This window comes from Mustela erminea, chromosome 3 (genome assembly GCF_009829155.1).
Source record: "Mustela erminea isolate mMusErm1 chromosome 3, mMusErm1.Pri, whole genome shotgun sequence".
Classification (NCBI taxonomy): Eukaryota; Metazoa; Chordata; class Mammalia; order Carnivora; family Mustelidae; genus Mustela; species Mustela erminea.
In genome coordinates this window covers 161309969-161382057 of record NC_045616.1, presented here as the reverse complement: position 1 = coordinate 161382057, position 72089 = coordinate 161309969, and the positions used below count along the sequence as shown (strand labels likewise).

The window sequence follows — 72089 nt, the reverse complement described above, 5'->3', positions numbered from 1 at the left end:
CTCCTCTAGACGGTCTCCTTTCCAGTTCCGCGTCCGTCCTCCAGCTGCCCCTCCGACGGCACACTGCGTTCCTCCGCAGTCGCTTGTGTCTTCCACCGTGTGTGTCCATGGCAGACACACCGCCATCCGCGGTGACGGCGGACGGCGCCGTGGCCCAGCTCTTCTCTTCTCCCTCTGTGGGGCCCTTCGCCAGGTTGCTCTGCAGTGTCTTCTGAGCACAGATCCCGAGTCTCTGCCTCATTTGGTTGAGCCAGCAGGTTGAGGTGGAAGCGACTGTGTGGCCGTTCCGAGCCCGAGCCTGGAAGGTCTTGACATGTTTCATGGGCTCCCTTGAGCTTCTGCCCTCATCACGGAACAGGGACACCCGAGTGTGCTTGCTAATTCCAAGAGGAGGAGATCAAAGCCACCCATGCAAAGCCCCATTCAGATCTGTGTCTTCCCACTGGATATACCTCCGTAAGTGCCCCAGCCAAGCCCAGCCTAGACCAGTCAGCTCGGACCTCTCATGAGAGTAGGAGCCCAGGTAGACCAGCGAGACCCCGGGTCCCTTGCACACTCAGGGACCTATAAGAAATAACCAACAACGATGTTCTCTTGTGTCACTGAACATTAGGCTTGTTGTACCACAAGAGCTAACGGGTGGGCTTCCCATTCCTGGCCTCACCCTCTCTCCTTGTGAAAGGCAGGAGTTCTTCGCTGTTTTATTTACCTATTTCCTGCTAGAACTCAGAGGAACATCTGGTCCTTAGTAAGGACTCTGAAAATATTTTGAACAACAGTATCAATCACTCAGTCAATTAACTTTGGACATCGAAGAGCTCTGAGCTGAAATTTAATTGTTTTGATTGCTTGGAAGCAGGAGTTGGAAGACCCTTTCCTGTAAAAGCCAGATAGTATGTATTTTAGTTTTGCAGGCCCCGGTTCTTTGTTTGTTGCTTCTGTTTTATGTTTTCTGATAACTATTTAAAAATGTAAAATAAAAGCATTCTTGGTTCCGGGGATGAAAAAGCAAAAACAAAAACAAAAAACACAAGGAACAAGAAGCAGCCCCCTGGCTGTACCCTGAAGACCCCACCTCAAGGGCGCCTCTTACTGGGTGCACATCGGGCCACCCCGATGCTCCTTGGGGCACTCGCTTGTGGAGTTCGTTACTAGACTCCTTGTCGACGTGCCGACGGCAGCTGCTGCTTCACTCGTGCTGCGGTTTCGCTCCCGCCTCGTCCCAGGAGGAGCGACATCCTTGAGCCACGGTGTCGATTTAGCTGGTTGACATAGGGTATGGGGGACGGCTCTGTTTGCAGCTCTTCAAAACTTGCGTTTGGCCACTGCGCCCCCAGGACCCCTCAGGGATATCTGTTTGGGGGTTCTTCTGCCTTCGTGTTGTAAGTCTGGTCATTTGTCGTCGTCGTGCTTGTTGTGGTCATTTCCTTTACTCCAGGTTTGCCCTACACTGATTTATCCCTTTACGCCAATTACACGGTCCTCTAGGTTCTTATTAGAAGAAGAGAAAGTACATGAACAGATTTTTTTTTTCATTTTTAAAGATTTTATGTATTTATTTGAGAGAGAGAGAGAAGCAGACTCCCTGCTGAGCAAGAAGCTGGATACAGGGCTCGATCCCAGGACCCTAAGATCATGGCCCTTAACCAACTGGGCCACCCAGGCACCCCAGATAGATTTTTAAAGCACAATAGTTATATATTAAGAAGATTGAAGAAAATTGCTTAAAATTTTTCCAATTTAAGAAATCAATCTCAGTATTATTCTACCACAATGAACTAGTTAGAGCTGAAGAAGGATAATTTACTGGATTTTCCTGATGCAGTTGCCTGTTGCTCCGTGCTCTGCTCTAGAAGGAGGGACACCCAGATACCTGACCCTCTATGGCTCCCACCAGCAAAGCCAGCGTGACAAGTGTGTAGAGTCGTGTCCTGGGAAGACTGACCTATGTGTTGCATATGCAGAGACTCTTATGACAAGGACAATTCTCTCTAGATTATTAATAAATTTAGCACTTACTATGTTGTAAAGGAATTATTTGCCCAAATGCTTCCACTATACTAGAAACTGAACGCTATGGGGTCTTCCTCTCCTTTGTGTTCTCAGACCCTAGGATCATCCCTGGTAGAGCCTTTGACACCTGATAGAATTCTGCTCAGTTCATTTATTCTTAAAACCCTCTGATTTTCCTGGAAAGATAGTTATTTCATATAAATTGAATATTATGTGTTTTTGTGTTTCATCTTGTTAATTCTCATAGCAAGAGCACGTATTCTGAAAGAAGAAACTGAGTTTAAGAGTATCTGATGTACCCAAATCAGGCCTCTAGTAATGGCAAGGCATTGACCAGAATCCATACCCCCTGATGACTAGTGCTAGCTCAGTCCTAGCCTAAGAGCTTGCTTATGGGTATAAAAATGTAAGCTGATAGAGCTCTACTTAGAGAGGAAAAAAGGGGTTCTTCAGCCAAGGATGTTTTATTTTTTTTTATTTTTTTTTAAGATTTTATTTATTTATTTGAAGCCAAGGATGTTTTAATCATTAAGGCATGGGATTCTTGTATTAAAACGAGAACACGGAATTCTTGTATTAAAACAACTCCTGCGGATTCACCTCCCTGAGTCTCTCCCGCCCCAGTGCAGCGATGTGCTAATGCAATTATCGGAAGCTACAAGGGAGATCTTCATCACCCACCATTTCTCTCCTCGTGCCTATTCTCCACGGCCTCCAGGACACTCACGGAATTCCCCTGCCTGTGATGATAGGTCTGACCCCTGCCAGAGATGGTCCTGATCATTCCTAAATTCTGTTTGTCTAGAGTCCACCTTTGTCAATGATTTTAGCAAAAGGTGGAGAAAGTGGGGCACCTGAGTGGCTCAGCGGGTTAAGACTCTGCCTTCGGCTCAGGTCATGATCTCCGGGTCCTGGGATCGAGCCCCGCATCGGGCTCTCTGCTCGGCGGGGAGCCTGATTCCCCTCTCTCTCTGCCTGCCTCTCTGCCTACCTGTGATCTCTCTCTGTCAAATAAAGAAATAAAATCTTAAAAAAAAAAAAAAAAAGGTGGAGAAAGTTAGAGAACTTCTGTATTAGTAATTCCGCGAAAAGAAAGAGACAACTGCATGGGAAGCGGACATTCTCGCTGTTTCATCTCTTCCGGGCCTGTGCCGGCCATGCTCTCCATCCTGGCCAGCTAGCCCTCAGTTTTTTGCCTCGTTTGCCTCTGGCTGCCGGCTGCTGGCTGAACGCTGCAGAAGAGGAGGAGTCAGAGTATTTCACGTGAACCGCTGGGTTCCCGAGAGTGTTTCTGAGGTCCTTATGTCCTCCCTGAACAATGCTTCTGGGCAGCTCGCTCTGGGGCCAGAGGTCCACCCTCCGCCTCAGGTTTGCCAGCACAGCCCCACGCGCTACAGTTAGGGGATGGGAGAGCTTCCCCTCACAGCTGGTCTCGGGGTTACCTCGCCACCCCCAGTGCAGCTTCCTGGCTCTTGTGCTACTGGTGGAACAAATGAATTAGCCCACTTGAAATACCTGGACTGGTTTTGTTTTCTCTTGGAACCATGAGTAACATAAATCATGATTCCTCTTCAATTGAATTGGAGGGAACTAAGTCCCACGAAATCAAATGTCTTGTTGACAACAGCTGCATGTCTGGTGAGGGGTGGCGTCAGGATTTTAACATAGGCCCGTCTGTCTGTAGGATGCGTGCTTTCCTACCAGGGCCCACGCATGGAGCAGTGCACAGCACAGCCTCTAAGCCGGACCATGCTGGTTCTCCCAGTGCTAACGCTGGATGGTGCTTACCATCCTCTGGCCCCAGCGGCAAACAGGAGAGTGAATGTTTTGACACTTGTTTCTTAGGGATTACCAGCCACAGAGTTTCTAAACCCGTGTTGGATGGGTCAGTGGGCCATTGCTGACCTCAGGTGGTAAGCCACACCAGTTCACAGGGCTGCAGTTAAGGTCAGTGATTAAGGTTGCATGAGCCTGAGCAGGAACAGGACCTAGACAGGGAGGAATGGTCTCTGGGAGGCACTTGGATGTGCAATAACTAATCAAAATCATCATGAGCAGGAAGTGTTGCAAGCCCCTGCAAGGATTAATAATGGTAATATTTCCCAGCATACTGAAATCCATAATTATGTTATCAATTTTTTGAGAATTGCAAATTGAGTTGCTATCTTGAAAAAAAAAATAGAAAGCAAGAAAGAAGAAAGGAAGCCCTCATGCCTTGCACCTTGCAACGGCTTTGGAATATTTACTGTTTTGTTGGAATCAGAGCTTTAGTGCTGAGCATTTCAGCATCTCACCTCTGAGGATCTGGACCGTGTCAGAGTAAAAGCAATCAATATTGGTTAATAAGCCGGATCAGTGTTATTAGTATTCTTTACAACCTTGGCATACTTCATTTTATGTACAGATTGCCTATGAAAACTTGGGCTTATATCTTGTCTAGACAATGCCTTACATGGCCATTCCAATTAATAATGTGCCAGAATTATCTTATGCTTAATGCAGCTCGCTCTATATTGACTCTGGAAATTAAATTTACTCCACAATGGTATTGACAGCTGGGTCTCTGGCATATTTAATGGATTTGAATGAAGATGGGGCGGCATCTCGTGCCTTCAAGCAAAATGTTGATAACTCATCATTTTCTTAAAAAGTGAAAAAGTGCTTTATCTATAAACATCCCATCTCTCAATAGACTAAATCGATGTAAAAGGTGGTTGCCACCAGTAGAACTCACCTCTGTGAAAGAAAGCGGTAAAGAAACCATCCCAGGAAGTCTGTTAAGCAGGGGCTTGCTGGTGCATTAAATGAGTACTCCAGGAATCACAGGGGTCGTTGTGGTCCCATGGAGTAACAGTGTGTCCTGCGAATTTGATTTGAGCATAATGAAGATTCTCATAAATGTGCATGTCCCAAGTCAGCCTTGGAAACACGGCTCTCCAGGTTTTACCTGGTTTACGTCAGGCGTGGGGCGTTCAGTATGGACTCTGGCCTGGACCACCCTCCCCACACACAAAAGTTAACTCCTGGGGAAGAACAGTGTAGACCACCTAAAGGAAGACCTTTGGCATAGATGGGTTTGAGGAAATGAATCAGCATCCTGACAGGCACACACCGGTAGATTCTTCTGGCCCCCCATGCCACGGGCCCATGGAAGAGTGCACGAGAGGTGGGGCGCCCAGATTTCCTAACTCCTGGTCTCTCGCTGTGTTGTGAGTTCATGGTCAGAGAGATCGTTCTCCTCATGTGGCTTCTAAACTGACACAGTCAGGGTCGTTCTGGTGCAAAAGCCTCCCGAGAGTGTGGCGGGTGAGGCAGGGCTCACCCACTGACCTTCCATTCCCAAACCCACCCCCACCCCGAATATTTGACTGTGACATGATGAGCTAGGGTGAAAGTTTTCTTCTTGTGAAATCGGAAATAACCCTAGAAGCGCATCGCTGAGCACTTCCAGTTTGCCGTGACAATTCATTGTATCCTTTCCACCCGGGTATGCGGCTGCAGCCCAACCCCACGGGAGTAGACACGGGAGAATGAAGGTGGGAATGTTGCAGGGAGCGGGAGGTCAGCACCACGGGAAGAGGGCGGCCCTGCATGCAGTCCAGTTGTGTAGACGGTGGCTCTGCCGTGAGGCCTCACTTCTGCCTGAACTCACACGGGGACTGGGTGACGCTGTGGGTCACAGGGGACAGCAGGTTGCACAGGCCAGGGAGGATGCCGGCTTCCAAAGTGAAGAAGTCCCAGGAGCCAGGAGAAAGCCGCAGCTGGAAGGTGAGGAGGACAGGACCCCCTGCATCCACCGTGGTCACGTCCCAGCAGGGCTGGCGCTCCTATAGGATGGGCATGTGTTCAGTCAATGCACCTGCCCTGACAGTGCAGGGGACAGTGGACTGGGCCTTACCAAGAGGTAGGTCAGCAAGGATGGACAGGAAGGTCTGTAAAATGTGGAGTCGTGGCTTTCCGGACACGGAGAAGCTTGTATTCTGTGACCTAAGTTGATTCTTGGGACAGGTAGGTAAGTGGGGGGTAAGATGGCTTGATACACCTTCAGAAGTGATCCCCATGGGTAGGAGGCTCTTGGGGCAACTGGAACAGAGTGCCAGGAGCCCCAGACCTGACAGCAACAGAAACTTCTCTCACAGACCTGAAGACAGACGTCTGAAATCCGGGTGTCGGCAGAGCCACGCTGCAAACTCCAACGGAGTCTCCCTCATACCTCTTCCGGCTTCTGGTGATCAGTGCTGTTCTCCGGGGGACGCAGCTTTGGGACAGCATATCTGCCCATCTCTGCCTCTGTCATCACTGAGCCTCATCTTGTGCGTCTGCGCCCACATTGCCCTTGCCTTGCAGGACCCTAGTCACAGGACCATGACGTCGTCTTAGCTAGATCGCATCCACAAATACCTGATTCCCAGTTAAGGTCACATGCACAGGTCCTGGAGTTAAGGCCTCCGCACATCTCTCTGGGGACACAATTCCACCAGTGCCACGGTATTCTACTGATGAGGAGAGACTCAGGAAAGACCCGCTTGCTTCCCTAAGATAAGCAGTTACTGCTCTAAACCCCCCACTGCAGCCCTGCTCCAACTTCTCCCAAATTTTCCTTCTATATTTTTGTGTGCATTCTCTTGAGATTTCCTCCTGATCCACCGAACACTGAGAAGCATGTTAATTTTAAACGGCAGACTTCTGGAAAGGCGGCCGTAAGGGCGACCCCGTTCCTGTGGGACAAATCACGAGCCCCACACCCTCCTGTGTCAGGTCGAGGATACGGCTGGGAATATCCGGGCAGTCGCTCCCTTAGCGATGGCACCCAGTGCTAACGGCCATCAGTGGGGTTTATAGTACCTTGTCCAGGAGGAGACAGGCTGATTAGAACTGGGGAGACTCCCCCTCTGAGAGCCAGGGGAGAAGCTGAAGGACCCAGGCTTCCCGGCTCCCTTCTGGTCATAAGTGTTCAGGACACCTTCCTCTGGTGGCTTATTTGTAAAAGCTCCCATAGCCTGTGGTCACTTTATCCTGGACAACCACCATCTACACAGAACAGACCCTTTCAAACATAATTAAGGTGCCAGTGCCCATTCTTTTATGTTGTTAGATTCTTTTGCCTTTTCTTGCCAATGTAATCATTCACCCAGTAATGGAAACCTCCTGACGGTTCCTGTGGTGGGTTAATCAGGTGAGTCAAGTATGTTAAGAAACGAGACAATAATACAACCCCACTTTCCAAACTCAGTCGGTCTCCAGGACATCAAGATAAGAAAACATCCTGAACAATAATGTTTTATTGGGACACAATGAGAAAGCTTTCAGTGCCAAATCAAGCAATGATCTTAGCATTGCCAACTTTTTATCCCTACCAACAACAAAAATAGAGAGCACTTTTATAACATGAAGTCGCCCATTGTTCCACTAGTCTGTCCCTGACAAGAGTTAACTAATCATCCAAAGCAGACAATAATTTCCTCTTACATGCATTTTTAATATTGTTTTTGTCAAGGTAACTTCCAGTAATAAGGCCCCTCACATGTAATGTTGCTACTTTTAAAAGAGAATTAAGACTATCTGGGGGAAATGCTGTCTCAGAAGCACCCTTGTCCCTTCCTTCCCCATGCGCAGAGCAGCTGTGTACGCCAAGCTTAGAACAAAGCACTGTGGGCAAAGCCTGAATTATAGGTCCATAGGCTCCGGTGCTCAGAGGATTCATAGTCCCCACGAGTCACAGAAGATTGGCCATAGGGCAAGGCAGAAGTCACAAATGCTGCCTGAGGGATGTGTCTGCTCGGGGCAGTCAGAAGAGGAGCAAAGTGCTTCTAACATCAGATCAAGGAAAGCATGAGAAGAGCACTGCTGGGGCCAGACTTTGGCAGTGTGTCCTCAGGCCGACAGACGGACGGAGCAGACAGAACAGGACATGGACGTTCGAATCAGGGCATGGAACAGGCGAGCTAGTGAGCGCCCCCGCCTGTTCTCTGCACCACTGCCCCGGGCGCCAGGACAGATGCGGAGACTGCCTATGCCCAGGGGCCGGGGCTAGGGTCAGAGCAGGGTAGGGCTGGGATTTGGAACCACAGACCTTCCCCAGAACACCACTGATGTTTTCTTAAGTAAGACCGTTCTGGATTGTTTTGGTTTGAGCGTTAGTGCTGTTCCACTGTATGCCCTTCCCTTTATTTGTCCGCGCCTCGCTGTTGTTCGAGAAAAGAATAAGAAAGAACACGCATGGAAGCGAGAATAAAGTGAAGCGTCCTTTGCCAAAACTTCTGGGACGCTTGCCGTGAACCGGAGCAAGACCTCCGGTCATAGACGGGACTTTCCGGGTGAGAAGTGTAGACCTGGGGCGCACTTACCCGCGGGTATGGACGGATCGTGGCGGTCGCACTGGAGGGAAGCCCCGGCCGGGAGCCCGAGACCAGCACCGAAGGCCACACTCGTGGGCTGCTCGTGGGAGGGCTGACATGACCGAGATTTAATGTAAGAAGAAGGGGCTGGCATTGCCTCAAGTTGTTTCCTTTTCAAGAAATAAGTCTGCACCTTCGGTTGTTTCTCTGTACAATACGCTTCCCACTATGGAGTTTCTTCAACAGGTCACACCACTTCAGTCGAGTTTCTCTTATCACGTTACGTGAGGCTGCCTGTTTGCCAACGTCCGCCGGATCCCCGTGTCAGAAATTACAACTCTGACATCTTAGTTCTTCCTGAGTCTTGAAGCATTAGTCCCCCTAACAAGAGCTTCTGGCGAAGTGAACACACACTAATGGCCTCTCAGCTAACGTTACTTTGATATAAAAGAAGATATTTGATCCGTAGTTGACCTGCTCAAATCCAGAATTTAAAATAAGATTATGCATGTGAAATTATCTTTCTTCATGGGCAGAGAAATCCCAGTGCTCACTGGGATTAGTGTCTCACCCAAATTACAGAAATATCAAAACAGATCAGCAGCTACTCCATGGGATCCATCAGCTGGACACGCTGTTTTGCTTCTTTATCGTCTAGTTAGGACTTTTAACAATTTTGCTAACAGTATTTCACAATTGTCAAATAGAGGTTTTTCGGCCCGTTGTGGTTTCAGTTTTGATTTTTTTGTCTCTCCCTGATGGGACTCAGAAGTCTTCAAATAAAGTGTCGCAGAGCAAACAATGCACTGTCTTTATCAAAGGCAAGCCTGTTGGGGAGGAGCTGTAGACTTCAGTGAGAAAGTGTTGTTGAATTTCTGTATGACAAAAAAATCATGAGATTTAAATATGCTGCCCTAAATTCAGAATGAACTTGACTTAAAATTGAGCAGTTTGAAGGAAGAATGCCCCACGCTTCACACAGGTTCTCCTGTGATCCCAGTCTGGTTCTTCTCTTAGCCTCACTGCTGCATTAACTCTACAGAGGTTTAAACAAAACATGGTTTTGGGCTGGGGGAGGAGACATGTCCGTTCCACCGGGAAACACCTGGATTTGTGTCTTGTGAGTGTCAACTCTTTAATGCAGAAAGAGGATCCCACAAATTGTAAGATTCTATTTTTCCTTATGTGAAATTCATGTGTCCATATTAATCTGGGGGCTCAGTCAGTGGGGAAGCACCTGACTCTACATTTCAGGGTTGTGAGTTTGAGCCCCATGTCTGGCATAAGGTTTACTTAAAAAAATAAGAAGTGGGGCACCTGAGTGGCTCGGTGGGTTAGGCCTCTGCCTTAGGCTCAGGTCATGGTTTCAGGGTCCTGGGATCGGGCCCCGCATCGGGCTCTCTGCTCAGCGGGGAGCCTGCTTCCTCCTCTCTCTCTGCCTGCCTCTCTGCCTACTTGTGACCACTGTCTGTCAAATAAATAAATAAAATATTAAAAAAAAAAAAAGAAGTAAAACAAAATTAAAAAGTGGCTTTTGTTGTTGATGTTATATTGGTTTTGTTTCTCTGTGGCACATGGCCCTCAGGAAGAAAGGGCACATGCCGTCTGCTCATGGTCACTAGCCACCTTAGCTGGACTGAACGACAGAGAGAATTCGGGAAAGGGCACGTGGAATAACCAGCCCTTTGCAGGCTGGGCTGTGACGCCAGAGAAGCTGCGTTTGTTCTAACGGAGAGTCTGCCTTCTCTACATTTGTTACCTGGGGCACATCCCAGCGTCTCTGAGGTACCTGCTCCCATCTGCAAAAGCAGGACGGCAGGGCCTGGCCCGTTCGCTGTAAGAATGAGAGGGAACGAGGCGTGGGAAGTGCCGAGACACAGCGAAGGTTCCAGACACACAAAGGGAGGTGGTGGGAGGCCTCGGCTGTCTGCGTGCATGACTTCCACAAGGGAAGGCCAGAAGGACCAGCTATGCCCTGAACGTGGGAGAACTAGGGATGTGTCAAACCTGGATGCCAATGCCGAGAGAGAGAAGCCAATGACCGGCCTCTTCAAACAGTGCCTCAGAGTGGATCAAAGTTTTCTTCTCTTGGAAGCTGGAGGCTTTCCCCCCTTCATCTTCGGGGGCTTTCCTGTTCGAATAGCTCACCCTACCCACATGAAGGGAAGCCGGCTCCGAGGTATGCAAACATGCTTGTAGGGTTGTGTCATCTACATTGGCCATATGTTAATGGTGGGTTACACATCAATGGTTCTGGAAAACATATAAGGGACTAGGGTTTTCAAAGGGTATGCTTCAGTGAATGTGCATGAATTGCATTCCTGGGGCCCATCTATAAAAAGATGTGCAGGCATGCATTCAGCACTTGGTCTTAATTTTCTGTTGATTTCTAAGCTCTACCAAACCACAAGCAGCTCTGCGGGCTTCTCCACCAAGCTGGTTTCACAGATGGAGATGCAGCAGCAGATCTTACCCAAATCAGAATTACATGCAACAAAGGGAAAATAAAGGGAACAGAGCCCCAAGGCTTTACACATTACGCTAATAAGCCCTTTTGGAACAGTGGTCATCAACTATCCTAAGCACTAGAGTACACATCCCCGGAGACATTTTGATATTTTTATGCATAGCTTAGAATTATTTTTTTTCTCAATACATTCTTTTCTTTGAGAAAATTTATTCTATGTCCAATAATAATAATAAAAAAAGAGTTATGTTTTTTCAATAGTGCACCATAAGTATAAAGTACAGCTCATTCCTTTATTAATTTTTTTAATGTGACTTGTATCCTGCATGCATCTTGGACGAGAGATTGTGTGACAGACACACTATGGACCCTGTCAGAGCAGCAAGAGGGTTTCCAGCTCGCTGAGTCCTCAGCCCTGGGCCTCTGCAAGCCAGTAGCTTGCTTGTGTACAAGTCACCAAGACTTCCTGTGTTCAGAATGTGACCCTGAGCTAGCTGCTGATCTGCTACAGCGAATGGACAGGGAGTCAGGTCCTAAGATGTTTTTAAACACAAGAAAAACACATGGGACTATCTCAATGAGTGAATGAGTGAAGTACTAAACCTTCCCTAACCGCCGTGTCCTCTGCCGTGCAGGGTTGCTGGTCTTAGGCAGGATGCAGCCATCTTGGGAACGAGTTATGTGGGACCCCCATAGCCTTCCACTACGCCTTGGGGTGATCTGGCCTTAAAGAAAGCACTCCCGTGTCATGGAAGTCAATATTTTTTTTCACAGACATAATGCATATCATAAATGAAAAAAAAATAATTAAATCCATCCTTGGCCAAAACCGAGGGGGGCAGTGGGGAGCTCACTAGTAGTGCATTTTTTATAAAAAGTGAAGAGCTTGCCTTATCTTCACTGTGTTTTGTAAAATATGATTTCAGTTGTAATATCAGATTTTCCTCAAGGGTGACACTCCCTCATTTCTCCGGATCACACTGAACCCCTCTAATTCCCAAAGAACACGCGGGAGAATCAGGTCGCTACCCCTTCAGATGGAAGCGCATCTACAAGACCGATCATAATTTTGTGATCGTAGAAGACACATTGTCCATACGCTTTCGTCTCTCTCTGCCTCCCCCTCCCCACTCCGTCAGGCTGGAGTCGGCCAGAAGGAGCCCAGATAGGAAAAAGAGATCAGTGTTCGTGTCCGACTGCGGTTGGAAAGGCCAGTCGTATTACAGCAAATAAATGCTGACAGCCAATGTTCACCCCACCTAATTAGTCCGCCTTCTCATCTAAAACATGTCCATTGAAGAAATGCTTTTTTTCTCTATTATATTACATATCTTTCTGGGCCAAGAGGTGGCAAAAGTCAACATTGTGTTTGGAAAGACAAGAATATTGTTTACATATGGTGTATTTTCATAGAGTAAATGTTTTTTCTTATCTTCCCAAGAAAATATGTGACCATCATAGTTATCAGTCCCAGGACTTTGCCCTTATGTAGGGCAAAAGTTGAATTGATGCTAGAGTTGAAGTTACAGCAAAGGGTTGGGGGATTGAGGTCTTAACAGCAGTTAATCACATAGTCAGAGAAGGAAAAGCAGCCACTACCAGCTGCGCCTCTGATTTATTTACTGAAAGAACAACCTTTAAGAATAAAGTTTTCATTTATCTTTTGTATCTTACCTGTTAATTAATTTAATTTAAATATCTTACCTCATTTTCCTGCCAGATAGCTCGTTTTCTGCACCATGACGGCCAAGACGCATCACCATTTCTGCAATTTGCTCTAGCTGTTGGCGATTCTGGTAACAGTCTGTGATGTTAGTAAATAAGGACAGTTTTATTTAGTCACACGGACTTTAAGGCCTTCTTAATCTTTCTGCCTTTCTCTTTCTCGGTTCTCATCAGTCAAAGAAAGCACCAGGTGTAACTCTTATCGGATACTCTATAATTTCACCGACACCTCAAAGACTAAAATGTCTTGAAGTATCCTGGGATGTGTAAATCTCTGTGTTTTATCTTCCACATTTTACTTTTCCTCTGCTACTTTTTGATGTGTTAAAATTCAGTGTAAATACGAGCTCCAGCTACCAGTCTACACATCATACCTGCTTGTAACAGCAACTAGCAGATGATCTATTACGACTCTGTGGTCAAATAGATGTGTGTGTTTATGTGTGTGCATGCACACATGTGTGAGTGTGAGTGCACATGTGAGTGGGAGTGCATGTGTGAGTGTGTGCATGCATGTGTGAGTGTAAGTGTGTGCACTGTGTGTATGCATGTGTGAGTGTGAGTGTGTGTATGCACGTGCGAGTATGCATGTGTGAGTGTGTGTGCACGTGTGTGTGCATGCATTTGAGAGTGTATATGTGTGTGCATTTGTGAGTGTGTGTGTATGTGTAGGGGGTGTGTGATTGTGTGCGTGTGTGTGTGTGTGTGCGTGTGTGTGTGTGTGTGTGTGTGTGTGTGTTAAAAGTAGAGAATCCCATTTCTTCATTACTTTCAAGGAACCACTGATGGATTTCACAGCTCTTAGGTTGCAGAAAACTAATACCCCGATTTGGTTAGTATATTAGAAAATCATTAAATACTAATGGTTAGGATCTGACCTGATGGGAATCCATAAGCTTTGCACAATTCACATATGTTGAGCACAATAGAGCAAGAAAATTAAGGAAAAGTTTTGGCTCATAAAGTTTGGCACTAATGGAAGACACACAGTAGATTGGAAGAAATGAGATTCAAAAATCCATGTTTCATAATGCCTTTTAGTTGATATAAATATATGAAGGGCCTTTCCTCATTTCTCATCAATCAAAGAAATCTAGAGCAATTTGAAATAGAAAGGAAATACATACATTCTATAAGTTCATACGGCAATTTGCACACAGAAAATTAAGATTCCAATACGTACTCGTGCTCATTTTCTTAAAAAAAAAAGTCCTTGCTCTCTGGAGATGGGCATGTCCAACGCACGCATTCTCAGGATTTCCTGACTGAGCATCCCCAGAAAGGAAAGGAGAGGTTGGTGCCGGCAAAAGTGCCCCTGAGAAGGTACATCCGGGCCCAGGTCACTCTCGGCAGGACTACCCCTCCTAATTTCCCTTTCTTTCAGAGTGTCTTCTGCTCTGAAACAAGTGGCTCTTTTTCTGTTAAACTAAGTGAATTTTACAAGAAATGACGCTGACAAAAATGTCTTAGACCCACCCATTGTCATCCCCAACACTGGGTCAGTATCCAGGGGCGTGGACTGGCCACCAGCTCGCCCTCAGAGCCCCACAGATCTCACCGTCGTAAGTAAGTCACACCAAGGGATATGTTCAGTCCATCTTCACTATGACAGTGATTCCGCTAAATGGACAGCTATTATTTCAGAATAATTAGAGCATTTACACGTTTTTAATGGGTAAACTCCTGAATAAATTATCTTCTACTGGGGGTGCCTGGGTGGCTCAGTGGGTTAAGCACCCAACTCTTGATTTCAGCTCAGGCCATGGATTCAGGGTTGTGAGATCGAGTTCCACGTCTGGCTCTAGCCTCGGTGTGGAGCGTCTCCCTCTCCATCTGTCCCTTCCCCCCTAAAAAAAATCTTCTTCCAGATTCATGCACAATCCTTCTTCAAAGCCATGAAAAGGGTATCAAATTAAAAAAAAAAAAAAAAGATCATGAATCAACATAAAAGTATGAAGTTCCATGCTTTTATAACTTTAAATCCTTCTAGCAGAAGGTTAGCCTGTTGCTCTGGTAAGAAGTGTGGGGTTGAGTTCTAGATAAAATGAGAAATTTTCCAAGGTAAAGACTCCTATAGCAAAGGTATCACAAATATCTCTGCGTTGTAAGAATTTTTTTGTTTTTCTATTGTAGGCTTTTAAAAAAGATTTCCTACCTTTAATAATATTGATAATCATTGTGCTTAATTTAACTTTATTGCTCTTTGGCTAATCACCATCCTACACAATGATGATTAAATCCAAATGAAATATTGGGCTTATTTTACAAATGTATTATTACAAGTTTGGTTCTGGCACAGATCCACAGTAACCCCTACAAATAATTAAAACATTATTTACCTTGTTTTCTGTATCCAATTTGTCTACGAGTACTTCTGTTCCCCAAGAAGGGCTCATCGATTGCTAACAGCATGGTTTGAGGTCCACTGAGCACCACGCAGGGGACTCTGTTCCGTGATCACTGCCGCTTCCCAGTCACATCTTTTACAAACGCCCTGGTTCAAGGTGTTCAAATGCATACGCATGAAGAATGACCTCTGCAAAGAGGGTACCATCATTTGTCATAGATAGCCAAGAGATATTTAGTGTGCTCGGAGGTCCAAATGAGGACACCAGGAAGACAAACAAACAAAACACCAAGTAAGATCTTATTATTCAACTGATGGTTTTAGTGTTGAATCTTACTTTGTTTTTTATTTAAATTCAATGAGCCAACATACGTTTCATCATCTGTTTCAGAGGTAGAGCTCAGTAAGTCATCAGTTGCGTAGAACACCCAGTGCTCATCACATCACGAGCCCTCTGTCATGCCCGTCACCCAGTTGGGTGATTGAGTGACGGGCTTTTTTTTTTCTCAAAGTTTTAAACTTTGTTTCGAGTTGTTAATGCCAAGATGCATTCAGCTGGGATCAGCTGCTCTCACTAGCTCCCAGGGTAGGTATCTAGCTATGTATTTAGAAGCTAAAACTCACAGCTCCAGGAAGACCTCAGTGTGCAGGTTGGCCTTCTCTATCAACCGCACCTTCCTGAACGGCACTGCACTTTACTCAAATATCCTGGATTTTTGTGTTCACGAGTATCCCTTACCTTTCACATTCAAGCCCTTCAGGATGTCCCCTGTGTTGTCCCTGCTCTCTTTCCCACTGAACCCTCCTACAAACCACTGCTACGTCCTGCCAGAGATGGCCAAGATCTCACCTGCCCTGCTCCTACCTTTAGAATGCTCTCTTCAAAATAGAAACCCTGTGTCTTAATCGTAGGCTTCAAGGTGTCCAACAGATTCCCAATGGGGTCACTGGACTGGGAACTCTTGAGACAACCCATTGGCTGAGCTGAAAATGGGCCGCCCTGACTTACCGTCCTTTCCTCTTGTTGCCCGTGGCCTTTCTGAAAGTTTTCCCCACCTGGAAAGCTCAGTTTTTCAGCGTCTTTCTCCTCATTGTCCAGGTTTCTGCTTAATGCGTCTTCCTCAGACGGGCGCCCGATCACGCCTCGGCACTGTTGTCAGGAGAAACCGCTGTAATTGGGTTTGAAGGCTGATTTCCAGACTCTTCTCATACATTTATACACAAATTGGTGTATGATGAAAGGACATAGACTTCTTTTCAACTCAATAATTATCATTTTACAAAACCATTGGCCGCTCCCTTTCCTGATTTGAGAGGTTATTGTGGGGACGTTCATTTCCATGCCGGCTCAAGCCGTTGCATCTCTTTCTTTTAGAAAAAAGGTTTTTTGTTTGTTTTTTTGTTTTGGTTTGTTTTGTTTTGGTTTGGTTTGTTTGTTTGTTTGTTAGCTGATACATAGTATTTTTCAGGTTTCTTTTTATTAGTTTTTTTGTTGTTGTTGTTTGTTTAACTGCATGTCTTAAAAGACTTGCCGATGTATTGACAATGAAAGTTGAGAGAAATGAATGAACCAGAGATAACACAACACCTGGGCTATCTCCCGTGAGCCAGCCCTTCAATTCTTCCTTCTAGAACACTCTCCTGTATGACTTTTCCTCCCCTGGGCAGTTTGGCCCTAAGACAGGCAACCACCCATGGAGCTCTTCTACCTCAGATACATGTGTTTTTGTTTCTAGGATATACTGCCAAGCTCACTTCCAAAATAGCTGCACTGACCTTATCCACACTATCTGTATCTACACTCTCTAAACTCGTCCACACTAGCCACAACCAAGTATGAGATGCTTCGCCTGACTGTATGAGTTGAAATTTTCTAAACTGAACCTATTTCATAGAGCATATGGTCCTTTTCTACAATACTGTGAACCTGAACAGAAAGTTTTACTTGAAAATTCTCAATTTGACATGATGAAATTAGGAGTGTAGGGAGCTGCTTGGGAGGAAATGGCCATGTAGTCTCTGCTCCCTTAAGCAGAACAACTCAGCACAAAGGAGCCAGCCACAAGTCGGGGCCTGCTCTCGATCGAGCCAGAGCCGTGGACCAGAGAACGTTTCGTCTTCTCCGATTCTGTCCTTCCTCCAACAAGTTAGTTCCTGTGGTAGAGACCCAGCATTATCTGTTCATACACCACGGAAGCCAGCGTTCCCCAGGGTGACCTGTCAGACACGTATCTTGTATTTACGGGAAGACTTTCCAACCCTGTGATTTTGACCAGATCCTAAAATAAAGATTATTGATTATTGAGTACATCAAGACCTTTCTTTCCTTCTGTATTTTTCTTTATTTGATTTCTCTAAGGTCTATCTATTGCCTTAAGGCTTTTGGAAGTATACACATAAAAATTCATCATTTAAAGTAAATGTGGCAAATACAATAATCTCTGAATATAAAGCTCAGAAGGGCTCACCAGGGAGTCTCAGTCATGAAGGCCAAGAACATAGAAATCTCTCTGAGGAGGAATAAAATTCCAAAGAAGATACTTTTTCAAAATGAATATCAGGAGAACAGTTTTCTTAAATAGAACCCAATGTAGAATAGTCAGAGTTGAGACATCATTCATTTAAAATTGCCTCTGTGTGGTCAAAAAGATACCCTAAGAACTGAAGCCTGGAGAGCCCTCCCAAGAAACTCAGTGTGGGCCAGCCTTTGGAGGCTCTTTTATTCTAGGAAAATATGGGAAACCACTTCTCATAAATATAACAATGGGGTCAGAGACTGCTGTGTGGATTATCTGTGGGCTATTGCCTGTGGAGCCCAGGGTCAGGTGAATGTCCTGAGCACCGGCTTTCTGCCATCCTGGTTTCCAGATGTGGCCCCACAGTGGCAGTTGGAAGTATGTCAGGAGGTGGACAGCGTGTGTAGGATATGGGAGGGGTTTGTCGGGTAACAGGAGGCACATCTTGTCCCTCAGTTCTTCTGGGGGAACAGATCTGGGGCCCAAACCCAGACCTTCTGCCTAGTGTTGACCCATCGAAGCAATCAATGGCCTTTTCAGAGCCAGTCCTCTGGTGCTTGTTTCATTTCTACAATTTGGAGGAGGAATCCAGACTGGTGAGGATGCGGAGAAAGGGGAGCCCTCTTTTACTGTTGGTGGGAATGAAAGTGCTACAGCCACTCTGGAAAACAGTGTGGACAATCCTCAAAAAGTTGAAAATAGAGCTACTCGACAACCCAGCAATTTCCCTAGTAGTCCTTATGGCAGAGACATAGATGAAGTGATCCAAAGGGCACCTGTGTCTCGTGTTCATAGCAGCCATGTCCCCAGTCGTCCAAATACAGAAGGAGCCGCACTGTCCACTGGCAGAGGAATAGATAAAGAAGATGTGGTCCATATACACAATGAAATATTACTCACCCACCAGAAAGAATAAATACTTACCATTTGCACTAAGGTGGATGGAACTAGAAGGTCTTAGGCTGAGTGAAATAAGTTGATCAGAGAAAGAGAATCGCCATACGGCTCTATTTATACGTGGAGCACAGGTGACGGCGTCATTACGGACGGGAGTGAGAACTGAGGAAGGAAACACACTGCGGGCTGCTGGAGGGGAGGGGACGGGGCGTGGGGCAACCGGGTGAGGGGCTTTGAGGAGGGCGTATGATGTAATGAGTCCTGGGTGTTCTGTGCAACTAAAGAATCCCTGAACTCTACCTCTGAAACTAATAATACCCTGTATGTTAATTAATTGAATTTAAATAACATAAAACTAATAAATAATTAAATAAATAGATTGATAAATAAATAAATAAGACACCTCTCTAAAGGACACCGGATAAACCCTAGAGCATTAACAGGTAGAGCATCAGACAGCAAAATGCAAAGGAACTAAAGGTCCCAATCAAGCTTGGTACTGTTAACCCCTTGGGCCGCGTAATTCTTTTTGTGAACGCTGTCCTATTTATTGTATGATGTTAAGCAACATTTCTGACCAAAGATGCTAGTCATACTCCCTCTGTTGTGACAGACAGAAGTGTTGCCAAACATTGTCAAATATCCAGGGTGGGGGTCAAAATTACCTGTACTGAGACCCATTGATATAGACAATTAATGTTTAACTGAATTCTGTCTCTGAAGTCACAATTCAGCAATCACATCGCAAAAAGTACAACTTGAGGATTTTTTTCAGGAACTTCAAGAAATGCTTGAAATTCAATATATTACACATTGGTTCTATAAAAACCCCAATCATAGTGTCCATTTTATTATTAAGTGTCACAACGACAAATACGTGTGTCATTTCTAGGTCTAGATAAAATAGCTACCTAGATTAGAGCACATGAAGTGCAGGAGTATCCCCCAAATGATCCCTAAATAAGATGCAATTTATATCAGAAAAAAAATAGTAAGTCTTCTGAAAGTTTAAAAGAAATACGATTTTTCAATAAAAGTCCTCCTAACAGATTTTTTTTTTTTTTCTGCTTAGTTTCTGGGTCTTGTGAACACCCGAGCCAGAGTGCCACATTGTGTCTGCTCACTGCTAAAGATGACAGCCCAGGTGAACATAAGGGCTTCTGCCTTTTTTTTTTTCCTGTTGCTTATTATTTTAATTTATGTTGGTTTAACAAACTTGTTGGGGGAAATTATGACTGTTATTTTAGTAATCGCATGCACTAACCAAATTTAGAAGGAAGTTCTCTTCCACAAGGAGGGCAAGCAAATCTAAGACCTGAAGGAACCCACAGGGAGGGAGAAAAAGGGAGTGGCTCATCACAAGAATGGGCAAGGGGCAAAAGCGACGTGTGTGTCAGAAGTCCAAGACTAAGAAATGGCACTTCTAGGTAAGAGTGAAATGTGGTTAATCTCAGCCAAGGACGAATTCAAGATTCAAGAGGAAAATAATGAGTCATTGTTCACTGTCTGCACAATGTGGTTCATTCTGTTCCTTAAAACAAAAGCTTTTCAAACTCATTCACGAAAACATTCACAGAAAGAAAACTCTGAATGTTGTTTTTGGGATAGGAAAGAATATTCCCTCAGGTTCCTTAAATCGTCGGTACCGGACTCCCTGAACGGGGCAGAGCAACAGTAGGCTCTTGTCACCAGCTTCCAAGCACCGGACAGGCCCGTGTCAGCAGCGAGGTGTGCGGCCAGCGGGGCACAGAAGAGCTTCCGTCCTGCCCTCCTCCTCCTCCTCGTCCGCTTTTCCCTGCCCTCTCCGTCTCCTTCTTCTCCTGCCCCTCTTTCTCCTGCCCCTGCCCCCCTTCCTCCCCTGCCCTCTCCTCTTGTCTTTCCTTCCAAGTCACTTTCTCCATAGTGACACATGCGTGCGATGATTATTTTCATTTAGATTTTTGTTTCATTTACATTTGTTAAGTGTATGAAACCCCCTCTTGCAGCATGATAGTACCAGCCGGTCAGCGTGATTCCGCCCCAACCTTCCTTCCCAGCCCCACGGGGTTAGGGTATACCCCGTGTGAGGGAGGGCACAGGACACCGGCGAGCACATTCACGAGGGTTCCCTGCTCTTGCAAGGAACGGGCCGAGGTCTTCTGTGTATCGCAACCCCCTTTTTATTCTCCTATCCATAAACAGAAATAAAATCATTGTTTCATAGTGACCTTCCTTGGCCAGTAGAGAATTTGTTTTCTGAGTTTCTGAGGTTGAAGGTGAAGATCTATGTTTGTTTGTTTGTTTGTTTGTTTTTAATTTTATTTATTTGACAGACAGAGATCACAAGTAGACAGAGAGGCAGGCAGAGAGAGAGGAGGAAGCAGGCTCCCCGCCGAGCAGAGAGCCCGATGCAGGGCTCGATCCCAGGACCCTGAGATCATGACCTGACCTGAAGGCAGCGGCTTTAACCCATGGAGCCACCCAGGTTCCCCAGATCTATGCTATTATTATCAGAATGACAGATTTCACTATTTACTTGTTTGAAAATGTCCTGTAAGTAATCATAGGAAGGATATCATGGTTTTCATTTTTGAAAGCTGGTACAAGCTAAACATTAATGTTTTTCATCAAATGTCATGCTAACAAATGATATTTAAAAATAATACCATGTTAATAAATACTTTATTTAATACTTTACTTATTTTTTAAATAATCAAGCCAATATATTATCTGTTTAAAATTGAATTCAGCCTTAGATGATTTTCAGAAGGTCGTAGGGTAAAGTATCACAAAGAATGAAAATTCTGGAGTCGATTTGCTTGACTTCACACCCTGTTTCTGATGCATATTTTCTGTGCAGGACAACTAGTTTCCCCACTCAGTTTTCTAACCTCCCAATTGGTAATAAAGATAGTAATTATTTCACCTGTTTCGTGTGAGAATTAATTTGAAACAATATGTCTGAAACGTTTGGGCCATTGCCTGACACACAGATGTTCAACGCATGTCAGCTCCAATTTTTACTAATGGGCTTCCTCTTGGATTCAGGTATAGGGACAAGAGAGCGAGGACATAGCATTCAGGCAGTCTGGTGTCACCATTAGCACGAACTAGTGCATATTCCAGTGCCCGCTGTATGCAGCGGGCCCTAAGCAAGCCACATGTTTTATTTCTAGATCTTTAAACCCAAGAACAAATCCAAGAACAGATGACGTCAACATTTAGTTCTTTCCCACTCAGACCAAAATGCCACACTAGTCTTTGTGTGCTTCTGAAACCTTTCAATCTAAAGAGTACTTTGAAGTTTTGCTTAAAACCATCTACCTTACAATTTGAGTTACCTTGAGCTACTGTCAGGGACTCCATGGAGAAGCACATTTCGCAGACATTCCCCCCAACCACAGTACCCCAGGAGCCCATCTTTCACACGGCCACAAAACGGCAGCCGAGAAGGGGCGGCTGTCAGGCACTACCTCAGCATCCGTGACCGAGGGGTCTCTTACTAGAGGGAAAGTGTGGGACAAACCATAATCTCACGAAGCAGTAACAGAGATCGATTTTTTTTTTTTATTACATTTCTTTTTCTTTTTTTTTTTTAATTTTTTATTTTTTATAAACATATATTTTTATCCCCAGGGGTACAGGTCTGTGAATCACCAGGTTTACACACTTCACAGCACTCACCAAAGCACATACCCTCCCCAATGTCCATAATCCCACGCCATACCACCCTGAATGCGCCCGATCTCGTCTGATCTCGGAAGCTAAGCAGGGTCGGGCCTGGTTAGTACTTGGGTGGGAGATCGATTATTTTTAAAGACAGCGCAGTGGGGTCTGACTTGCTTGCTCCGCATGCTCTGACCCGACCCGCGCTTCTCTGTTACCTGCACTCCTAGGGCAATAGTTCTGTAGGCCCGACCTCACTTACTTTGATAAAGTGAAGCTGGTTTTCCAGTGGATGGTTCCACAGAAGTGGGATTTCCAGAATCCAGCGTCCTGCACACAATCCAGGAAACTCTGTGCGTTCCACCCGGTGCCCTGCGAGATGGGCTTCTTGGGAGTCTGGCCCGGTGACCCTCTGAGCCCACCGGCGCGTGGACTCACCCGTGAGGTGGGTACGTATTCTAGCCCTGCCGCGGCAGGTCCTGGCCTGTCGTGATCGTAGGACCTCTGCTCCTCCACGAGATGACATGCCAAAATGCAGATCAATTCTCCACTTAGTAAGTGAATTAATCACCTTGAACTTTTGACTGCAGCGGGGTGGTAAAAGCTGCTTTTCTGAGGAGAACAGCACTGTGCTTCGGAGGGAATTACGGGAACAGTACGTGTGGACGGGCTCTCTGGCTCCGGTGAGTCGGATTCGGGGAACCTTTTGATCTTTCTGTCGTTAACACCAGGACTCCCACTGCAACATGAGAGACAGGATTATAAAAATGAACAAAAGGTTATATGTGCCCAGAATATTTCATTTCAGACAGAAAAGGACAGAACTCTTCTTACAGTCTACTCTCTCCTACTTTCTAGTACATTTTGTTTTGCTTTGTTTTCACTGTAAAATGAAACACACACACACACACACACACACCTACACACACACCATCTTTCGTTTTATTTTTCTTACTGCAGATTTAAGACACTTAGATTCTATCGCTTATTAATGCTCAAAGGTTCCATTTGGCGTAACATTTTTAGTGTTTTAGGACCACAGCCTTTTTACTGCTGTTCTATGAAAGACAAACATCAGTAGAACGCCAAGCCTGTCGAAATTAATAATACTTCACAAAGCACATTTCTAATTAGCATTGAAGTGGCCTCCATGTCATCACTCCAGAACATATCACCAAATGGACGGAGACACAGTGGGCACGTGGGATCATGTTTTCAAGAGTCATCTAGAGAAGAGTTGGGTTAGTTTTTACCCATTCCAGAGCCCCAGACAACTGCGCCCATGAGGGGTCATGAGTCAGGGGGCCTGTGTCCCAACTGAGAGGTCTGCAGGCATCACAAGTGACCCCTGCTCAACGCTGCAAAAGCAGCCCAGGAAGAGGAGGTGCTCTGGGTCTGCGCGCTTAGTAAGACCTTATGAAACAATGGTTTGGGAAGTTTATGCAACAGGAAGTGTGGGGGCTGAAAGGCATTTGTTTGGATTAGATACCACAGATTTTTAATTCGCCCTAAGAAAAATTACACTGGAAGAAGAAGATTTGGAACGGTTCCTTTAATAGATCTAAAGGATAACATTCTTTTTTTTTTTTTTTAAGCTGAACAGTACAGAAAGAACATTCTTCTACCTTATTTATTTTTAATTGAAGATGCTATACAAGCATTTGCCAAATTATTCAAGTGAGAGCCATAATTAGGCAATGCACGTGGGGAGAGTAGAATGGTAAATGCCGACAATGAAGCCTCTATTGATGGATATTACCACACATCATGAAAGCAAAACTGTTGTAGCTGTGCATTAAATTTAGAGTATCCTTCCTAATAATACTCTGCATGTGTGAAACAGTTGGCAGGAAGTATCAACATAAGGACAAGTTCATGATGGTTGGACGGTTAAGAAACCAGTGCAAATAATTAAGGATTAAATAAACAAAAGAATGGAATGTGAACCCCCCCCTAAAAAAAAAAGATAGCATAAGCTAAAGACTTTGTGTACAAAGTGAAGTAGTTCTGTTCCGAATTATCTTTTTTCTATTGCTTTAAAAAATGTTAACCACATAATTGTCAGATCGCTCCTTTGCAGACAAAGCCAGATTTTTTTTTTCTTTATTAAGCCCAATGAAAATAGATGAGTTTAAAAGCAGGTTTTGTTGCTCAAGCAGATGCAGAGTCGTAGGCTAAATTTGTTAAAAAAACAATTACTTGCAAATGTAAACATTGTGGTCATGCCACAGACTTCTCCAATATAAGTGGAATGTTTATCTCTTTTCTGGATCCTAACTGGAATGTAAGCTCACAGACGTACCACATGGACATACCTGTTGGATACTGGGTCCCGAGTTAATGTCACTTCTGTCTGTTAGCCAATGCATCCAAGGGAGAAAAATCGCTCAAGACAAGAATTGCACTGCACTCAGGAAAGAAATGGCACTGTAGGAGATCTATCTATGTTAAGATTTGTGTTTTCTTGTTTGTATAGGTAGAGTCTTCACAAGGTAAGAGCAGCGCATCCCTCAGAAAATACCCATGTGCTCTGAGGCCAGTGTAGGGAATGATACCAGTGGCCTCACCAACAGGGTCATCACTGCACTGTGAAAATCCAGGGGGGAGCTCCCAAGAAGGCCCTGGGTTTCCATGTCACATGTGACACACTCATGAGAATGGAGAAGAGCCAAAAAGAACATCATGTGACCAGAGACAATCAACTAAACGTCCGAAGAATCAGACTGGATGTTTCCCAGGGTGTGGGGCGGCAAGGACCTGGCAAGGCTTCCTCTCTCTGGAGCACTCATGGTTATTTCTCATGTCTTCCAGCGCTCCTGAAGGAGAGCTTTTTAGGCACACATGTCTTGGGGTGTTTTTCACCCCAAGTTCAAACTGTCTTCTAAAATAAAACAGAAAGTAATCCAGGAAAGTTTTTTGTTTGTTTTGATTTGTTTTCATTTTTGCTTTTTTGCCAGCTATTTAAACACAACAAAAGTTTGGAAATACATTTTCTATCACAACCTTACAAAGAAAATAAAATAAAAATCTCCAGGCTCCATTGTCCGGATTTCGTTCATTTTCTCCACGTTCAGGAGTGATAGCTCAGAAGGGTCTGCAAGCACTTTGCAGGCAGTGCAGACCGCGTTTCAGTTCGTGCAGCAGCGAAGTTCTCCGAAGGAGCGTCTTCACGATTGGTCCCCTTCATCCTTCTCTGCAGAAGCTGAGCAATTGCTTTGCAGCCCAAATCACATGGCCATTCCCCTGCTTGGGATGCCCCAAATTGGCTTCCATTTTCCCTCTGCACACGGTCTTCCCAGAACAGAAACTCCTGGTGACCTGGTCCTGGCCTAGAGACATGAAAGCACATGGTGCCCCAGTTGCGAGGGACCGGGTCTTCCTCCCAGGGACCCAGGAGACACACGCCAGCCTGCAGACCTGCCTCCTTCTCTGCCATCCTCCTCTGTACCTACATCTCAGCTCACAGTGTGCTTTCCCCAAAGGGCCTTCTGGGCTCCTGATCTCTGGAAACCTCCCACTCACTGTCTGCACGCCACTCTCTGCGAACCATCTGCGCAGTGATATTGGCTACTGTCCCCTAAGACTGGTGTCTTTCTATTGCCTGTGCGAGGCTCACAAGAGCAGAGCTTCTCGGCAGCCCCTTCACCTGGCACGTCGGGGGTGCTCAGTGGGGGCTTATAAAGCCTTTGATGAGAGGACGGGTGGATATAAAGTGAATGAAGGAGGCAATGCAGGGGCGGTGGTGGCAGAGAGAACCATGAGGGAATCCAGCCAGTGGGAGGAGGTGGGCTGCAAGCGTGGACTCCGTGGGGATGCGCGAGCCCAGTTAGATGAGCTGGTCCAGGCTCGGACACAGGCTCAGGAGGAGTCTGAGAAAGTGGACACTGTAGCTCCTGACCTCAGTGATGGAAGAGGACCATCCTGCACCTCTGTGGGCCACAGATGAATGCACATCTGGGCCGAGGGTCTGTTCCCAGTCAGGGACAGCTTCTGTGTTAAAGTGGCCGTGCGCCACAACTGCTTAACGTGGTTTTACCCATGAGACGGCACGTCCTGATGCGGCGGACAAGTCTCCCCGCCGATCTCTCTTTTTCTAAAAGAAAAACTCAAATACCCAGGACACACCGTCCCAAGAGCTCTGCAAAAGGTTTCTGTCGTGCTTCACTTTTTATACCCACATGAATAGCCGCTCATTATACTCCAGCTGTGTCAACACCTCCTCCCTCACAAAGTCCCCTTTTCAATTGTCTGTTTGCTGTTTGCTTTGCTTTGTTTTCCTTGTGGTTTTCTTTGACAAGATTCAGCCTGGGCGAGTAAAGAAGGGACTAGCCCATTGCTCCCAAGAAAGCAAAAAAAAGGAACTAAGATCCCAACACCCTTTAACATGTAGCTATTCATCCTGTAAAGGATCTTTGGCAGCTAAAGATTATGCCAGGACAGATGGTTAAATGGAGGAGGTTTACAATAGCCTTATTATTTTACAAGTTAAAAAAAGAAATGAGTGTACTCAATAGCATGGCTGTTGAAATCCTTGCAAAACTTGCTCCCATAATATACTCCCACAGTATCTTCTAGCGCAAGCTGACATTGTTGACATGTGACACTAATGTGATACCTTGGAACACCCTAGATGGTGTTCTATTATTTAAGTATATTTTATATGAGAGTACTAGTAGGGAAATGGCTCAGAGGTTGGCAGTATGTTGCGGAATAGTATTTAGTTAATCCTGACACAGGAAGAGCATGTTAGCAAAGAAACAGAACAATGTTGTTTTTTACGTTGTTATTATGATTCTCAGAGATGACATGATCCAGACCACAGAACTGTAGTAGGCATTGTTTAGGGACCTTCCGGAAAACACAAGACAAAATGAAACTGCTGTGTCCTTCTGTATCTGGTAAGTGGAAGCACCTGCTGTCTCTAGCCTGGGGTTCTCATTCCTGATTTTAATTTCAGATATGTATTTTTATTATCATTCAAAGGAGAGAATAGGACGATTGTGGATGTGGAAATTTGGGCATATCTAATTTTGATCATCAGTTTTTAATGCAAGCTTATACTTCAGTAGATAAATCTAGATTAATATGGCAAAAAATAGAGTGCTTTTCTGGGGGTGGAGGAGCGTTCACTGTGTGCGCATTGTGTGGTGTTATCCATGTTCTACAAACTTGGCCTCATGTTGCAGACTTTACGGGCAGCATATAATCAGACGGAGAGCCTCTGTGCAGACTCCTGAACAGGATGCTACTATCCAGCTCCAAATTGCCTCTTAAAAACACTAGAAGGAAAGAACTTATTGTGAATTGGGCAGAGTATCCCATCAGTCCCCTTTAAAGACACATGAAGTGACCTCGACAGGCCAGGGCACTTACAGAATCTTCATGGAAACAGGCAGAGTTTGGCCAAATAAAAAAGCATACCCAAAGAACCCCAAACAGCATTATACCTCAAATTAACTTTAAAAGGGTAACCTAAATCAGATATGATCAAATAAGCTTCTTCTGAAGCCTGAGCACCAGGTCTACAAGGATGTGAGAGATGCGCATCAGGCGTCACACCACATAGAAACAGATGGTCTTCTGTTCCCAGGGCAAGTTTGAGAAACTGTGCTTTTTAGAAAGCATGCTGAGTAACCATAGAAGATGAAAAGTTGAAGTGATGAGTATATGAAATGTCTTGATTTTTAATTACATCTTAAAAACGACTGGTAAAATAAGAAGAAATAATGGTTTGCAAATGTGAAGAGACAATCCTGTTGCACTTGGGTAGGTCTTCATAGGGACTCATCCACATCTTTAATCTAGATCTTCCCTGAAAGCAAAATGGCCAACTGGGAATTATGGAGTCTTAGAAACAGAGAGAAGTAAAGGCAAAGGTTGTTTATTGGGCAAGAACTGGACCTTCGGCTCAAGTGTGCAGCCGCGGAAATAAAGGTCTCATCTCGCTAGGTTCTCTTCTAGTCTCTGTCTCTGCCTCTGTCTCTCTGTCTCTCTTTTTCTCTGTCTTTCTCATCTTCCTGAGCTTCCCGTTGACCAACTCCCAAAACCGGTGGATGGTGAACTCCCCCAGAGATCAACTCCTGAGGCAGAACATAGGGGAGGATGGATGGTGGAGGTTAGGTAAGTGAAGAAAGTTCATGTTCACCAGCCAACACCCCAGCGACTTCGCGGGTAGCCCATGGGGTCCCTCTACCTGCACGGGAATCCAGGATGGAATGTATGCTGCCAAGACACGGTGCCACCGATAATTAAATCTGATTCCGTTAAATTATCAGAAAGAGAAAGGTATTAGAAAATCAAGGAACACTGTCTGCACAACACAGTTTTATCCAGAAAGCTGTAGAAGACCGAGAAGACAGGAACAGAAATGAATATGGACAGAAAGTATTTAGCCCCATGTCACCCAAGGTATTGAAAGCCAATGGAGATAAAAGTTACAGAGCAATAAATTGAACACATAATGTGCCAATTATAATTCAATCAGCCAAGTAAACACATTTTCAGCTTTGCCTAAACTTGGATATAAATAAAGTATGAATGAGAAAAATTAATAACTCTGTGAATAAATTATCCACCGATGGGAGAAACAATAGCCCACACAACAAAGCTAGGCACATGCAGAGGGCATGGTCACTCTGCTGTTCTAAGTTCGCATGATTGAATATAAACCGTCTCATCCTGATATCCGTAGGAAAGAGTCATGAACGCCGCTGCTGGACTAAGAACTGCAGTCAGCAGGATGTGCGATTGGGGTCAGCAGGAAGTGAGGCACGGAGGACGGGATGGGGACACTGGGAGATGCTGGATGGGGGTCAGTGCCTTGGGCAAAAAATAGCCTGTTAGCTGACCAGTCCCTGGGAGGGAGGAATGGGGAGGACTTGATCTAGTTGGCTGTTTCTTCCTCAGGAATCCCCTTGTTCAGTGTTTGTTCCATAAGGGAGCTAACTCGGCCACAGCACTGGGCTGCCTCGTCTGGAGTCTTTAGCAGTCACTCAGAAGGCGAGTGAGAGACTCAGCGCGTGGTCGGGCGATCAGCCCCACGCTGATGGACGTAGTTGGGCAAGCATGAAGGGCTGAGCAGAATTTTGAGACCAAAAATATTGGAGAGGGCATATCAAATGTGCCCAACGTATAAAGTCTTAGAACACAATGATTCCAATGAAAATTCCGAATAAAAAAGAATCTCGCTTGTTAAAGTCTAAAAACTCTGACCTAATTTTACTAGCAGCAATTTATTTCTTATCCACACTTTTTTTTTTTAGAATGTTCTTATTATCTTATTATTTGTTTGCAAGTGCATAAATAACATGTGTTACTCAAAGACAATACATTTGGTCTTGGTAAGTAATAACTTAGAAAAATTCTATTACGCAAAGTTCGGATTTTAAAACGTCCTTACATGGTTTTATTCATAAATATGTTTGAGGGCTAATATAGACAGATTTAATTATGTCCCTAATTGACCACTACTCATCATGTCATTTATACTATAAATTTTAGTATTACTGCAAATGAGAGCTAAATTCCCATATCCCCGATCAATTTCCTCCACGATCGTCCTAATCATTGTGGTTTGTATCTTTATTCCCTTATGAATGTGGATGAAAACTAAGACTATGTGATTTATAAGATCTTTTCGAGCAGCGTTCTGGTCTAAGACAAACCACAAACTTTATTTAAGCCTTTACTAAATTTCCATGGCTCAAAAATCTGAAATATTACTCAGCCTGGATAAACCATTCCACACGGGAAAAATGAGTCTGCTTCGTGGTTGCCTTAGAGATCAGTGATTCCGCAATATCCCCTTCCAAATCATCCCTCACACAGCCACCGGAAGGAACGATGGTATTTCAGGAAATCAAGGAAAATGAAGGATTTTGTAAGCCTCTATAGGGGGAAAAAAAAAAAAAAAGGAAAGAAAGGAAAGAAAGAAAAAGAAAAAAGAAAAAGGTCCTTACTGCCACAATGACCTTGGTCTAGGGCGTTTTCTGGGGAATTGATGGTCCCCCTGGACGGTCAGCTCCCCCAGATGACCACGAATCCCCAGGCAATGCCCCTGTCGGCATTGCTCTTGCTTAATTCAATTATTTGTGGTTGCGGGCTTTCCTTTGTGAATATTTTATCGTGCAGTCAGGCTCCCTGACTTCCCTGTCTCCCTGCTCAATTCCATTTTTCTGATATAAACCAGCCCAGGTTTGCATTCATCTCACACACCCCAAACCATATCTAATTCACAGAGAGAAAAATAAAATGTGTCTTCACAGATGCAGATGTAGTTGTGTGGGTCTTCCGGGCAGGGGGATTTATAAACAAATTCAAACAGACTATCAGTGGGCATGCATACCAGCGTCATAAGAGTGAGTTTTTATACCCAAATGACACAACACCTGTGATTTTCACTATAAGGCAAAATTTGAAAATCACAATTTAGATAAGGTTGGATTTTGGGAGTGGGATAAACATTTATAGTCTTTTAACCTACGACTGGGCTTTAAACATTAGAAGCAAGGACAGAAAAAAGAAAAAAACGAAACAAAACAAAACATTGTGGCTGTGGATGGCTGTGCATGCACGTGTGTGTCTGTGTGTCTGTGTATTTGGGCCAGTATCCATAATGGTTCAAGACCACGTCCATTTAGACGTAGAGGCAGACAAGCCTGGTAGCTAACACTTGGGCTTTGTGGTCAGAGAGCTCAGATTCAAACCTCAGCCCCATCCCAAGGCCGGCACGCTTTCAATTAATCATCTCTCTCCCCTGTTGGGAACCTGGGCAGGAGGACCTGCATTCTCAGTGTTCTCGGGAGGGTGAACAGGAGGCCGTCACATGGCTCGTCCTTGTGGCCGGTTCTCAGGCATATTATAAGGGGATGTATAACTCTCAATTGTGGATAAATATGGATACGCAGGGAATGGCTTATTATAACCATACTATTCCACTTGAAACATTTGTTTCTGTATAAGATGTTGTTCTAATAGTAAAATGGTTTATTGAATTATAAACTTCTAACCTCATTAAAATAATAACTGAATTGAAGCACTTTAAAATTAATTAGACATTTAAATGTAACATTTTGAAATTTATTAATTTTATTATATTTTATACACGTTGCCTATACTTTATTTGTGTATAAATTTTATATAATCTAATTTTTACAAGCATGACTATATTCCTACACTTGGAGAATGCAGACTCTCAATAGGTATATAATTAGTAGATGAACAACTGGGTTTTTTCCTACTGTGTTTCTGTGTCCTACCAATATTAAAACACTATTTTTGGATTTTTTTTTCCCTTTCAGTGTAACTTCCTCAATAATGATATACATACATTAGCACATATTCCAAAACAATTGATCTATTTCTTTATAGATCTGTTACTTTAAACAACTAATATCAGACACGCAGACAAGCCGTCCTGTAGAATCGATGGAGGATTCTGAGAGCCCCTCGCATTCAGTCCATTGCCTACATGCATGAGAACAGCCTCTTTCCCCTCCCCAGGAGAGAAATGCAGTTGCCTCCATGCACATTAAACACAAAAACTAATAAATTCCAACTGAATGATAAATGCAAGAAATATATTTCCATTGAGATATAAAATTTAGATATTTCATGTACACGGAATATTGCCATCAATGCACACATCTTATAATCAGCATGTAATATAGAACTTTCTGGAAGTGATGAGTTTTTAGTATGTATATGTTAATCAGATGTAGGAAATGGGTTAATGCAGATGTCATTCAGTTGTAAGAGCCAGCCCTCATTGAGACAATCCAGGCATATCACATGCCGACGGAAAGACCTGAGCCTTCTCTCGCTGGTAAAATTTGAAACTTAAAGATATTTCTGTTGAGGTTCTGAGAGTCCGGGAAACAAAGTGTTACTTCTGCCTTTTTATTGAATCTCAGTTTAACTTACTGAGGTTTTGTCCATACTGAGATGTTTTCTCAATTTGGGGATTTATTAAAAAAGAATTTATCATCTAGATTGTAGACGGAGACATTACATTAATGCTTAAGCAGGAGGAACATTAACCTGGGAAGAATGGGAGCTGTCCTCCATCTCGGCACCCAGTGGACTTTCTTCTTTCTTGAATTAGATCTGAGACAGTAAATCAAGCATGAACCTTAGATTAGGACCTGCAAAACCGTACATGCGGGCCCTTCTGTAACCTGGTAAACAAGCCTTGACTATACCACTATACAACCTTTGGGTTCTCCAAAGGCCGGTGAGACATGAATATTTGTTTAGTCTAATGAGATCTGACGCCTGGGTGGCTCACTTGGTTGGACGACTGCCTTCAGCTCAGGTCATGATCCTGGAGTCCCGGGATCGAGTCCTGCATCAGGCTCCCAGCTCCTCAGGGAGTCTGCTTCTCTCTCTAACCTTCTCCTTGTTCATGCTCTCTCTCACTGTCTCTCTCTCACATAAATAAGTAAAATCTTAAAAAAAAAAAAAAAGAGTCTAACGAGATCTGTGGCGTCTTGAAGGCTCAACTGCAACACAGCACTCACAGAACGTGACTGTCTTGACCGTGCCTTGTGCCACACGAGGAGAGGGGCTGCTAGCCTCATTCCCAGATGAAAGGTAGGGTCCTTGATTAAGGAGTAGGATGTCCCTAGAGCCTGCACTCCTAAACACTACAACAATTTGCTGCAAGAGAAAAGCTGAAGTCTCCCATATTCAAACTAAGAGTAGGATTTAGGTCCCACAGAACAGAGGTTTTATTGAACTCAAAATTTTAGAGAAACCTGGTGTCCAACACATGGCAAAGGATACGTAGCATTTGGATTATTAGACAGAAAAGCAGAATCGCGTTCGTGAGAAGTAGGTAAGATAAATAAATCATGCTTAGACGGCGGTCTTCATTTGAACATCCCAAAAGGGACAGAGAACTCTCTTCTGTGCTGGCGCAGCGGGCGCTTGCAATAACAGAGAAAACATGGAAGGTGATTTTGATATATTTGTTTATAGTTTCGCACATTCAAATTTTTAAACTCCTAAATACTCTCTTTTGTGGATAGCATGAGTGCATATAATAGTGTGTCAAGGTTTCCACTATAAATATTATTTCTCGGGGATTTATAACTTTCTCCATAAAATGTGACCCCAGGCATTAACTATCTTTTCTCAACACAGAGACTGACATTTTTATGTGTGACTTTTCATACGCATGCTGGGATAAAGCTAGCAGTTGAGCTGTTTCTAAGCCACGTGTAATGACTGAAAACATACTAGTATTGTAGTTCAAGACGTCTACCTGAACCACATTTGCTGCAAGTGAAGAGCTTTCGTAAAACGGCAGTTAATTAGTCTGTAACAGGGTCTAATCATATTTTATTTGAAAACACTTACGCGAGCCCTGCAATGGTCTGGGCGTTACTTTCTTGAGAGATGCGAGCCGGCTCCCGGCTCTGCCCTCCTGTCCTTCCTTCCACGGGACTTCGCTCGCTAAGCACAGAAGTGCTGTGTGGCGTTACCGCTTGATGAGAAAGCAAAATAGAGGCATCGAGTACTTCCTATGAGAAATGAACATTGACTTTCTCTGAAGAAAATATAAATGGATTGACTTAATTGGACTTCGGGCATTGGAGCAATTAATAATAGATTGTGTCATAGTGAGGGCTTTGTTTGTATTTAAAGCAATAAATTACAAGTATTAAATGTATATTTATTTCAAGTTAAACTCATTTCTAATTGACATGTTACTTAGCCTAAGGCTTTTAAGATCTTTTAGTATAATTAAATTAATAGAAAGCTATAGATCACGGTATGATAAACAAACAGCCCAGACTTTAATATGACAGATATACAGAACAGGCTGTGTAAGTAGATCATTATTATCGGTTTAGGTTCAGCAAAAAAATAGCACCAGAATGAAAAGAAAAGAAGGAGAGAAGCTGTGGCTGCACAAGTGACATTCGTGCCCAGAATCTGACCGGCCGGCCTCAGAAATCCCAGGCTGGGGAGCAACTTCATTATGAAAATTTCTTGGTCGGATCGATGCCTTCTACCAGAAGCTCTTAAAACCCCACATCAAACATTTAAAGGTTATTATGATCACCCCAGGCTTTGAGCAGCCAAATAGCATAATAATGTTTCATGGATCAAGGGCAGCCTCCTCCAGCTCTTATTATTTTCAAAATCTTCATATTTTAAGTATAGTCCTTCGTCCGAAATGCATATTGTTAATAATATTGCCCAAGAGGAACATGGCTTCGCGTTTTACAATTTCATGCAAACAAAGCACTCAGCATGTTTCGTGACGTCTGGCTTGCTTTGTTGCTGCCGTTGTTTTGACAATATGTTGGGAAAGAGAGCTACCGTCTTCTCTAGTGTGAGGAAAAATTGAGATTTATCTCATGTCTATAGCCCGAATTGTTTTATTTCAAATCGGAATGGTTTACTGCTGCCCATGATATGGACCCTGGTGCATTTTCTTGGCAAGAGGGTAACTCATTTCTGAAGGTGTCCTAATGGCACGTCTTAGGTCTCCTGCTGCGCTGAGATCTGTCAGGTTCTTTGTCTGTCTTGCACACCGGACTACTTGCCCCGTGAGGCTAGGAGGCTTCTTACTAATCTTTGTATTCCCAGACTTCATGTTGCCTTGCATAGAGTAGGGGTGTGATGAGCACCTGTCTAATGAAGGAACACAGTACTCTTCTGGATTTTCCTACCAGTACCATGGCTCTTCCCCATGGAGCAGATGGGGCCTTGGGAGGAACAAGGCCCTCTTTGGGATAAAGCACTCTGCATGGTTGTGGGCCCTTGGCGACATTCTACTGTGGGGGGTTCTAAACTGGTTAATTACTTCTCAGCTACAATCAAATTTATGGACCCTAATGACTTAACCAGTACGTGGGCTTGTCAAAACTCAAGGGGAGTATTTAGTGAATGCTCCTTTACATTTCTGAGTTTATGGATATCACTATTTTTAGTCCTCCAATGTTGTATAAACAATGTTTTATGGGGTGGACAACATTGAGTTTTGTTGCTTCCAGTTTTTGATACACTAGATGCTTCAGCGGAGGTTCAATCCTAACGTATAACTGTAGTTAGGTTTTTATTTATGCTCTGGGAGAGGGTTTTGGACAGCCCTGTTCCATCCCACCATCTCCCTGTGTGGCAGCCTGAAGAGTGTGTGTGCTCTGTGGATTTCCTATACCATGACAACTTCCTGGGCTTGTTTTCTTGAGTAAACTCTTTCTTTTGGAATAATTTTATATTTACAGAAAAGTTGTGATTGGTATAGAGAGTTCCCGCATACTGTGTACACAATGTCCCCCATCGTTAGCCTTCTACTTCATCAGGGAACATTTGTCACAACTGGGGGACCGACAGGGACGCATTAATCTGAATTAAATTCCCAGAATGTGTTCAGGTGTCACTAATTTGGCCACGAATCTCCCTTGGTTTTACCAGTATCCTCTCCAAGGCAATGCTGTGTTTTAAGGTGCTTGACCTTCTGAATGTTCATGGAGATGATCTCCAGGACTTCCTGACAAATCACGGGTGCCTCCCACCTCGTCTCCCTTCTTGTTTTGATTATCAGTTACCCAGCGCAGGGCAGGAGAGGTCCATCTGGGTGTTCTCAGAGCACTCGCTCCAATAATCTGTAGCACTTCCACCAAAATTCGACAAGGCTATTGTGACAGGCAAGTTAATAGGGATGGATGCTGCTTCTAACAGTTTTTCTAACTTTGTACCAGCACAGAAGGAAAACCCACCTGGAAGCAGCTTAAACGATTCTAATCAAGCTATTGGTAAGGCACCATAAGGCTACTTCCGTGATTCTAATATAATGACTTCGCTTTGCTTTCTTTTTTATGCTCTGTCTCAACAGGAAAGAACGAAGAATGAGGGTGTAGCCTCTCTGAACTGTAAATGCTTCTCACCAGGAGGAGTCAATTAAACACACAGGTACTGGCTTCAGTCGGGGGATTCACATGATGGACCAAAAAGAGGCTCCATAAGAAACACTCTGTGAAAAGTCTTATACAAGGGCCATATTTCCATAGACCCAAGTTATCGTAAATTTATAACATGAATAATTAAAAAGAACTTAAATATCTGTGTGCGAAGGTTTATGCCATTCGTTGGAACATATTCTTCAGTGTGAGAGTGTGAAGTCCCTCATCACAGAGGTGGCCCTGATTCAGCCAGCACGAAGTCTCACTCAATGCGGGGCAAGGGGGCTAGAAGTGATAGACATCTACTCTTCTAAAGAAATGGGCCATTAAAATTTCACTGCAAATATAGGACACAATCTTGGTTTCTAAAACCTTACTCAACAATCAGGAAAGTATTCAATTTACATCTGAGACTTTAGAAAGAGATACAGAAAAATATGAAAGAGTGTCAGATCCATCAGTTATGTCAATGTATATGAATCTCTTATTTTCTTGGTCTATTTAATTTTGTGCCTAAGGGCTTTGAAACCCGCTATTCTAGAGAATAAGGCCTTTATCTGGGAGTTAAATAGGTCATTTAAAGTTACTGTTATTGTGCACAATGATTCTAAATCCAATAATCTCTGGTAAAATCCTCAAAATACATCTCTAAGTCCAATCACTTAATTATGAATTAAAAATCACACAGAGAAGTTTAATCTCTGCAATTACAGTACTTCCTGGATGCTATTTTTTTAAGTTATAAATCAATTAAAATTTCAAAATTACTGAATATTATAATCTACTTGCATTTATTTATTTATTTATTTTAACTTGACCAATTTAAGTGTGTCAAACTACCGGTGGGAATTAAACCGGAACAGCCTCAATGAAAAACTATATGGAGATTCTTCAAAAACTTAAAAATAAAAATGTTACATGAACCAGCAATCCCCTTCTGGGTATATATCTAAAGGAAATGAGAACAGGATATAAAAGAGATACTCAGCCCCACCGCGTTCATTGCAACATTGTTTTCAACAGTCAACATATGGAAACATGGGATTGCGCCTCAGTGAATGAAGAGGTGACGTGCGCCGCGCACACACACACACACACACACACACACACACTGGAATATTATTCAGCTATGAGAAAGAAGGAAATCCTGTCATTTGTGACCACACAGATGGACCTTGAAGGTATTATGCTGAGTGAGGTAAGTCAGATAAGGAAAAATACTGAATGATCTCACATCATGTGAAATCTTAAAGAAAATTAATCTAGAAACAGAGACAAGAAAAGTGGTTTCTTGTGGCTGGCATGTGGGAGAAATAGGAAAAGGTTGGTAAAAGCTATGAACTTTGAGCTATCAGACGACGAATTTCTGAGGAGCTACTGGAAGATATGGTGCCTGTTGTGATAACACTATATTGTATCACTGAACTTTGCCAAGAGTAGTAGAACTTAAATGTTCTCATCAAGGAGAAATAAAAGGTAAATCTCTGAGGTGATCATTGTGTTAACTAACTAAATGACGAGGATCTTTTTCAAAACATATATATTTATTAAATTACTATGACTTACACTTCAAATACCTTAAAATCTTATGTATCAATTATATTTCCCTAAAACTAAAAAAAAAAAAAGTGAAAAAATGTGACTAAAGCAATGTAATTATAGATGTTCTTCCCGATGTTTACTATCTGATATAATTGTAAGTGCTTGACGATGGGTGGTTTACAAGAAACATGGCTTCATGTTGACTATCCCTCACGATATAGAACTTAGAATCAATGACACATTTTAACTGTTTTTATTTAAGAAAAGCACCGCCTTTAAGGCAGCACCCTCGAGCTTTGACCTGCTCCATAGCATGAGGACGTTGTGATGCTCAATCCAAAGAGATTCAAGGGCGACTAAACTGTACCGTACGATTGTAATTGAACGCAGACCATACATAGACCTCAGTTAATAAAGTCGGTTCAGGCACCAAAATAGATTTGCCTTGGGTTCTAAACAAAATAATGGTTTGGATTTTTGGATTGGAATAGGTGGGTTATGTGGGCTGCTGCTTAAATTTCCCTGTTGGTCCAGGATGCCATCTGGAAAGCTGCCTAATGGACGGCCGTTGGCCACAGGTATTAGAGCTTTTCAGTGAGAACCATACATGACTGAAGCAGTCGATAAAAGACAAGTACGGAGAAAATATGTGAATGAACTCTGTGTTCAATGGATTAATTGTCTCATTTATGTAATTTGTGGTTAACCTCAGTCGGGATTCTTAACATTGTTGGGTTTGTGCTTAATTCTGCAGTCTTCTGCAGATCCCCACGAAACAGCACAAGAGAATGAAATCGTCAACCCCCCGGATCTTGCATCAAACACCGAATACAGTTCTGTGCCCTCTTACTCGACATAGTAAAACCAAATGGCTAGAATCCTTTCAGGAAGGTGTGTCTGGAGGCCCAACATCAAAACATTTTTCTTTGTGTTAATCTCTAAACTAAACATATATTGTTCAAATTTACTATTAAAAAAAAAAAACTCTTTAAGTACGAAATACATAACTAAAACTGGTTTAAATGAGACAAGGCCGTTAGAAAGAGTTTTGTACTTTTTCTAAAACAAATGTTGGATTTTTACTCATCATTCCAATTAGTATAAGCAACTAAGATGACATGACATTTTTTTAAAGTTCTTATGATGGAATAATTTTGAATTTTGAAAGAAATTGCAAAGCTAGTACGAAGTCCCATTTATCGTTGTTTCAGATTCTCCCAATGGTCACTTTGTATATGACAATGCCAGAGCTATCAAAAGGAAGCAAATAATATTTATATAATACTCCTAACTAACAATGAACTATATTTGGATTTTACTTTATTTATTTATTTTTTTACTTATGTGCTTTTTTTCTGTTCCAAAATCCAATCTAGGTTTCTATATTGTCTTATTCAGCATGCTCATCAGCTTAGGTATGCCTGATGTTTTCCAGTCACTAAAATAGAGTTGTACATTTGGGGGAAGAAGACCATAAGGCTGAGGTGCCTTTTCATGACTTCCCATCAGGGGGTTCACGGTGGTCCCATGGCACTGCTGGTTGTGTCCACCTCGGCCACCTGGTCCAGGACATGTGCCAAGGTTTCTCCCCTGCAAGCCACTCTGTTTCCCTCCAGATTCCTGTTTGGGAGAAAGTCAGCGAGTCTGGTCCACGACAGTCCATTAAGTCTACCTTCTACAGGGGATGTATTTACACATTTTGGAATTCTTCTATAAGAAAGATTGTGACACATATTTTAAAAAGAATGAACACTTTTAATATTTTTAAGGACTTTATCTATTTATTTGTCCAAGAGAGAAAGGGAGAGAACCCGAGCAGAGGGAGCAGCAGGTGGAGGGAAAGGGACAAGCAGGCCCTCCGCTGAGCAGGGTCCCCGATGCTGGACTTGATCCCAGGGACCCCGATGCTGGACTTGATCCCAGGACCCCAAGATCATGACCTGAGCCGTAGGCAGAAGCTTCACCTACTGAGCCACCCAGGGGACCCAAGAATTAACAATTTTTGTGTAGATTTGCCAGCGGCCACTGCGCCACCACGTCCCAAACTCTGCTCTTCTAACCCCTTGCAGGTGTCCTCCTTGTCGCACTGAATAACACAGGAAAGCCAGCTAGTGACAAATCTTTCAGAGATAAAAATGGGATTCCTTTATTTTCTCTTCCATGTACGTTGTCAGCGTAAACCAAGATAACTGAGTAGAAACATCATTCTGAGGGAAACAGAGGCAACATGAAAATCCCTTCTGGTAGGATGAGAGCCGAGTATGGGCTGGGGCTCTCCTGAAGCAGCCTGCTGTTCACCTGATCCCAATACAGTAATTCTACAAACCTTCCAATTCCAATACAATAATTCTACAAATCAAATTCTACAAAATTTTCTCTGGGAAAATGTGATATCTATGAAGCCAATGTTGGCTAGTGATATTAAATCATTAAGATTTTTTAATTCAGAGTAGTCAGAATAAACATTACCATATGGTATAATTTGATAAAATTTTGCCTAAAATCTCTACTAGTCTTTGAAGGGCACTACATTTTGTGAGTTGTTTCTATAAAAAAAACAATTGATTTTAAATGAAGCTAAGATAAAAATATGGTATTGTATTAGTTATCTATGGCTGCATAGCAAACAATCACAAAATTATGCAGCTTAAACAACACGTATCTATGTCAGCCTTTTGTAGGTCAAGGGTCTGGGCATGCTTCCTCTGGTTGACCTGCCTCATGTCCTCTCAAGGTGGTGGTCAGGACTCAGACCTCATCGGCACTCACCTGGAGAAGAGATTGCTTCCAAGCTGATACGCACAGTTGTCAGCCATATTTATTGTCTCGTGAGATGTTTGAAGACAAAAGTCTAAGTTCCTATTTTGCCGGTGGCCAGAGACCCATCCCAGTTCCTCAGCTTGTAGGTCCTCTCAACAGACCAGCATGAGAGAGAGTCTGCAAAAAAAAATGGATGTCACAAAATTTATAGCCCAGTAGGAAAAAAAAATACAGACCACCAAGTCTGCGAACATCAGGAGGCAGCGGTCACTGAGGACCACGCTAGAGCTGCTTCCAACACGTGGTTTCATAAGAAGCAAGTTCTCTGCTTCGTTACCTACCAAGTTCTGTGTTAAAATTATGCGTAGCTCTTGTTCTGAATAAACTCGATATTAAAATAAAACTTGCAAACTTAGTAAAGAAGAACAGTGATTTATTAAGGTTTATCAAGGAGGCTACACATGAATTATTATGGAGGAAGTCCATTATAAACAGAACAGCAGTAACCTTGTTTCATTGGATATTGTAAGTCGCTCCCTGAAGAAAGAAGGGGGCGGCCAGAAGAAGTTTCAATGACATGGCGCAACGAAAGCTAGCCAGGAGGGAAATGCATATGACTCAATAAAGCAAAGGATGAGGCAGAAAAAGGTCTAACTGAGAGAGGGGAGAAAAGAGGGAAAAGCATCTTCTAGTAGAGAAGACAGACTCGCCAGCAGCGATTCCCTTGCAGCCCACCCATTCCTGCAGCTGCCCCAAGACTCCCCTCTAAGGAAGAGCGGGGTTTGTCCTGTTGGGCCCTGAGGTCGTGTGAGACACTTCCAGTATTTCTTCCATGGAAGCCCCGCTTACCAGGACCTCCGAGTCTGCGTCTAACAGATGAAGAGAATGGGCGCATACGGGCCTTTTGTTTGTAGCCTCTGAGCCTGCCCACCACGGAAGGTCTATCAGAGCTTCCAGAGAAAGAAGATCCTTGGGGAGGGGCCTGGGAAGACTAAGGGCAGCTATTCTATGAGTGTTCAAGAAGTGCTGTTGGCTCGGTTTAGTGTAGCTGATTCCTCTGACGCTACCACGTGCCCCTCCTGAGAAACACTGTTCTTTATTGAGGTTTGGTTTGCACGCAGGTCCTGGCCCTCTTCACGAGACTAGACCAGAGAGCGCTCTTGTGATCCCATCGCTGTGTCGACTTCAAGGATGTGGTTGAGAACACGCCATCATCGTGGGCTCCCTTTAAGAAATCTGGACTCATCCTTGAACCAGAATCAGTCGTGGGCCTCCTGAGCACCCTGTACTTACCGCTGTTTGTTTTCTATTGCACAAAGACTGTGGGAGGACTGAGCAGGCTCTTCTCATTCTCCTGGCCATGGAAACCATCAGAATAAACCCATGCCCATCCCTCGCAAGTTTATGGACATTTATGAAATGCATTTTTATATCTGCTTTCTTCTTAACTCTCAAGTGTATCTTTCCAGTTTCGTCTCCTTCCATGTTATATAAATCGCCTTGCTTTAGAGTATGGTGCCCTTATAAGCTATATTAATGTATTTTGGCAGTCTATTGAGAAAACAAGATTATTTAGTTTTAATTTTGAAGTCAGTGGATCTCCAATCTGGGATTAATAAGATGACACAGTGAGCATATAAAGAAAAATAACATCAATTTATATCTGTTTTTGTGTAACAAGTTATAACCATATTATTTATAAAACTAAAAAACACAATATTTAGGAAAAGGACCCTTGGGGTGCCTGGGTGGCTCAGTGGGTTAAGCCTCTGCCTTCGGATCAGGTCGTGATCCCAGGGTCCTGGGATCGAGACCCGCACTGGGCTCTCTGCTCAACGGGGAGCCTGCTTCCTCCTCTCTCTCTACCTGCCTCTCTGCCTACTTGTGATCTCTCTCTCTGTCAAATAAATACATAAAATCTTAAAGAAAAAGAAGAGAAAAAAAAAAGAAAAAAAGACCTTTACCAAGCCGTGGGATCCAGGACCCTCATTCTCTCCATAGTGTCTAGAGGGCATAACCACGTGGTATATCAAGGAAGATCTGTATGTGCAGATTGGGTGGGCTTAACACATCTCAAAAATTATTAAAAATACACACAGACTTTTTTGTGCTGTCTTTGGATTTCAAAGATTAAAATATACTAGAAACATCCATTTAACAACATAAATTAAACAGATACTGACCTGTTCCGTCTGCAGACGTCTCCACACAGGAAAATGCAAAGAAGACACAAAGACAGCGCACGGAGTTGGAAAGGAAACATCACACGTTTATATTCTGTCAGGTGTGAAGACAAGAGAAATGTGTTTTAAGGCATGAGCAACCTGAGAATACAGCTCTCCTGGGTAATCTTCTTGAAAAGAGTTTCTCATTCTTCCAACTATTTTTTAAAATGCCCTGATTAACAATTCTTCCACGTTACCCAGACTTCCTCAGCTCTGATCCCTGGATGTCGTCTCTATCAGAGATGATCCCATGGTCCAAAATTATAATCCTTAAGGTCACACACAGCTCTGCTTCTTCTTCCTGGGTCAGCTCACAGACTCTGGGTAAGTCCACAGCTCTATCCTCTCTGCTTGTGCTTTCCCATGAAAAATGCTTGACAAACTATCACACAGCCAACTTTGATGAGGCTTTCATGCCAAGCGGGGTGAGGAGACAGCGCGGCACGGTCTAGGTTGAGAATGTGGGGACCGTAGCCGGCATCCAGGGTAGTGGATCCTGTGTATCAGGGAATGCAAAGTCAAACCACAATGAGGTGCCGCTACACACCCACTGGAATGGCTAAAATGAAAAGACTGGGCCACACCGCGTGTTGGCAAGGGTGTGGTGGGGTCTGGACTCTCACTCACATGTGGTAAAATGTAAAGTAGCACCACTAATGTAGAAAACAGCTTGATAGTTTCTTCATGAGTGAGAAATACCTCTCTTATACCCAGCGCCCCACTCCTAGCTCTCTACCCAAAGGAAGAGGCAATAGAGCCCACACAAAAATCTACTTGTGCGTGGATGTTCCTAGCAGCTCTATCTGTGAGAGCCAAAACATGGAAGAAACTTGAATGTCTTCCAAAGGTACACAAATAAGTTGTGGTATGTCCACACAACAGACAATGGCTCAGCAAGATAGAGATGAATCAACTAGGGACACATCCAGACTGTGGGTAAATTGCAAGATTTACCCATGTGAGTGAACAGAGCCAGCAACAAAGACCAATGCATTATCATTCCATTTATGAAACCCTGGGGAGGCAACCTGATTCACACTGACAGAAAGGAAATTAGAGGTTGCTGTGGGAGAGTGTGGGGATGGACAGAAGAAGGAGTAAGTAAGCACGAGGAAGGCTAGGAAGTGCTTCATGTGTTCACAGGTTGGAGTCTGGTGATGCTGTGATGGGCATCGACATACATTGGAACGCATCCGGTTGAGCGCTTTAAACGTGTGCGGTCACACCAGGTGTTTAAAAAACTGGGCAGCCTATAGTTTCTAATCACAACCTAAAATTGTTAGGATTTCAAAACAAAGCATTAAAATTTTAAATGGTGGAAAATAAAATGCTGTCCAGAAATTATTATCAAAACAAGTCACTACCCCTTGATCACTGAAAAGCGAATTATTTCAAAGTTTCAAGCCACATAAACAGTAAGTTCCCAACCAGTGACACGCCTTCAGAACCATCAATAAACAGACCATATGCTGCCTGATCCCAGTGTCTGGAAGCTAGAGAAACAAGGCATGGCCACGGAAGACAAGCAGCCGGTCACAGTTACGAGGGACGGTGCAGACTGGACACAATACTATGAGGTCGAAGATAGACATCGACACTTTCAAACACCCTCAAAACTAACCACTGTATTCTTCAGAAATGAAAGCACCACTGACTTCAAAAAGTGACTGCTTGGGGCCCCTGGGTGGCTCAGTCCTTGAGCGTCTGCCTTTGGCTCAGGTCATGATCCCAGGGTCCTGGGATTGAACCCCACATTGGGCTCCCAGCTCAGCAAGCCTGCTTCTCCCTCCCCCTCTGCCTGCTGTTCCTCCTTCTGTTTTCTCTCTCTCAAATAAATAAATAAAATCTTTTTTAAAAAAAAGTGACTGGTTATGTTAACATACAAGTAGACTAAATGAGAACCCTGACCAGGATCACAAAGTCCTGAGATTAAATACCCAAAAATGTAACTTCTACTTCTGCCTCAAAATCAAAATCAATCTCTTAAAACAGCATAGTACGATGTAATGCAATGCAAATAATAATTTTAAAAATATGACAAGGAGTATCATTCTTAAACCAGAAGCTATTAGATACTTAAAGATAAATGTTCAGATGTTCTTACTACAAATATTATCTAAAATGATTTTGAATGTTTCAGTTTATACTATGAGAAAAATAAAAAAAGTTACAAATGTTACCCATAAAAATAAATTATTACTTATGAATAATTTAAATGTGTGTTTGAAAAATTCAAGAGGATCAACTGGTAGGATTAAGATTCCTGGTTGCAAGTTAACTATTTAATATTATGCAAAAAAAGCCCATTCCCGATAGTGACAAAAATATGTACACATAGAAACCAACTTAACCAGAGGAGTGAAGGACCTATAGAAACAAGACGGGGTACTCCAGCAAATTACAGGAAAGGGGGTGAATCCACATAAGAAGCTAAAATGAATATTTCTAAATTTCGATTATTCCTACATGAATCTTTACTGTAATACAAATACAATGCAACATTGAACAGGATTTTACGTGAAACCTGGCAAAACAAACATCCACCTATTTCTGCAAGAGAGGCGAGGAATCCATACGACAGACACAGTGACTGTTTTCAGTATCTCCCACCTCCTTAAAGTAGCACCGGAACCAGAGAATTTGGAGAAGTGGTAAAAACAAAAAATCTCTGGGCCAAGTAATCTTTCATTTTCAGCTGTTGTAAAAAGAATGAGTTCTCTTTTTGAAGCCAGTGTAACAAGAATCTCAGGCATCGTCAAAGAAAAGCACAGACCATGCTTTTATATAAATACAAATTTGATGGAGCACTGGGTGTGGTGCAAAAACAAAGAACACTGTTATGGTGAAAAGAAATAAAAACAAAAACAATAAATACAAATTTGAAAACATCAGCAACAGATCAGTAAGTTAAATACAAACGCACTATGAACAAGTAAAGGCTATTTCAGGAAAATATTTTACTATCCTAAGAGCTGACATGGGTTGGAGTTTCTTGATCTTGCTAAAAGATGAAAAAAGATACTTAATAAGCTACAGTATTTCTGATAACAAAGACTAGAGCAGAAAGAATCTTTTATTACAATAACAGGTGAACACACTGAAATTCAGCATGAACCATACTCAACAAGGAAAAACCATGACATTCAAATTCAAGTAAAGAGCAAGAAAACATAGCTTATTTCCAGGCAACACTTTTCGGTGGGTGTGTGTGGGGGGGGGGGGGCGGTATTAGCCACTGCAGTGCAGCGGAAAAGCAAAGAAATCACCTGCATGAATTGGGGGGAAAAAAAGCTTCAGGATGGTCATCATTCTTGTGGGATCACCAGGTGGAATTCTGAAGACACTCTTCAAGAGCTTTTGGAAATGAGAGAGCTTAGTTGCCTGCCTGACAAAGATAACTCCCAACAGGGTGTGTGGATCTGGAGAGCTGGGCCGGTGGGAAGGTGAAGCCCTTGCTCAACCAAAAATAATAAGCAGATTGAGGAAAAAACAACACAAATCAAACGAGAAAGTGTGGACAAGAAGCAAGAGGGAACCATGCCAAGGGAGTGTAGGCAGAGAAGAAGGGGCTGTAGAAAAGTCTGCAAGAGGTCGAGAGAGCATTTCAGTTTGCAGAGACCGTGAGAAAGCTCCTGCAGAGTCCGGGGCCGGCGGGGCTGCAGGGGGTCCCTGAGATCCGGGGCCTGTGGTCCCGCGGCTGGCACGCCCAGCCAGACCCTTCCTGGTGGCGAGGGTTTGCGCACAGGGCGGGCACCCAGGGACGCCCGCAGCGGGTGTTCCCTCTGCCGCGGGCTCTAGCAGGACTGACGCCCCAGCGCCCGCTCACCCCCACTCGCTCTCACACTCCGTCTAACGGAGCCTTCCTCGTCCGCCCCTCTCGGGATCTGCGTCTCAAAGGACTGGGCTCGCACACAACTACCATGATCTGTTCATATTCCAATCTGACAAAAAGGGTACGTGTTTCCAGACAGCTATGAAGGTGCCTGAGAGTCGCCTGTGGGCGGTCCTCCGAGCTGCGCACTGCAGCGGCGGGTGCCGTCGGGGGACCTGTTGAGCTGCTAACGGCGCCACTGCTAGGCGGACCTCGCCAGGTCGCTGGCCACGGGGAGCCCCGGAGGGAATGCATCCTGTCCTGGGGGACTCTGGGTGGTTCTCCATCCCTGAGTCACTGAGGCCCATGGCCTTAAGGGCCTCACCATCCGCATGGCGCCGCGCAGGTGCCGGTGGAGGGAACGCAGGTGCTCTGGGCCGGGAGGTCTGGCCAGCGCAGTGGAGGCTGTGGGCGGAGCCACTTCAGAGGAGGACGCTGCCCGTGGTAGGGAGAGCAAGGCCTGCCTGGGTGACAGCCACGAGGGACAGACAAGAGATGACGCAGGGCTTTGCGGAAGACCCAAGGCAGTGAGGGGTTGGCAGGAGAGGGCTATGAGGGAGTCTTGCGGGCTGGATCCCCTCCTTCCCCGAGTCCGGGCACGCGGGCCCTTCTGGGTGTGTGCAGGGAGCGCAGGGACCCGAGGCAGGGCCCGTCTGGCCAGTGTCCAGGGCTCAGGTTCGCGCGCCGCCGCCGCCGCCGCAGCCACCGCGCGGGTACCCTCAGCCGCATCATTTCATGCTCAGGGAAGATAGTGGCGGCTGAAGATTCTGAGAAAATTTAACTCTGTGAACTCCGATCGCGCCCTGTCCTAACGCTGGGTATCTGGCTTCTTTGTATGGCGGAATCTAGGTCAGAAGGAGAATTCTTCATGTAGGCACAAACCACCAGTCTTGGAGACATGCCTGAAAGGCGCATAAAGGAAAATCACACTTTGGTAGCACCACACTTGGATTCACGAGGATTTTGTATAAATACATACATATATACATACATACTTATTGATATATAAACAAACTAGTGTCTTCAACAAAATATATTTTTTAATTTTTTTAAAGATGTTATTTATTTGTCAGAGAGAGAGCACAAGAGCGAGCACAGGCAGACAGAGTGGCAGGCAGAGACAGACAGAGAAACAGGCTCAAGGAGCCCGATGTGGGACTCGATCCCAGGATGCTGGCATCATGACCTGAGCGGAAGGCAGCTGCTTAACCAACTGAGCCACCCAGGCGTCCCAACAAAATATTTTAAAATCCAACAAAATAATCCTTTGGATTCCCTTCCAGAAGTATCTAATTATTTTTAAAACAATAGACTCTATGGAAATTTGATGATATTTTGCTTTTTAAAAATTCCATTAATATAACTATTTATATTATAGTTTTCCTGAGTCTTTGAGCCATAAGCAAATGCACTCCTGCTTCCTGAATGCAAATATAATCATTAATTTCAACTAAAATTTATACAACATAGAAATGCAGGGCAGTCCAATTCCCTGCTGAAGGAAGAGGCTGCCAGAAGGGAAAATTAGAAGTCCCTGACCTAAAGCACTGTTAAAAACATTTATTTATGCACCTAAAGATTTCACTTATAATTGCTTATAATCTCCTGAAAGGGAATGAAGCTATCCTGTGCAGATGGCAGGGTTTTGCCCCATTTTTCACAAGATAAATGCCTCTGAGAGTCACCTTCCTGAGTTCTAGAACATCCATGAATCAGGAGCAGCTGATGCTGGACAGGCAAGCTGACTTCTGTCACCTTCCGATAAATGGATCGAGCGGGAACGCTGCGTCTTGGAGATGTTCCTCTCCTCCAGGTGGAAGCCAGCTCAGGGGTCGCTCAGTGTTTCATGCAGACCGAATCCCTGTGCTGTCTTTCCTTTGGCTCTGCAGAGGCTGGACTCTGTCCAGCAGGTCACATTGCCTGGGACGTCACCAAGTCCTCATCACCTTGCTCTTCCATCTCAAAGGCGAAGTGTGGTTTGGTGGGAAGGGTCGGGTGGCCGCCGGAGCTGAGTCAGCCAGCCAGCTGAGTGGGCCAGCCTGTGCCTTGAGGGGGTCTGAGAAGGACATAATAGCGAAAGCCTCCTTAGGGCTAGCAGCTATTTTTAGAAGGAGTGACATGTCTCCCTGGAATCACAGACAGAGGGGATTTTCACCAAAAGGACACATGGAGGACAATGTCTTGATTTCCAAGAGCCACTTGCTGTCAGAGGTTTAGGCTGCATGGCTTGAGGCGGAAAGGTGATCTTGAGTCTTGCTTGGCAGGATGTACCTGCCGACCGGTGGTCCGGGAGGGAGCTGGGCCCTTGGCTGTCGTGTGTTGCCAGGATAACAGACGGATCCACATGAGTAGGAGAGCCATGAAACAGCACCAGATCGCTGTCCTGTCTCTCCGCCTTCTTCCCAGGAGCTGCTATGAAAAGGAAAGCCCACGGGAGCCAGAGCTGGGTCTCCACAGAGCTGACGGGTGCAGCTAGCTGGAGACTGAACGGTGTGGGCAAAGGGTCATCTCATCTAAAGCCACCCGGCGTGCCGCTGCCCACGCCACAGGGCTGCGGAGTCCCACACCTTTCCTTCTGACTCTGTTTTCAATTCCCCTTTGATTGCTAATATACACAGCCTTACAGCATCTAATGTGCTTTTGTTTTGTTTTGTTCCTTGTGAAAGGTATCTTGTGCTTTCTCCTGGGAAGGCAGGAACACGCATATTGTACCTTCCCACAACCCCGCTGGCTCCCGACTATCTTCTGCATTGAGGGCTGCCTGGTCCATTCAACTCACCACTTCCCCCTTCGGTCCAGCCGCCTCCACAGCCTTATCGTCAGCTCTTACTCAACACCAACCATTTTTCTGTCTAAAGCGAGGGCAGGTGTTGTGACTGTGCCCCATTGAAAGCCCCACCCCATGCCCTCTGCCCCACAAGTACTTCATTGTAGCAAAGTCATATTCTCCAGTCGCGCTTGGGAGGAAAGAGCTCCCCTTGAATTTACAGGGTATTTGACCGCCCTTTGTTCTGGGCCTCAGCCCATCAGGAAGTCCCATACTCCTGCTTGAATCATCTGCTGCATTATCTGGTCTTTCTGGATTTGATTACACAAAGAATTACTAAAAACATGTTTAAGACGCTCCTTTGAGTCACGGTTGAACTTGTGAATACAGTTGTTTCAGAAACAGGGCCTTGCCGCAATTTGCTAGATAGTCATCTCGACTGATGTTGATCCATTAATATTCTTTGAGAACAGTTTTGTAACTAGCAACAAATTCTTCTAATGAAATTCTAATTATGACTCTTATTCCTTATTCATTTCCAAATGATGTCATGGGACTATGTCACATGTTTTGTAGAAGTCGGCACAGTTGCGTCCATAATATCCACCAATCTATGCTGTAATGACCTCATGGAAACACAGGCTCGGCAGGATTCACTCGTGCGGAATTCACACCAGTCTTTGGAGACTTCTGCCAGTTTTCTACTTGCCCTAAAGTGATCTACCCAACAATTCGTTCTAGAAACTTGCTGTGAATCAGTGACGAGAATACCAGTCTACAAATACCGTGAATCACTTATTTGAAATGGACACACTTGCCCATCTTAATTTCTTCTGGCACGCCTGTGTTTGAAGGGGGACTTCACGATATGAGTTAAGCCGGTCCTTTGCAGTAATTTTAAGCAGCTAAGAGGTCTCTTGTGATCTTTTCACTGCAGATTAGGTTACAGACTTATGCTTTCCCTAAATTCTTTCTATTTTTATTTCTAGAAAAAAAATACAGGAGATCACATCTTATTTTTCTGACTTACATTAACAACAAACCATATTCCTGTTTATTCTTCCTCTTCTTCCGTATTTAGATGAAAACTCCGCTAATTCTGTCCACTTGAATTTGAACTTGCGAGGGGTATGACCCATGCTTTATACTGAACCTGACTCTTGCAAGGGGTATGACCCATGCTTTATACTGTTGCCGAGATAAATGACAGTGCGATATGCACCTGGGTGATCCGTGGTCTCTGTCCGTAAAATCGAACTTTGATTTTGCTCCAAATCTTTCAAAATCTTACTAATTGTTTTACCTGTCGGATGGATTTTCATTCCCTGTTTCACCCAACAGGTCTGTTCTTAAAGGAAACAAAACAAAACAAAACAAAGCCAATTGGGAGCAAAGTTTGAGGAAAGTGCAGCTGAAGAGGAAAATGTTAATCCGTAAATTGCATTTTTTATAACTAGAACCGGAGGATTTGGGGATAGCCAGGGCCAGGCTCTGCGCTCGGGCCATGCGTTGGGCAGCACACCTCTGCTTTCTCAGTCTCTGTTTTCATGTGGCGCCGCTTTCAGGGGGCGGGCAGGGGTGCTCTTTGCAGGGTCACCCTGTGCGCCCGCCTCTGCCCGCCTGTCCCCTCTTTCTGGCTCCCTTCACCCCCGTTGCTCACAGAGGCCCTAATCCATCCCCCACGTGGCCTGCCTCCCCGCTGCGGCATCCATTCCAAGAGGCACCTGTTTCGCTCGTCGCTGCTTCCCCAGGACCTCAAGAGTATCAGGCACGCGGGGATGCTCACAACGCAGCGGCGCCTCAGCCCGGCCTCCCTCCCAGGCCCCCGGGCCGTGCGCTCCCCGCGTCCTCGCACGCACTGCGCAGGCGCACACGCCCGCCTGCGGGTGCACCTGCCCGCGCCTGCCCCCCACGGAGGAAAACAAGGGACCGCCACGCCCCAAGCGGCTGCAGGCCCGTGGTCTTCTGTGCCCCCGACCCTAAAGGTGCTATGCTCAGCAAACGGAATGCTTGTAGGGCGCCAGCGTCTAGGTAGGGGGACTCACAAGCCCTTATTCGAGTTTATAGCGCCAGGTCTGGAGTGCACGGAACTCAGCAAACCATATCTCAGTTGAGCCCCTCTTGTGCAGGGGCAGCCGTTGCACGCCCTGGAGCTGACAGCCTCCTCGGCTGCGTCATTCGTGAACACGCAAGGCTGTTCTCGCCACAGCCGCCATCACATTATATGGGAGCTTGGAGGCTGGTTTAATTAAAGTTATCTGAATAGCATACAGTATGCCAGATGCTCATAATAAATATAATGTAGCTTATGTAATGTTATGCCATCATGGAATATATTGGAATGGTTGTGATTATCCATTATTACCCGTAATAAATCTAAATTTATTTCACTGTTTTTAGGCATTAAGCTTTTCTCAACCACTATAAATTAGCTAAGTATTTGAACTTTGCCTTTTGCTGAAGTTTTTCCAATAGAGATAATTAAAGAGCTCTTTTGGCAAAATTAGTTCACATTATTTCCATTAGAATTAAACACACACACGGGAGACTACACTCCATGATATTGATGTTCATGATTGACATTTTAAAGTGCAAATGTCAATTAAATATTTTTTCCTCTTTATATTTTTTGTAGGGTTCAAAGGTAAAAATTCTTAATTTATTTCTGCATACTCTTTATCTTCATAATCAAGTGTTATTTTAACACTTTTTGAAAATAGTTAGCTGCCTAATATTTCCTGAAGTAGAAGTGCTTGGCTTAATCACAACTAAGCATCTGGAGAGCAGTCACCTTTCCTCCCACAACTGTGACCAGCACCTGCCGCGGATGTCTGGGTGGGGAACACTCACACAGAAGGACAGAGTTTCCTCATGAGAAGAACCGAAAAGTAGAGGTATCATTGGTAGATGCATGCGGAGGGCAGTTGGCTTTTCTTAAAGATGTAATTTCATAGGAAGCACACATGTTTTTAGGTTTGTTTTGGTGTTTGGAGGATTATGGCTGTTATAGGATGAAGACAGAAATCCTCTGTGCCCATATGAATCCAGACTCCTCTGTCTCTGCAGTAGACTCACTGATTGACTCGCCCAGAGGGCCTTGCTTCCCAGACTTGGGGCAGACCAGGTCAAAATCTCCTTCTTTAGTATTAGCTTCATATTAGGTGGCTTTTTGTTAAGTTTGAGATGCCAGTGGGATTTTGGAGTGTACATATGAAGGTGTTTTGGTTAAAGAGTTTGGAATTCAGGGATATGGATTTCCCTAGAGGTGGTTTTTGTGCTGTGAACCAGGATGCGGTCCTCACGGCAGTGAGCATTTGGGGAGATCAGGTTGTGGTCTGTGAGGGGAGAGATGGTATGTGGAGAGAGACCGAGACAGGGGCACTAAAAGACACTTACTCACATCTAGGAGCAAAATGTGGGGCCCAAGTGAGGTCTTCACCAGGTGTGCAAACACCACAGGTGTGCGTTGACCCAGGTATCACCGAGCCAAATTTCTATGACACCCCCTAACTGTCTGACCCCAGGGAAAGGAGTTTGCAGACATGGTGTGTTTTTCTCTTCTTAAAGCATGTTCCTTACAATCTACTGTACTTCTTAGTGACTTTATGTTTTAAGCACCCAGATTAATTAGCTGGAATATGTTTTCCCTGGAATATTCAGCTGGAATATTTCACTATCAGAAAGTATCGATCGTCAATGCATGCTTCATATTCACTTTTAATTCAGTGACATTTTCAGTAGTTTCCTAGTCATTGTCCAAGTGAACACATCGCCCAGCCCCTAAATCTTCTTGGGACTACCCGGAAAGAACCCAGCTTGTACCTGGTGGGTTCCCAGGGAGGCATGTTTGGCTGGAGACTGGCCAATGTTTCTGGCCCTCAGTGAAGAAAATGAGTGACACCATGAAAGATGGACAAAGGAAATGGAATTATGAGCTTATTTTGGTATGTGTCATTTGGCCATGGTGAGACAACACTTCTGATGGGAAGAATACGTAACAGGAACGTCTGCTGGTATCTGATACCGATGCCGTTTGAGGAGGCCCCCGTTAGATGAGACAGAAGGGCTGCAGGACTGCCCTTGCCTTGCAGCCCACAGCACGCCAGCCTCTTCATCTTCTCTAGGACGCTCCTACTTGTTTCTTACAAGGAGCCCCGTGATTGCATATTAATCATTATATATTGTATAATATATATTATGTATTCAACACATATTTAATCAGGAAAGTGGTAAGTCACCATGTTGTGGTGACGAAGACCATCCAGACTATGCTGTGGTGACGAAGACCATCCAGACTATGCTGCGGTGACGAAGACCATCCAGACTATGCTGCGGTGACGAAGACCATCCAGACTATGCTGCGGTGACGAAGACCATCCAGACTATGCTGCGGTGACGAAGACCATCCAGACTATGCTGCGGTGACGAAGACCATCCAGACTATGCTGTGGTGACGAAGACCATCCAGACTATGCTGTGGTGACGAAGACCATCCAGACTATGCTGTGGTGACGAAGACCATCCAGACTATGCTGTGGTGACGAAGACCATCCAGACTATGCTGTGGTGACGAAGACCATCCAGGATGGTCTCATCTCAGCCCACTTTACTTAACCCTATCTGCAAATTTCCGTTTCTGATGAAATGTAACATAGTCCCATTATTTTGGTCGGTTAAGATTCCCTTACGTTATTTTCTTCCTTGTAATTTGAAGCTTAAAATTCAATGTAACTCTTGGGATCTTTATTCCACTGAAGCTGACTATCTATTAATGAAGTTTTCCACATTTTTAGGTATGTGGGGCATGGCTAGCTTCTAGAGACAGTACGATCTTGGATATGGGTTTTTGATTCCATCTAGGACTTGACTACTACTGAGCTGGTGGAGAACGTGGTGTGGAACCTTGACTGTGCACCAAGGAGGAGCCCAAGTCCCTGGAATCATCACTGTTCACTCAGCATATCCTGATGGAGCGTCCCTACTCCGAAATGGGCTGTGCTCCAGGCACTCAGACCCATCCCCGGAATAACGTCCTGGTGTGTGGAGGCTGTTGATAAACAATCAACGTAACTGATAAGAACCACATCTTAGGTGATATTTCAAGGACTGAGGAGAGCTCTGGGAAAGAGAAAAAGCAGAACACATGAAAGACAATCGAAAGAAAAAGAGAGGAGGGTGATGTGCACTTTTCACAGAGTGGCCGAGATGTTCTCATTGAGAAACTCACACCGGGGCAACTGTGAAGCCCTGAAGACATCAGGAGGAAGCCTGAGCAGACCCAGGAATCGGACAGTGCAAAGGCCCAGGAGCAGGTTTCCAGCTGAAATCCTCCTCAGATATTCTGAGTGTGGCCTCAATATCCTGCCAGCACCTCGGTGAGACAACAGATGAGTCACATTACGGGACTTTGACTTTCCTTTGTGGGACTGGGGGCCATGTCCCCTACCTGAGCGCTGTCTGAGGTGGAGATCCTGGGGCCAGGACAGGCAGAAGGTGGTGGCAGCGGATGGGGTCAGCAGGCCAGGGGTGGTCCCGCTCCGGGTGTTCTCAGAAGGCTAGCCAACAGGGTTTCCACTGGATTTAGGTGGGAGGCACGAGAAACAGGAAGCTGGGCCCAGACTTTGGACATGGGCGTCCAGACGGACGGACTCGCCACGGATAGGTGTGGGAAAGCAGGTGCATGGAGCAGCTTTGAGTGGGGAAGACTGCGTGGTGCGGGCTCAGTCAAGGCTGACATATGCTTCACCAGACTGGGCGCATTGTACCTGCAGCGCCCCCACCGCCTCACCGCTGCACAGCCCCGCACACCTGCTCCGCACAGACACACCCCCTCACTGAGCCCGCCACGCTGGGCCTTTGGAGTTCTGCTCAAAGGGCACCTTGTCACTGTCACTCACCTTTTCAGCCTTTTCAACACTGCCTTCTCCTTTCAGACCTCTCGGGTCTCACCCCTGCTGACGTTTTCCTGTAACTCACCCCTGCGTAAGACGGGGCATGTGTTTTACTGTTTCCCTGTGCTTGTTCTCTCTCTCTGTGTTCTAGAAGGTGAACTGCATGAGGACAGGAGTTTCTGTGTTTTGTTCTGTTTTGTGGCACTCTTCTTCATAGCTTGATCCTTAATGCCTGGACAAATGGCCGGACACAGTAGATGTTGAGTGAATACTGGCTGAAGAAAAGAGCAAAGGCTGTGGCTTTCTCGTTTGCAGTCTTCTGAAGGTATAGACACTGGTGAACCGCTAGGAACGAGTCCCACGAGTGCCCCCCAGGCTCCGGAAAGTAAGTAAGATGTGGATTCTCGCTCACAGATCTTGTGTTCAGTCTAAACATGCTCAAGAAAAGGCGTCCAGTGAGACTGCCTTTAATTTTTGTGCGTCCCTTTGATTCTTCCAGGGCTCATCTGCCTGCTAATATTGAAGCCATGTGCCTTCAGGAGAGAGCTACAACTCTCCCCAGATGTTCTTGTCAATTCTGGCGGCAATCGTATTTTTACCCGATTTGAACATATTTTTCTTGATTAATACAAGAAGCCCCAAGTAGAGGTTCTTCAGATTCACTTAACAGCTGCACAGTCTAGTCAGAGAAGATCATGAGCTGAATCTGCTTCTTTCAAGCGGGAAGATGACATACGCTTCTTTCCCACTCACCTCCTGTATCATGTCAGTTGAAGTTCAAAGCTTTGGGTTTTAAATTCTTAGCTGCTCCCATTACTGGTATGACTAGAATGTGGTCAGAAAGGTACCAAATGTGCTTGCCAATCTCAGATGTTCGGAGAACAAAACTTTTGCTTGGTGATTGTGTGTTGGGGTTTGCTTCAGTGAAAGAGGTCGTTGGCCTCGACTGGGAGGCCCGCTGCAGGAGAGCGGGCAGCCGCCCCCCAGCGAACGGGGTTGAGCTTGAATTTGAACCATTCCCAAGCATCACTCACTGTGCAACGCTCACTAAGTAAGGACAATGTGCATATCGCCTCCCCCCAAAGTTCCCAGGGAATCAATAAATATTTGCAGGTATATATAAAAAATAACCAAAATTATTTAAACCGCCATCTTTCTGCTTTACCGTCCCAAACCAAGAATCACACATTTATTTACCAGTGAATTTAGGTTCCTCTGCTTCCTTCTGGGCACGACTTACAGCAGAAATGACAGTGAGAACACCACGTACAGCCATCCCTGGGCTGAGTTACTCGTTGGCAAGCCCGTTTCACAGCCCAGAGCAACTGGGCAAACTTCTCAGAACGTATTGACAGAAAAACAAGGCTATTTGAGCCGGACCTCCTGCACTCCCTTATTCTTTGAGAAGTGAGCATGCTAGCAGACTCTCATACATTCTTCCTCACCTGTAGTGTCTTTGGTGAATATCTTCTCCTATTCTGAGGGTTGCCTCTTTGTTTTGTTGACGTTTCCTTTGCTGTGGTAGCTGCATTTTCCCTCTAAGATTAATGAGGTAAGTTCAAGCAAAGGTTATGTATTCAGAAAAAACCTGGAAGGGAAATCGGGAACACGTTTAACATTATTTGTCATTAAAAAATTACACCCTGTCTGATTTTCTGATTGCTGAGTTCTGACTGTTGAGTTGCTTGCCAATGAACAGAACTCAAACACTGAGAAAAAAGAAAAAAAAATGAAGAAAAAAGTCTGTTCCATTTGGATGGGCAGAAAGGGGAGTGTAGAAATATAACACCTTTAGTAACTATTCCATATAAAAAAGTTGTGAAGACAGTTATGATATGGAACTGTCATTGCAATGGAGAGAGCCGATCCATGAGAATAGGTTACCGCACCAGTGGCTGGCCGCTGATACAAGAACCACATGGCAAAGTGTCTGTTGTCATGCAAAATTATTTTAATGCGAGTGACACATATTATTGATGTTTTCAATTTTGCAGTTAAACCATTAAAAAAAATACAAAACCGCTAAAACTTGAGCTGAGAGGAAAACTAAGACATTGGCATGAATGGCTGAGGACCCCATTGTCAGGGGCAGTGAGAATGATGACAAGAATCCAAGAAACAAACATGGGGAAAAGACCAGAGTGCACCATGGCTGTGAGCTCCCTCCAGCTCCTGCTGCAGGACAAGAGACAGGATTGGCCACCATTTGCGGAAAGTGCAGGAATTGTGTTCTCCATTATTCTGAAGTGCTGTCTAGCGCAGACCCAATGTAACCCATACGTTACAGATAACCTTTGCATGATGAAGGCTCCGCATCAGTTTCAAAATGCACATTTTGCTGGTGTCCAGAGAACATTATTGATCTAAAAAATATAACGAATATCCTGCTATGCTTTTTAATACTTATTTGAAAATAATACTTGTCCTTTATTAAACCAAAGTAGAGTAAGAGCAACACCTGAGGGACAGTACCTTTAAGTTGCATTTCCCAGGTTAATATTTTATCACGCATTAGGTTACTTCCCACAACTTCATGGGCAGATGAGCAGAGACAAGCTTTGCTTTTGGAGATGATTGTATTTCCAGCTCCCTTCCCGAAGCCCGGCTCTCTGAGCCCCTTGTAGCTTCTTGCACTCTCCGGTGACAGAGCCTGCTTCGCCTCGTGGGACTGCTGAGCAAACATGAGCCTCAGTCAGAGGTGACGTCTGCTTTCTTTCCTCTCAGGCACCCCAGATTCCGCGGAGACGTCAGCTGACTTTCCTTCCAAATGGGCCTTCTGGTCTCATTCTTTTGTTGTGGGTTGAAGGGTGCCTCAAAAAGGAATATGTCGAAGTTCGATCTTCTGATCCCTGTGAATGGGATCGTGTTTGGAAAAACGGTCATCACAGATGTGAGCAGGTTAAGATGCGGTTGTAAAGGATCAGGGTAGGCCCTGAACTGGACGCCTTGTGTCCTTCCAACAAGGACAGGCGTGAAGACAACAGGCACGCTGGAAGATCTCCATGGATGACGGAGGCAGAAATTAGAGGGGACGCAAGCCCCACACCATGGAAGGCCAAGGACTGTGGGCACTTGTAGAAACTGGGAGAGGCACCGGGCATTTTCTCCCTCAGAGCTCACCAGAGGAGCCCACCCCAGAACTCCTCGATTTCAGACTTCTTGTCTCTCACACGGGGAGCGGAGGGTGCTGCTGTGCTCCCAGACGGTCCTCCTTCCCCCCTCACTGCCCCCAAAGCTGCACCTGACACCAGGAGGGGCTCCGTGGTGGCCCGGCGTCCCAAGTGCGTCCCCCCAGGCTGAAGGGGGCAGACCGAGATGCCAGGATGGAAGTCTGGGGACAAAAGGAGCAAACTGTTCCCTGGCCCACAGCAAAGGGGAACGGCGTCACCTAGACATGTTTGCGAGTAGGAAGGCGTTGCCCGTGAGACAGAAGGGAGGCCAATTTACAAAATGAAAGCAAACTTTCTTTTAAGTTGAAAAATAAGTTTAAAATCAGATGTCACGTAACTCCCATAAAATTTTAATTTTTTATAATCTAACAAACAAAGGACAAAATGGGGGACATCAGGATTCTTCTTGGATTAAAATCATAGGTGTTTCCTAATTTCCACATTTTTTAATTATTATAGACGGGTAAAACTTTCTAGGAATCGTGTATGGTGGATTAACTTCTATAGCTCTGTCACAGTGAGACACAGCGAACCCAAAACCTGAGATTGGAACTCGAAAACTCAAGCACATGTCGAATATCATTGGAAAATAAGGCAAATTTTGTCTCTCAAATTCCCCTTGTTAAAACATCCAATATGGAGACCGCCTCTGAGTATTTCTCAATGTGTTTTTTACGCATTAACGTAAACGAAAACAATATTAATGACCCTCTCTTTGCCTGTGCTTGCCATCAGAAATCTCTTTTCTAATTCCGACGTCCCCGTGATTAATGGGCAAAGTGCAGAAATTCACCAGCGTCTCCTTGCCTCAAATCCCATCTCTGGCAGAGAGGGAAGCCGGAGCCTCCCCGTGGTATTTGCATCCTGCTTCTGCTTGGCCAGAGATCCTGAGAGGATAAAGTGATCCCACGTGCGAAATTCCTGCCGCTCTCAGAAGTAATCTAATTTGCCTACTTAGAAGCTTTATTGAGAGGATAAAGGGAGCTCAAATTCCTGTGAAGTGTGGTGAGTGTCTCCAAAGAAAGAAGCCTGTATGCTTGGCTACTCTCATCCTGTGTATTAAAATGCAGGCGAGTTCAAGTCCAGTGAATTTATCTTTATTTTGAAGCGATGAGAAAAGTTCTTCCCCTCTCAGATAGTATTTGGTCTTGTGTGCTTGTGCCAAATAAGTTAATCCTCTGGTTACTGATATCATTAAATTTCCATTTGAAATAGAGGTGGAGAGGCTGGCTGGCTTTCGCTGTAGATTTGATAGCACTGCTATCGGAATTTGTTCACCATAGCCAACTAAAAATACAGACCAAAGCAGTATTTTTTCAACATTGTTGTCAAAAATATCTGCCAGTGTGCCCTGCAGTTCCTTGTCTGGGTTTTTAAGTTGGGAAAAAAAAAAAAAAAGTTTAAAAACAAATGTCAGGTAACTCCTGTAAAATTTGTATTTTTTAATTAAAACCTTGGACTTTTCATGGTCCTCTGTCCAGGAGGAAGACAGCCCTCATGTCCGCTTCTGGGGCACATCCCATCCTGAATCCATCCTGACCTTGAGTCCTAGACTGCTTCTAGATCAATCCCAGCCTGATGGCCACGACTCTGCCAGTCTGTTCCCTTTCTCGTTTCATTCGACCAACTTGAGAAACTGGCACATGCCTCTCCTTGTGAGTATTGTCCGAAGTCCTACCCAGCCTCTGAGCGCAGCAGGAAATACTCAGTCTCTCTCCTGGAAGGTTGATGTGCCTCCAGTCAGTCCATTCCAGGATTTCTGCATGGGAGCCGACTTGAGCCCAGCCCCAGCAGAGGTGGTCATTCAGGCCCCCCTGATGCCGGTCCAAGCCCTCTGCCCCCAGGCAGCGCCCCGGTCGGGTCGGCACACCCCACCCTCCTGGCCGCACCCCGGTCGGGTCGGCACACCCCACCCCCCTGGCCGCACCCCGGTCGGGTCGGCACACCCCACCCCCCTGGCCGCACCCCGGTCGGGTCGGCACACCCCACCCCCCTGGCCGCACCCCGATCCGGTCGGCACACCCCACCCTCCTGGCCGCACCCCGATCGGGTCGGCACACCCCACCCCCCTGGCCGCACCCCGATGGGGTCGGCACACCCCACCCCCCTGGCCGCACCCCGATCGGGTCGGCACACCCCACCCCCCTGGCCGCACCCCGGTCGGGTCGGCACACCCCACCCCCCTGGCCGCACCCCGATCGGGTCGGCACACCCCACCCCCCTGGCCGCACCCCGATCGGGTCGGCACACCCCACCCCCCTGGCCGCACCCCGATCGGGTCGGCACACCCCACCCCCCTGGCCGCACCCCGATCGGGTCGGCACACCCCACCCCCCTGGCCGCACCGCTTGGTCTCCGCCTCATTTCAGGCCGTAGTCAGATTCCGGTTTTACATAGTTTGGGAAATTCATTATAAAGATAAGAGCATGGGGAGGTCATAAAGAATGGGACCCTGTGGGTTGGAAGGCAAGGGGTCGTCTTCCCTTCATGCCACGGAACCCAGGCGTGGGCTTTTCGTCACCAGAGTTTGGGTCATAGGAATCGATACCTCATAACACGGAAGAGCACTTTTCAGACTCTTAGCAAGTTCCTGGTATAAATTGTACCCATCGGGCTTTACATTCGATGGCAGGGGACGTGGAATGGATGACAAAACATGCAAGATAATCATTAAGGGAGCAAATGATTGCATAGACACAGCACTTACCTATCAATCTAGAAAATGAAATTCCACTTTCCCAGTGAATTTTTTTCTTAGTGTTACCGTACTTAACGTATTCCTGAACAAAGTATAAGTTGAAACTCATTTTTTTTTCAATTAATAGACAGGGGTATGAACACACACACACACACACACACACACACACAATCCACCTTTGTGAGGAACACTGAAAAATACTGAACTTGGAAAGCCCGACTTAGAGCAGACGGAAACCCCTAGTCTGTGGTGCGTGCTGCTCGGTAGGGATGTCCGGGCTGGTCTGAGGGAAGGGTGTGAAAAATAAAATCAAAACTGACTTTTGACACTTGCCACCTTTCTAATCAAAATCTTCTTCTTTCCCCGGGCAGGTCCTGCTGCTTTAGTTCTTCCTTCAGCTATTCTGAGAAACTGTTTCTAATGAACCAGCGTCATGGGTTTCCTCCTCTTTCTATCCCTGTTTGTCAGATTTTAGGCCAGGCTCCTGGGATAATCCTCATGGGTCATTGGTCATAAAGTTCTGTTGCACTCACCTCCCTGAGATAATATCTTGTTTCCTTCTCCGCTCTACCGTGTCTAACAAGAGCATCTCAGAGGTAGAACAGCATAATGGTTAAAACAGGCCCTCTGCGGTCAGGCTGATCATGGGCAAAATTCACGTGCGCGCCTGACACACACACACACACCCTTGCCCCAGTGAGATGTGCCACTGTCTTGAACTATGTGTGCTTTTATATTCTCACTTGTAAATTGTATATAACAATGTCAAGTTTAGGCAGATTTTATCACAATTATGTGAGGAAGGATGTATGAAACATTGACGGTGTTCCCTGATATATGGTGAGCCCTCAGAAATGATCTTATCATTATTGTCATTATTGTCATATATATTTCTCGTGAAAACCGTAATTAATTGTTTCTCTATTCAGATCATTTTTATTGGACTATAAAAAATCTTTGAAAACAAGGCCCCGGGCTTGCTTTTATTTATTTATTTTTTGGTCTGCCTAAGAATGCAGTCATTGCCTTTTGACGAGACAGATATGTGTGTAACGTGGTATAAAATGAGGATAAGAGAATGTCCCTACTGAAGAAGTTGGCAAATCGAAATCGAGACCTGACCATCCACCTCCAAGAAGCCTTTGTTCCCGATTTAGAACCATGAAGTGTGAACATTCCAAGCATGTCCCAAGGGTTCCCTGTTGAGAGGGACAAGTCTTATCTGCCTATAGACGATACAAACTTTATTACTCTAGCCAACACTGAACAAAAATGAAGCTCATTCAAACTTTGGCATCCTAAATGGGTTCAAATATCTCCCCCCTTTTTTTTCCTGGAAGTTACATTGTTTGTTCCAGACTTGCCATTGAGAATCCCTAATTCAGTCCTCCCCCCACACCACTGCCCACTCCGTCACATCCGTCCCAACCACGAGTAAGGGATAACGTAAGGATGGTCTGTAACGGGAGGACGGACAGTGGAGAGCTGGTATCATCAAGCTAAAGCAGCTGGTCATTGGTGCATCATGCCGCTTCAATGAGCTATTTCTCTGTAACCACCCATCTCTCCCCAAAACTCATTGGTTAAACAATAATCATTGTTTGTGGTTCATGAGTTTGGGAGTCACTGACACAGACCAGACTCAGCTCACTGGATCTTCTGTGGGCCAGGAGGGTGTGGTGTGTCCCTGTACGTTTGGCTGAAGTGAGCTCCAAGCCAATCTTGGGCACAGGCTGAAAGGGTGGTGAAAATCCAGTGGTGATTTTCTTGCCTGACCTTTGGTAACATCCCAATGAGCCAACCAAGTTATTTGGTGGGCGCCAAATCATGGAGAAGGGAAGCACCCTCCGTCCGCCATGTCAGCCCTTTGTGTTAAACCAACACACATGGCAAAACCCAAGATAAACTGAACGTAAGAGTTGGAAGGGGTAGAAAGTGTGGCTGTTTCTGAACATTCTAACCTTCCACATGTCTGAAGATTCTAGCGAACTGTGCAAAGGCTCAGTCCTATCAGCTTTGAGCACTGGGACATGCTAGAAAGCTTCCTGTCAACCAAAGGGCTACTTTCATTAGCAAGAGAAAGAATGACTTCGACAAATGTATACCCTAATCTTACTTCTTTGGTTTATTTATTTGTTTTGAACTCTTGAAGTTCTGAATTCTACTGTTCATAATATAAAGAGGCTATAATTCCATACTATCTCTTTCCTTGTCCATTTAGATTTCTACCCCTTTTTTTTTTTTAATTCAAAAAGAAGTTAATGTTCAATGGACTTGAGTTTTAAGTAAGAAGATTAAGCTCTTTTGCAGTTAAATATCGAAGCAAATTCATTTGAATCTTGATTGAGACATTTTGAAGGAGAGTGGGGAGTTATATACCGCAAGGTTGGATTAATGTAAATTGATTTGTCCAAGGTTATTTGTTTAGATAATGGAGGTAATAGAAGGAGGGCCGCAGGTCTCCGGGAATGGATGCTCTGAGACGTCCTATCCTGTCATCATGTTCAAAACAAGTTCACATCAGGGCAACTCCATTTAGGCAGGGAAAATTCAATTAGGATCATTCTGTGGACTGAAGATTCCCAGTGGGATCTGCGTAGAATATGGAGATCTCGTTGTCTTAACAAACTCTTACACTAACAAATGACATTTTTGGCCCTGCCTTGGTCTCCCTCCCCGATGTGTGTGTGTGTGTGTGTGTGTGTGTGTGTGTGTGCGTGTGCTTACATGCGTTTGTGCTTTCTGGAATATTGCCACGGTACTGTTCATGAATCAAAGTGAAATGTATTTTCATCATCTGTTTTATTCATATTTTTGCATGCCTCTTTCCATTTAGAAAATATAAGGAACTAGGTCTCCACTGTAGGTCTCTCCTTCAGCGTATGTTAGTGTACGGTCCTTGCTTCATGGACTGAGATAACCAGGTTGGGCCGTGCGGTCCCAGACTTCATGATGTACAGAAGTGTCTACTATCGCCATGTGATTCTGACATGGGTGACAAGCTTGCTCTGTAATTTGATAATTTTGAAGTTACTTTATTGTACATGTGTACACACACAGACATACACAGCATCAATCCTAAAGCAAAATCAAATTTTAAAATACATGCATGTATTTTCCAATATGGCTGGGTGGGTCCTTGTGAGGGAAAACAAACACCTATACTTTATCATCGTTTCTGAAAACAGGTGAAAGAAAACAGTAAACCAGCAAGAATGAAGTATATTCTTCCTCCCGTAATCTTTGGTTTTAGAGACCACAGAAGGTTATTTTTTTTTTTTTTCTCACTCTTCAGAGGAACAAATAGAATCATTGATTAAAACTTCACAAATAAATAAAACCTCTAACAAATAGTATTCTGGAGACTTTTCATTTTGTTACTTTGACTCACTATAAGTCACAATGAAATAATACTAAGTGACGATTGGGGACTTACTCTACGGGAAATAAATAACACAGAAAATCAAAATGCTTTCAACATGATTACTGAAGTGTGCCCTAATTTCGCGATGGAGGGACGTGGCGGGCCTGGTTTGACTGGAGCATACACAGCCTCAGTGCAGAGGGCTTGTCCGGCCGACCCAAGTGGGTTCTTACCACCCCAAGCACCACCTGCTGTTCAGGTGGCTCGGACCCCAAACTCAGATGGCGAGGCTCAAAGCCCACCATCCATCTTGAATATTTATAAACTATCTCCCAGGTCCAGAATTGTCAAAATCCAGATGATGCCAAGACTAAAATCACAGAAAGTTACAAGAATAATCAGTCATCAACAGCACTGGTCCTGAGAGTTTCTTGATAAACTTGGTCTTGGGCCCGACGGGTCTTCCTTTCTAGGTCCTTCTTTGACTGGAAGGAAGGGGCATGGGTGCTGCACATTCTAGGGCAGCAGTAGGGCATGGCCACATACCTGCCACAGCAGGAAAAAAAAAAAAAATGTCCGTATATCCTTCAGCCACTTACCACGTGCTACAGTTTACTGCCAACTGTCAAATACAAGCACTGATGGATTCCTCCTAAAATATTGGTCGTGTCCAATCCTCTGGGCCGTGCTGCCCAGAGCATGCATTCCGACTCCACGTTCCCGTGTGCGAGCGTGCGTGCACACGTATGTGCTTGCATACGTGTGTGTATTTGCAAGCCTTCGTCTCCGCTCGGCTCCTGAGCTGCACAGGTACCCCCAGCCCCCGCGCAGAGGGAACACCCCTGACACTTGCTGCTGTTTCTCTAGGCCAGGCACTGCTGGTGACCTTGGACTCCTGCCTCTGCCTCCTCCTGACAGGGAGGAGAAGGGATTGAAAAGGACACCCTTTCTCTAAACATGTCCCTTAAACCCCCACAGCACCACCTATCAGGGATTATGGGTGATGAGATTTTGCTCAAGTCCTGAGTGTAACTGGCAGGAGTTACTCCGTCTGTTTAAAAGGATTTTGGAATGTAAAACTCTTGACAGGCACGATTGCTTTTATGCTGCAAGCATGACAAGTCACCTGGTTTCCAGCCTTTTCTTGACTTTAACCTTTTCCTTCAAACCTGCACAGCGTGAGTTTTCATCTTTCTTTAGGGAAGGGGCTTGGGCTTAGACTTTGATCTGCTCTAGCTCTGCTGTTGAGGATCCCTAGGAACAAATTATTCCAGTGGATAAATGTGTATTTGATAACATATCGTGTCAGTGAGCTAAGAGGACATGGTCATGGACTAGAGGAGGAGGGAGTCACGAGCAGAATGGAAGAGAACCACAGAAGGCCCACGTAAGGAGCAGAGTGGGTGGTGGTAGCATTTATTGAGATGAGGAAGAACACAGCACGGTTTTTCCTAACGTGCACTAGCCAAGGCTGGGATAAAACCAGAGTGAGCTGTGGGGAGAGGACTCCGACTGCGGTTCGAACATCTGGGTGTAACACACTAATCAGAACAGGAAGCAGAATTCTCAGCAAATGTTCTGCCTCTTTCTCGATCGTGTAGGTTCAAGAATAAAAATCTTCGGATAGGGAGCTTGTGCACATACTCACGTGATCCAAGGATCAAAGTCAATCATTAGAAAGTGTACGTTGAAAAAAAAAAAAAAAAAAAGAAAGAAAGTGAACGTTGCAGTTTCCTACTAAGGAAGACAAGTTTTTCTCTCATTGGCCATTCTTAGCTAGGGCAAACCTTAAAACAGCAGCTTTGTGTGTGTGTGCCCTAAGCCAGATAATGTTCTTGTTAAGTATTCTGTTCCCATAATTCTCTCAGTACGCAGTAAGGCCAAAAAAAGCGCATTTTCCTTATTTTCATACAATCCCCAGGGGTCAGTGATGGGACAGGGCTGTTACAATTGTGCTCCTACTTAGCAAAAGAGCCACACAGGTGCTCTCGAGGGTCTCCTGCTAAGAAGTCTCCAGAACTCAGGCACCGGCGAGGAACTTGGATTCCTGCGCTCCATAGACGCAGCAACTGTGCGAGTGCCCGAGAGGAGCTTCCTAGAGAACAGAGCCGGAACCTTCGAAACATGCCCAAGCTCCCTTGTTTCAAAGCTGGTAAGTCACGGTGTGTAAAACAGTCATGACTCACCTATGGAAAACAAAATTCACTCCAGGTATGACATGGAGGAGAACCACCTGGACACCAGGTACCCGACTGTCATGCAGGTTACAGGGCTGTGGGGGCCCCAAGCCCCAAGAGCACTGCTCGGATGGAGCGATTTCAAATGACACAGTGTTGCAGACACTCCTGTATTTACGGCATGAGTATTTATCTCTTTAAATGGCTTCAAACCAAAGCATGTCATGCTTGACTTGTTCGGTAAGTAACAGCACAAACCATTATTTGGAAGGGGGCTTTTGTCTTTCTCCACTGTGTTCTTACAGCATGAAACATTGCGGTAAGGGATGCCGGTATCTAACAATCTGATCTTATTGTTAATGACTTAATGGGTGAACTTTGGCTGTTTTAACTGTTAATAGAAAAATTGAGTCCTGTACTTGAATTCTCTGATGTGAGTGTATTGCCTTGAAAAGGGTTTGCTTTTCTGTATTGCTTGCCCGTGGATGTAGAATTTCCCTTTCTCCTTATTAAAACACAGTAACAATAACCATATGCATTAATTGTAGTAAACTAGTACCTGTCTTTTCCTTTTTTTTTTTTTTACAAGTATGACTATACTCTAGAGATAATGTCACCTGGGTTTTCAAACAAATCGGCAACATTGCCCTACATTATCCCCACGCTTCTAATACAGAAAGGTTTGCAACGTGTCATAAAATGTTCATTTGGTTGGCTTGTTCATCCCATCTGACGTGGTGAACTTTGAAATGCAACCTGGATTACTTCCGCAGGCTTTCCTTTCCAGTGATAATTCTGTATTGTAAAACTAAATGACCCTAGACTACATTTCATGTAGCTTTGAAGGCAAAATGCATAAGCAATTAGAAGATCTAAATATAAGGACATTAGGTCACATTCTACTTTCTAGCCGTCTCGAGTCACCCCTTCTCCTCCTGTTGGTTTCATCACACTTGGGACAAGTTCGGTGCTCATCTCCTGTAGGAACGATTGTCAATAAAACGGTATGAGCAGGGCAGAACTCCAGCGCTCCGGGGATGGTGGCTAAACATTCAGTTATTACGGGCTTTCTTACCCATCTTCTGGAGGCCAAAGGAAGCAAAACGGAAGCTGTAAGTCATCAGGCCATGGACTACAGCAGTGGCTGAGGCAGCCTGTGGAAAGCATCAGTGCAGTCCTTGAGCAAGGCACCCAATTCCCCAAAGTCCTGCTCATCTTATCCCTGGGAGGGAGCCCTCGATCCTCTGATACCAAGAGAGATGTCCACAGTATGAAATTCAGATAATTAGAACTTTAAGTTTAAAATAGGTAATGCTTTCTCTGAGATTGTGATGTTTTATGCTGCTAGAGATAATTTTTAGAGATAATTTTAAAATTGTATTTATTGCTTTACTGAAATAGAACTCAAATAAAATTATATATGTATATGTACAGTGCAGCTGTACAATTTTTTGATACAGACTGTGAAGTGATCACCACAGTCTCGCTAATTTATTAGCACACCTGTTACCTCACAGAGTTAGGTTTCGTGTGTGTGTATGTGGCAGGAACACTTATGATCTGCTCTCTTAGCAAATTTTAGGACACAATGCACTGTTGCTAACTAGACTCACCACACTGTACATTAGATCGCTAGAATACATTCATCTTACAATGGAAACTTGGTACCTACGACTGACACCTCCCCGTATTCCTCAACTTCTACCCCTCAGCCAGCCTTCGACTTCCTGGTTCCATGAGTTCAGCTATGAGGAGTCCACATATCAGGGAGTCATGCAACATTTCTTTCTGCGTCTGGATTATTTTGCTTGGCGTAATGTCCTCTAAGTGTGTCAGTGTTGTTGCAGACGACAGCAGACTTTCCTTCTTTTTAAAAAGCTGAATAATATTTTATATATATATATATATATGTATATATATATACACACACACACACACACATACATATGTATGTATTTTTTTAACCACATTTTCCATTTTTTCATCCCCCATGGACACTGAAGTTGTTTTCACATCCTGGCAGTCATACATGATGCCGCGATGGGCATGGAAGGGCGGATCCCTCTTAAAGATCCTGATTCGTTTCCTTAGGAAATGGACCCAGGAGTTGTGTGGCTGTACCGTGTGAGGTATCTATGTTGACACTTCTGAGGCCCCCGTACTGTCTCCCGTAGTGCTTGCGTCAGTTTATACCCCACCAACGGCACAGGTTGCCCTTTCTCCACATCCTTAGGGACACTAGTTATCATCTGTCCATTAGGTTGTAACCGTTACAGCAGGCGGGAGGTGCTACTACCTCACTGATACTACAACTTGCATTTCTCTGATGATCTCTGCTCTTGGACATCTTCTCTTCTATCTCCTGGCCATTGTACGTCTTTCACTGAGAAATGTCTATTCGGGTCCTTAGCTCATTTTTTTTTTTAAACCAGGTTATTTGTTTTGATGCTTTTGCTATTGAATTACTGAGTTCCTTACATATTTTGGATTTTAACTTTTTATTATACATATATATATTGACATATTGTGCAAATAGTCCCCCATTCTATAAGTCACTTTTTCGCTCTGTTGATTATTTACATGGCTACACAGAAGCTCTTTCTTTTTCTGCAACTCCACTTGATTATTTTTGCTTTTATTGACTGTGATCTTGGTGTCATGGCCAAAATATAATTGCTCAAGCCCATGTCAAAATCAGTTTTCCTAATTTTGTTCACAATAGCAACTAAGAGAATAAAACAGTTAGGAGTAAACTTAACCAAAGAGGTCAAATATTTGTACACTAAATGTTATAAATCATTAAGAAAATTTTAAAAGGCACAGATAAATGAAAACACATGCTGTACTCATGGAATGAAAGAATTAATATTGTTAAAATTTCCATACTGCTCCCAAATGATCTATAGATTACATGCAATCCCTCCCCAAATTCCAGTAGCATTCTTACAGAAATAGTAAAAAAATCCTAGAATTCATATGGAGCCACAAACACTCCATGTGAAGCTAAGTGATCCTGAAGGAAAGAACAAAGCTGACGCCATCAGGCTCCCTGATTTCGTAAGGTAGTTTTGCATGGTACTAACTAACGTAAAGCAAGCATATAGAAAAATGGGACAGAACAGAGTCCAGAAATAAATCCATAAATCTAGAGTTAACTGACCTTTGACAAGAGTGCCGAGCACACACAATGGGGAAAGATAGTCTATTTAGTAACTGGTGTTGGGAAAGCCGGATATCCACATGCATGGGAATGCAATTGGACCCTTACCCGACACCATATACAAAAATCAACTTAAAGTGGATTAAAGACCTAAGGGACACACCTGAAACAGAAAACTACTAGAGATACTGATCTTAAAGCTTTACACAGGCTGACACATTCAAGATCCATGCCAGCTCTGCGAGTTTCATGCTGTTTCCACGCCCACTGTACCAAAGAGGAAACCGAAGTGCAGAGGGTTGGGTGATTGGCCCAAGATACGCAGCACACATTGAAGTGACGATTTGAACTGGGGTGATCTGGGGACAGAATCTGGGTACTTGTGCTCCCAAGTATAGGCATGAAAAGAATAAAGGTTTCAAAAGTTGTCAATGAACTGGCAATGAACGCACTTTGCAGCTTGAAATATAATTGTCTTAATATTCGAAATGAGATAATAATACAAAATTGACTTTAACACAAGAGTAAGACTATGCTCTCACCGTACAGTAATCAATGCAAACATAAATATTTGAAGCTGTGTGTTGCTAGCATGCAGACTTCACACACACACCCTGATTATGATTGATTAGAGTAACACGAGACGTTTGAATGTGACCTTCAGTCCACATAAGCATGTAAGGGGTTGGTCAGAAGCCAAGATATCTTCCAAATTTTAAAACTTGTTGAACAAGCAAGTATGAGCTGTAGTAATAAGACTTTCTAGGTCATTCCATCAATACTTGTTTGGAAAATTATGGAGGGGTAGAGAATAGTTAAAATTCAGTAGATTATTAGGTTTAATAAGAAGTATGGTCAATGGATATTAGACCTATGAAATCAGCATTAAAAACCCAAAAATGAATTATTCTGACCATACAATGCTGGTGTTAATATTCTGTGATTTGAAGAATGTCATGATGGTTCTTCGTTTAGAATCAGAATGTCCAGGTAATGAAACAATGTGATGGTCATCAAGTGTGAAGGTTAAGATGATTGGACTTCTGGTGTGTAGGTTGATTTAACAGGTTTCATTAGCATTTCCCAGGAGTGGCACTAATTTGAGCTAAAATCTTTTCACCAGCTGTCGGAATATTTCCTTGCAAATTGTTGTGTAGGGCGACCTCCCTACATGCCTTTTGTAACTTTCTTATTTATTTTTATTTATTTTTTTTAATTTTTGGTAATAACTGTCACTCTGGTTGAGCCCAAGTTTTACCAATCCCAGTGCTCCGTCTCCGTGGCTGGCACCAGGCACGCATGTGGGAGAACACCCTGGTACCAGCTGGCTGTCAGCGTCCAACATTTATGAGGACAGTCCCAACCAGACAGTGTCTTGTGGCAACTGCACGTCTGTTTATCCAAAACAAGCTCATTCCTTCCTCACTGCCGACCTAGCATGGGATAAGCAGGCAGGGGCAAGGAATGCCAGCAAATTACATGATCTGATTAAATACAACTATTTAAATATTCTAATATCTTCATAGTCAAAGAGGCAACAAGGTGAGCTAATAAAGGAAGGGCTCCCACGCATCCGTGCCCCCATACTCACGCATCTAGAGGAGCACAGAGAGCTGTCCTGTTCTGTTCCTTTACTCTCTGAACACCCTGGGACTCTGTGGAGGCCCCATAATTGAGTTATAGCCGCCATCCATATATTAGATTCCAGCCCGAGCCATGGCAAGTCTAAGTAATAGATTGAAAAATACAATTATTGCTTACCTACAGAATTCCTTTGCTCAAGAGGTAAGGCATATATATCAGAAAAAGTTGTTGTGTTTTTTTCCCCAGGCCTATTCAATAAATGAACATTACACCAGGATTCTTACACAGAGTATCTCTGAAATGGGTTTTGTATTGATTTTTGTAACTACCCTGTTAGATGACGTTATCCCTTAGTGTGTCAGGTTTAGACCGGTCCGCCTGGAGCAGGTCATTGAGGTGATAACTGTCATTTGGAGGGACAGAAAAGCAATCATAGCTTTTTCATTACTTACTGTTTTCCCCGTGCGAGTGTGGGATCATTTGACATATTATGGCTTCTGTGATTTAAGCTGCATTCTGAAATTAAGTGCTAGAATATCACGCTGTGGGTTTAGAAAAATCAACTCGATGTCAAAGAACTGCAGGCCCTGTGGGTCGCGTATACCCATGGCCCCTCCCGGGGGTTATCACAGACTTTAGGAAAGAGAGGGGGTTAACTATGCAAATGATACAGACCTCCATCTGGATAGCCCTGCATGTAAAGCAGAACCAATCCAGCGCATTCTAGTTTTCTCAGGGCTTCTGTTGTTATTTTGTAAGTATGGCTGGAGAAATGTTGGAGATTACAAAGCCAGTTTTATCGCAAACACTGATTAAATACGGATGCATTGTTAAAATGTAATGGTAGCGATTTTTGAATTGCATACATTTCATGAAAGACACATGTTTTCCCTCACAATCAGAGTTGGACAGTCCCACCGAAAGACATGAGGGCAGCCAGAAACAATGAAGAAATAAATGTGGGACAGACCGGACAACTGTATCTAAGAGCAAGCAAAGTGAACCAAGGGGTTAGAAAA

General features: G+C 44.4%; 1 long non-coding RNA gene across 1 annotated transcript; it reads left to right on the top strand.

The window, feature by feature from the left end:
- Positions 1–26549: 26549 nt before the first annotated feature.
- On the top strand, positions 26550–38590 carry LOC116587106. The gene is made up of 3 exons (XR_004284325.1): positions 26550–26846; positions 35795–35871; positions 38158–38590. It is a non-coding gene; the product is annotated as an uncharacterized LOC116587106 (long non-coding RNA).
- The last annotated feature ends 33499 nt before the right edge of the window (positions 38591–72089 follow it).